Below are 72,089 nucleotides of genomic sequence, written 5' to 3'. Positions count from 1 at the left end.
CATACATAATTATCACATATGCTGTAACATATGTGATAATTATGGCAAAGGACAGCTGTTGCGTTAAGAGTTGTCCTTTGCGGTGAGTCAGCGGGTCAGCAGTTCCCCCCTCCTCCCCTTAACCGGCACTGTGCTCAGTGTGCTGCTACTGCGGCGGGGGGTGGGGGTGGGTGGGGCTGGCTGGCTGGCTTTCCTCCACCCTGCGCCAGGAAGAGGATCAAAGTGCAGGGAGGAGGAGGTCACAGGTCCAGGCAGCCCAGCTCTGTGCTGCCTGGACACAGGTGAGGGGGGGGGGGGGGGCGGGGCTAATGGGGTTTGCGGGGTTTTTACCGCATTTTTAGTTTAGAGAATCTCCCCATAAACACACAACATACATATGCCCACAGCATACATGCATACATACAAAACACACACACTTCCCAAGAGTGGAGGACAGGAGATTAACTGGCATCCATGCAAGTGGAGCTGCTGCTAGACGTGCTGAGCAGCTCCCTCTGCTGGCATCCCACACTACAGATGAACAATTGACTACACTATAACAGTTTACTTATACCTAGAAATTAAGATTTGCTGTAACAGACTTAAACAATAACACATCTCCATTCCTCCATCGTATAAAAGATGGCACATCCAAAGTTCACCTGCTCCAATCACCTAAACCCTACCTCTCCACCAGAGGCGGAACTAGCGCATTGTGGGCACAGGTGCGAAAATATGCTTTGGGCCCCCGCTCAAAATGGGAACAGTGTGCACCAAAAATAGACTGCAATGTGTGTGTGTGTGTGTGTGTGTGTGTGTGGGATTGGGGTAATAGGCAGCGGGGTGTGTGTGTATGGTTAGGGTTATAGGTGGCGGTGTGTGTATGGTTAGGGTTAAAGGCTGCGGGGTGTGTGTATGGTTAGGGTTATAGGCTGCGGGGTGTGTGTATGGTTAGTGCGGGGTGTATGTGTATGGTTAGGGTTATAGGCTGCGGGGTGTGTGTATGGTTAGGGTTATAGGCTGCGGGGTGTGTGTGTATGGTTCGGGTTATAGGCTGCTGGGTGTGTGTGTGGTTAGGGTTATAGGCTGCGGGGTGTATGTGTATGGTTAGGGTTATAGGCTGCGGGGTGTATGTGTATGGTTATAGGCTGCGGGGTGTGTATATGGTTAGGTTTAAAGGCTGCGGGGTTTATGTGTATGGTTAGGGTTATAGGCTGCTGGGTGTGTGTGTGTATGGTTAGGGTTATAGGCTGCAGGTGTGTGTATGGTTAGGTTATAGGCTGCGGGGTGGGTGTATGGTTAGGGTTATAGGCTGCGGGGTGTGTATGTGTGGTTAGGGTTATAGGCTCCTGGGGTGTGTATGGTTAGGCTGCGGAGGGGAGTGTATGGCTAGGTTTAGGCTGTTGAGGGGGGATGGGTGGGTTTAGGATGCAGGTGGTTGGTGAATAATTGGGCTGTGGGTGTATAGATAAGTTTAGGCTACTGGGGGGTGTATAATGAAGGTTAGGCTTCAGAGATGGGGAGTGTATAGTGAGAGCTGAGCTGCAGGGGAGGGGGTGTATGGTTAAAGTTAGGCTGGTGGGGGGTGTAAGGTTTATGCACCATTATATTATTCATTTGTTTTTCTGCCCTCCTGTTCACTATTATATTTTAAGTATATTTTTTTTGCCCCATCATATTTTTAGAAATGTCCCCCATTGTATTTTAATTTCTGTGCCCCCAGCCCCCCAATAATTTGAGGTGTGTCAGCTGTCACCCCCCCTCCCCCTCCCCTCCCATTAAAGTAACTTACCTCGGTCAGCATCTGCCATTGCTGATTTTCCTGTTGCTCCTCCTCGAGTCCTCCCGTGCTCAGCCTCAGAGCAGACAAGAAATCACTTCCTGTCTGACTCAGAGACTGAGAGCAGCAACAGGCAGCCTTGCGATTGGCTGCCTGTTGCTGTGGCTACTGAAGAAGACCAGCTTCCAGTCACCGGACGGAAATGGATGCAGAGGTACAGGGCGCTGCTGCCTCTACATCCATATATCTGTCTGACAGCCACCCTGCACGGCCGCATACCCCCCGCTGCCCGGCCGCATACCCCCCGCTTCCTGGCCACATACCCCCGCTGCCCGGCTGTATCCCCCCCCCCCGCTGCCTGGCCGCATACCCCCGCCGGCCGCGGACGCGTGTAGCGCCACATATTTAAAAAACAAACAAAAAACAATACAGAACTTTGACATGCCGGGCAGATGGCGGCACGGGGCCCCTTTAACCCCTTGGGCCCCGGTGCACTGCACCGTCTGCACCGGCGGTAGTTCCGCCCCTGCTCTCCACCTTCAATAACTTTTAAAAGATGACCATACTAGGGGTAATATTCCGTCTTGACCACTAAGTGTTTCTAGTTCACTAATAGATTTATCTTCACATTGGACAACGATATAACATGCTCAAAGTGGATAGTACTCTGCTCACCCAGTAGTAAGTGGAAATTGTTGGCAGTATATAGTGAAATGCATTTAGCGTAGTTAAAAGTGTATATAAGCTTCTCGCTAGTAGTGTTAACTGATCCATTAAGCTGCAAATGCCAGTGAGTAGTCTAGGTTTTTATTCCTACACTGAAGTCCACCCCTGACTTTTGAGTAAATTAAATGACAATACCACAGTTCCCTTAAAGATAGTTTGGTTAATGTTGTCTTTGGTGTATGTCTACCACTCTGGAAGTTTTCAGTGATTGTGACAGATTCTTTAAGCTTCAAAAGTTATAAAATGGAGAGTGATAAACAGCCAGCCAATCAGCTCCTGTCTGACATTTTTCAAACACGGATGTGACATGGCAAGTAGGAGCTGATTGGCTGGCTGTTTATCACTCTCCATTTTATCACTTTTGAAGCTTAGAGAATCTGGACCATTGACTCCGACCAATCACTGCCAGCTGATGCTCCTCCACCACAGAGTCTCTGCTGCCTTCCATGCATTTCCTCACTCTTCACATGGAGCCATCCACCTGACAGGTAGGCAGGCTTGCTCTCAGGCTTGGTGGGGCACTGGGACCCTTAGGGCTGCCACACATTTACACACGCAACTCAGCAGGCTCTGCCAAGGGCCATTTACAGCTCCCCCGGCTCTGTCACCTGCTGAGACCAGCTGCTCCTCACTTAGGCCCTTATTCTGGTCGGTGCGGATATATCCGCGTGCGTTCGGGCCGCCGATGTTTTGTGTCTGCGCATGTGCAGAGGCTTCTCTGTGCATGTGCGAGCGGGGCGTACGGCAAAATCCCGCATGATATGTGAACACTCCGAACAGGGGGTGGAGAGGGGCGTGAAGGGCTATTTGGGCTCATTACCATATGCATACGCCCCGCGTTTCATGGGCGTTCCCATGCAAACGTTGGTCGTACATATGGTAATGCGGCCGTGACGCACGTGTAGGGGCGGACATATGACATCGCCGGATGTCAGCTGCCCGCCCAGATCCCTGCTTTTGCACGGAAAAATGTCCGAGTGGTCTGAGGTTGCCGGAGCTGGTGGAGCACTCGGTCCTGCATTCGATGGTCTGCGACCATTAAATATTGGCGTACACGAGGGAGTGCACTAACTCTGGTAGGCGTGCATTTGGACAGAACACCGACTGCAAATGAACCAACAGCCAGGAAATATGCGGTCTTCATAAGCAAGTATTACTTTGCGGACACCACTCGGTCATGCGCTAGGCATTCGGATCGCCCAATTAGTACGGCCGCACCTGAACCACTGTCAGCTGAACACAATGCAATCCACTCCTCTACTCATTACTCATTAATTACACTCTTTTCATTGCTTCAATTGGAACCATTGCAGCCTAAATGGACCATTACAAAACACACAAATATATGCTGAAAGCACGGCAGCTTCCCGTCTGTTCTGCCGCTGTAAGACCGTGCAGAATTTGTGTGTGGCCACCGCACACGCACGGTTTGGATGTAGTCCGTAAACACACCCTCTTCTTAAAGAGTGAGTCCGTCTGAATGCGAAGGACCTGTGGGCGTTTCTTCTTATGTTGTCCGCACAGCGTGGCATGCGGTCCGCTCCGAAAGATTTCGGAACGAACTGCACCAACCAGAATAACCTTCTTAGTGATTCTCTGTGGTGTCATTATTACTCCTTCTGGCAGGTCTCCTTCTTTTCAGCTTGTCCGCAGCAGCAATATTTACATTACAGCTTCCTATTTTGCCGAGCAGCTGAAGAGTGAAGGTCGTCCTCAGTCAATGTCCAGCTCCCCTTTTTCCTTGAGCAGTGGCAGTTACTGTGTGAGTGGCAGTAACTGTGCGGCTCATGCTCCACCACTGGTCATATTAACCCTTTATGCTATCCTGTTCGTATTCCATAGTCACAATACAGCAACAGTCCCAGGAATATATTTCACATAAAAGACATACTCTATTAAGCTTAATATAACTTCGACATAAATATAGCAAATGTAATACTATTATAGAACTATTTGTAAAATACACTGTCATACCACTTTACACTAGCGTTTGAATCTGGTGTAATTGGAGAATAACAAATGTACATACCGATACCTCTAGGTATAGAATACAGAAAGAATAATGATGTAGCTGTAGTGGTAAAATTGAGAACCACAAAATGCCTACCCTATGAAGATGCTGCTGATGCTAAAAGTGGTGAAACACATTAAGGCCCTGATTCTTACCTGCTCACTGGGCTGCAAGTGTTCAGAGCAAACGCATGTCCCCCTGCACTTCCCCGCCTGAACGCGTACGCAGCCATGCATCATTCACCATTGAATGATTTCCCCTGCTCTGGGAGCCCGGTCTCACTTAGCGATGTGAAGGCCATGGGGAGAAGGAAAGCACTGATGATGTCAGCAGCCCTCCATCCCGACGCCTGGGGAACGCACAAAAAATGCAGGTGGCATGCCCCTCAATCGCCCACAGGGTGTCAGTCACCCTGTGAGCAGCAAGTAAAGGTTAGCCAAAATGGGGGGTGGGGGTGGATTGTGGTCACAGCATTGCCATGAAGCCACACCCCCTTTTCAACAACCACGTACCTCTTCCAGGAGCGTGTGGCGTGGCCATATGCTTAAGTCCCTATGAGGAGCTTTAAAAAGTTGGTAGATATGGTGTGACACCAAAAGAAACAATTCTAAATAATATGATCTAACTAATGTAATAAGCTCCTGAAGGAAAATATAGTGCATTTGAGATATTCTAATATTATGATATTTCTTTTACTTCAAATAAGTTAAGGGTGGGCATTTAATCAAGTATACGGTGTTGAATCAATCACAAGATATAAGCTGTGTCTACCCTGATGTCTGTAGTTACATCCTAACCTGAACACATTGGTCCAACTGCTATTTTTCCTTGGTGTTATTATAAGATTTTGTTCATTGGACTATGTCCCAGAGAAGCATTATACTGCTTTCACATTGCAGAAACGGGTATTGACCCTGTATTCTTAAATGGGACTTTAAAACGGGTCTGAACCTTAAGACCTTTCACATTGCAGGTGAAAACCGTTTTAAAAAGCATTTAATACCATTCACACATTCAACCTGTTTAACCCCCAAGGTACACGTTCCAAGCCATAGAAATAGAGCCATTCACACTGCCTAAAAAACGGCTTTGAACCGTGTAGGACTCTGCTTTTTAAACGTGTTGAAATACCAGTTAACTTTAACCGGTAAATCAACTCTGGCACCTTCACACTGCAGCCTTAAACATTTTAAAATGGAAAAAAAACGGCAATATACCGTTTTAAAAGTGCAGTGAGAAAGGGGTATTAGTGTGTTTTGAAAGCACATTCAGATACAGGTTCCATATCAGTTAAAGCTGTATACATTCCACATTAACCAAGCAAGAGCAATTAAAATGGCAGATTGGTCTTATGATTTCATTTCATATGTTTTACTGTGAAGCAGCCTACTATAAATACACCACCTGTTTCTTTTTTCTTAGACAGATTTTAGGATTTAATTTGTGTTAGTAATTGCTGGTATTAGAAAGCATCTTTAAAATGCACATTGATCTCCATTTCTCTAAATGAGGGTTAGCATCCCTATAAAATGAGTTAGCAGTTCACTTTAATCTCTGTGTCAGCATATCGACGTCAAGCACAGTCCCAGAGAATCTGCCTTAGACCTAAAGAGATATAGATCAACCGTAGAACACAACATTTTGTCTGCCAGGGCTACATTGATTAGCAAATTATACATTGGCCTCCTATCACATGCAAACAGGCAAATATTGTTGGTGCAGTGCCCAATGGAATTACTGATCCATCTGTCCACCTGCATGTTATAGCCCTGGTGAATGCATTTTATATGCACTTCATACATAGCTGCTTTAATATCCAAATGGCCCATTCTCTTGCAAACATTTATTAACGATACACTTTGTACAACTTTGGTCAAGTTATGTGGACATATTTCTGTTCAATTTAATTTGATGGTTTGTTGATTGTTATCCCTCCCTTTTAATTGCATAGACACAAGTAAAAATGGCTAACAATTAAAATGTGTGTATTTCTGGAGCAAAGACTTTGCATGAAATATAAGTGGTTTGTAATGTACTATGACAATAGTAAAGTTTAATTATGAGGACATTCATTTTAGTTTAGAAAATTTTAAATTATTTATCCTTATTTTATATTACTTGCTCTGTTTGTGACTAATCACAGAGGGTTTATTTTCTACATAACCCATGTATCCAATGCAAGCCCAGAGCACCCAATATAAACTTCTTTCACGTATCTGCTCATTTCCAGTACAACTTGCTGACACTAAATTCCTGGTTCCAGCATCAGCAGCTCTGTTCTCTGACTCATTCACTTCCCGTTAGTGATCTGCATTGTGTTCTTATTAGGGGCAAGCTGGTTTCGGATTTCGTGAATCCGAACATCTCCGAACACCCCCTATCCGAGCCCAGACCCGAGCACTGCTCAAGTACTCCAAGCCAGACTTGGAGCATAGAACGCGGCAAAATGTCATCATCCTGCGTCGGATCTCACCAGGGCCCTTATTCTGATCGGTGCGGCCAGATCATAAATATGCGGCCAGGACCGTGCAGGCGAATCCCCGCCTTCCATACGGATAGCCACCTCCGTCCGTACGTGGATATGTGGCGGTCCGCATGAAAGTGGACGGGGATACGCCTCCTCCATCTTGGGAGCAGCCCCTGCATTCGATGGTCGCCGAACATCGAATGCAGGGCCGCACGCTCCACCAGCGCCGCCACCCTAGACCACACGGACACTTGTCCGTATGAAATCATGTGTGGGGGCGGGCAGCTGACATCCGGCGATGCCAGATGCCCGCCCCCTACACATGCGTCACGGCTTCATTACCATGCATACGCCCTGCGTTTACATGGGAACGCCCATGAAACGCGGGGCGTATGCATAGGGTAATGAGGCTAAGTAGCCCTTCACGCCCCTCTCCGCCCCCTGTGCGGCGTCTAAAGAATACGTACGGCGAAACCGCTTGCAAATGCGCAGAGTGACCTCTGCACATGCGCAGTCGAAAACCATCGGCGGTACGACCGCATGCGGAAAAATCCGCACCGATCAGAATAAGGGCCTAAGTCCGGACTCGATATATATGTCCCGATCATCTGTGCCATCTTAATTCCTACACTTAATTACAGACCTACAGTATACTTGAGAATGCCATCTAATCAGATGTGGAATATGGAATTGTCATTATTTGGTCAATAATATATACACAATGGCCCTAACCTAAGGTATGTCTGTGCCCATCATTGCAAATTACCCATTTTTGGTACTTTGATCGGGATGCAGTTAATTTGCCGGCGGTCGGAATCCCGACACTGGAATCCCGACCGCCGAAATCCCGAAACTTTCTCCCTCTGTGGGTGTCCACGACACCCATAGAGGGAGAATAAAATAGCGTGCCGAGCGTAGCGAGGCACCGGGCCCGCTGCGTGGCGAGCGCAGCGAGCCCGCAAGGGGGGGCGATCCATGTCCCCCCCTTGTCGGGATTTCGGCGGTCGGAATTCCAGTGTCGGGATTCCGACCGCCGGGATCCCGACCGCCGGCAAATCGTATCGGATCCACTTTGATCATACGCCGGACCCATGGCATCACACTGTCAGTGAAATCGGAGGTATGCATCCATTGGGAGGAGGTGAGAAATCTCCATGGTAGGATGCAGATTTCCTGGACTCTATGATGGATGACTTGTGTGTCACTATGGGTACTGTCCCAATGGTGATTGAGCAATCCGATACTGATAGGTGAGTAGAAAGAACGGAAGACTTGGTGGCAACACCAACAATATTGAAGGAAAGAGCAACTCTGAACAGCCCATCAATGTGTTAAGAACACAAACAGAACAACACAATCACCATGTAAATATGTATAATTGTAATGTTAACACAGCTCATGATAACATTAAGCATGTCTAAAGTAAAGATTTGTTGAAATTGTTAGAATGTTGAAATGCTGTTTTGGGGCTTTATCTGTCCTTTATGCTAACCCTAACTTTAACTCTAATGCTAACCAAATTTCTGTGTCATCTTGTTCAAGAAACTAAAGGCCTAATTCGTCATTTTTTTTTAATTTTTTTTGTATTAGCAAAGCAAAAAATCAACCCTGGGCAAAATCAGACGTGCCTACCTTCCCGCATTCAGCGGGAGGCTCCAGCTATTTTCATTAGCCTCCCGCTCCCCCTGAAACATATGGGCCCTCCCTTTTTTGTGTCCCTCCATAAAATCCGTACTGCACATGTGCGCGTCCGGAAATGTAGGGGGCAGGACTTGCTTGGTAACATCACTGCCGGCCACCGTGGGGATATGGGAGGCCGAGCTGCTGCTGTCATGTTGAGAAAGTTGGGAGGAGCACTGCAGGAGAGTCAGCAGCAGCCAGAGCTTCTGGGGTTGGCTCCGCCCACCACTCTCCGTGCCTCAGCCCTACCCCTGCTGCTCTGCCTGCACCTGTCACTGGCTGCTCTATGCTTCCCCCTCACCATACTGCCTGCTCCCACCACACAAAGGGTCCCTGCACTCCCCTACAAGGATCAACACAGCCTGGTGAGTGGGGACTGTTATATATGGGAGAGAAAATGTGCGCACTGTATGTGTGTGTGTGTGTGTGGGGGTTATAATGTAATATAAGGAGGCTAGAAAAAAATGGAAATACTGACAGTTTTTTTCAGGCGCTCCTCACTCTGTCATATATTCAGTGCTGTTTTCCACTGATGTTTCTCAACAAAAGAAAGAAAAGACCATATATGGTGTGTTACCCTATTATTACACAGCTATAACACATAAAAAAAACCAGGTGGGGAACCATACCCTCTGTTATTGTCAACTTATTCTAAGTAGACAATATGCGCTTGATAGGAGGGAGTAATCAACTCCAAACTGCAATCTTCTATCCCTTGCGTATTTATCACCATGTGGAGAGAACAGAAATTTGCCTCCAATAGTGAAATACCATTTTATTCTTTAAAATACAGTAAAAATACAAAATGGGTGCAAACGATGGACTCTCATCAGAATTTTTTGCCCACAAAACTGTAGACAAATACAGCAATAGATGGAAAATCTACATGCGTCCCTGGATGCTGAAGATGGAAGTCTTCCTGGTGATAGTTCAGCAAGTTTCAGCTTCCAACGCGTTTCAAACAAGATTTGTCCTTGCTCAAGGCATAGAGACTAATTCCCATGAGAGGGTATTTATACCCCTCTATCAGGGCTGGTGCAGGGTACCGGAGCGCCCCAGGCGCGCGGGGTGCCCCGGTGCTCACCCGCTCCAGGGGACGGGGGATCAATGTGGCCGCAACGGGGGTGGGAGACGGGGGTGTCGGGGGTGAGGGGGGGCTGATTTCAGCGCCCAGTCTGCTTTCTGGAAATACGCTGTCTCCCGCCAGAAGGGGAACATCCAGTCCGCACCAGAAGTCCTTTTCGCGATGTCGGAAACGGCCTGCGTTCCATTGCCGCGTACCGGAAGTCCTTTGCGTTCCACCGCCATTTTGCCAGCGGTGATTGTATGTACAACTTTATTGTTCCCCGCATAAGTCCCCAATCCATCATACGTTCAATATGTGGGGAAATCAAAGAGGACAGGATTAGTATACCTCAGTCTATAGAGCAGTGTTTTTCAACCACTGTGCCGTTGCACACTAGTGTGCCTTGAGCTGTTCTCAAGTGTGCCCCCAGATCTAGAGATGCCCAAACCAGTTTACAGCACCACCAGTTCAACTGTTATTTACTGGTCTCTTCTTTTCATGTAAAGGGACAACATATTTTATTTTTGTTACCTGTGGGGACCAATGATAGAAGATTGCGGTTTGGAGTTGATTACTCCCTCCTATCAAGCGCATATTGTCTACTTAGAATAAGTGGACAATAACAGAGGGTACGGTTCCCCACCTGGGGTTTTTATGTGTTATATTTGTGTAATAATAGGGTAACACACCATATATGGCCTTTTCTTTCTTTTGTTGAGAAACATCAGTGGAAAAAAGCACTGAATACATGACTGAGGAGCGCCTGAAAAAACTGTCAGTATTTCCCTTTATTTCTATGTTCTTGTGTATGTGGTGACATATTCACTGGACAGTGTCAGGCAGCACCCAGCGCATTAAGTTATTCCTAAAAAACTAGAAACACAACAAATATAAGGAGGCTGTTTACAATGTATTATGGGGTGAATGTATATAATGTACTACATTATGATGGAGTTGTGTATAATGTAATATGGGGGAGTAGCTGTGCACATTGTGCAATATGTGTAATATGAGGGGGTTGTGTATATTGTAATATGGGGGGCTGTGTATAATGTAATATGGGTGGCTGTGTATAATGTAATATGGGGGGCTGTGTATAATGTAATATGGGTGGCTGTGTATAATGTAATATGGGGGGCTGTGTATAATGTAATATGGCTCTGTGTGTAATATGGGGTGGCAGTGTATAATGCACTTTGGGGCTGACTCAGACCTGTTAGGTCTTTTTGCTGCTTTTAGTACTATAGTATTCCTCCAAACTGTCCTGTTTATAGAGGCCATGCCCACATGACCTGTAGCTCCACCCTTTCCTGGGGGGGGTGCTGTATCAGGAAAGTTGGGAGGTATGCTAAAGGGATCGTCCTGAAACTGGTTTTCAAAAGTAGGCAAGTATGGGCAAAATCATGCAGGTGGGTCAGATCTGTAACATGTGCAGAGATAGATGTGAGTGGGCTTTACTCAGACTGAAATCTAAGCTAACATATGTGTGCTACATGCAAAAACAGCCAGTATTTACACTGTAGAAAAACAATATAAATGTATTTGATCCCACGCAACATCATTTGTACCAGGCACATAGGGGAAGATTTATTAAGCCCGGTGAAGTGATAATGAGGCCGCTACTTTAACACTAGCCAATCAGCTCCCTAATGTCATTTTGGTGATCATGATTGGTCGGTGATAAAGTACCAGCTACTTTATCGCTTCACCAAGCTTAATAAATCTGCCCCAAAATTACTTGCTCTTTTTGCTATACTAAATCTGGTCCATTTCCGATGCCCCTGTGGATCTAATATAATGTGAGGATCACTACCTATCTTTTCTTTAACGAATTCAAGAAAAATTTCCATAGACAAAAATGTATTTTATTTTATGGTATTTTTGAAGAGCGAAATGCAATTCAAACTAGAAATTTATACAACTAGGTAGTAAATTGTGTGGAGACAGGATACAAATTGTACCAGCCAGCATATTCCGATGGTTGAAAATATTAGTAAGCATGCCTTCACTTCCAGTCCAACAAATTGTCAACATAATAAAAATGCAATACAATATATTCCAAAATCGCATATCACATTTTGATCAAGGCATTATAGATTTACCTGCAAAATGTAATTTCATTAGGTTCTGTAAGGGTTAGAAGAAAAAGAAAACTGTAAACCAAATTAGTTAGTACTTGCAGTTTATTGTCAGAGATGCTGGTTACCATGGTTTCAAAATCAAAGAGGAGTGAAAAGACACATTTAAACTAATCATACTTTCATGCCCATTGATGCTTGATAACCACAAATTATCATTTTAAAATAACATATTGTGCATACAGTAGTTTTGTTTTTGCAATTTGCAATCTTTGTTAAAGGAAACAGTTGCTAGATATACTATCAAGAGAATTGTTAGTCTCGACAACTTTGAATATATTGTTTATGGCATGTCTGGAATTTTATGATCCAGTGCAAAAGTTTTAGTAAACCAGTACTGGATAAAATACTAGTATATACTTATTGAAGTCTGTGATTAAAACTTTCATGTGTAAGGGAGGCAGACATCTCTAAAAAACCATATTTGTATTACAGTATATTAAATCTTTATACTAAAATACAGTAGTGAGAGAAATTTACTGGGAGTTCTATTTCAGATGGGCTGTTGCTATGGGCAACCAATCAGATACTGTGCCAGATTCACTAAGCTTCAAAGTGATCAAATGGAGAGTGATAAACCACCAGCCAATTAGCTCATACCTGTCATTTTTCAAACACAGTCTGTGACATTGCAGGTAGGAGTTGATTGGCTGATGGTTTATCACGCCCCTATTTTATCACTTTTGAAGCTTATTGCATCTGCCCCCTAATCTATTATCTTCTTGAAGGTGCTAAATAAATAAGTTGATTTTTATTGGTTTCCCATAACAACATCCCATGTGAAATCGAGCCCCAGTCTATCTAATAATTGTCCCCCAGTGTCCTCTGGTGTAGTGCAATATAGCCTAGTACAAAAGTACAAATATAATCAAGCTCATGGGTACAAACTTATCTTTTACATCCTCCCTCTGAGTTGGATGAATATCATCTGCAAATTGACCCACAAAGGTTGTAAGCATGGATCAAAAATATATACAGTACAGCAAAAATAGTGTAACACTTTTAGAGCATGTGTTAATATTTCTACATTAGTACAAAAATGTCCTCATACCAATAATAAAATATACAGTAAGTATCCTCATTATTATTTTTGTCATTACAACCTAAGAGAGGTAATAAATCCGGGATTCCGACAGATACTCGACAAGCAGAATTCAATGTTCCACCTGTTGAGTGGAGAATAGTGGGTGTGTCAGTGAAAATGGCCGCTGATTGTCGAAAACGGATGTGAATTCGACAATACGTGGCTGTTTCTGACAAAACAGATCCAACTGGTTTTAAAGTCGGATTTGTTTTGTTGGAATCCACCTTCAACGCTGTCGGAAACAGCAGCATTGAATAGGTGGCAGCCGCTATTTTCCCCCAGAGGAAATATTGGGAAATATTCTCTCTAAATAGAGTACCAGTGATAGAAAGGCAGGGTGTAATTCTAAATATGCAAAAGCAGGATGAGCTGCCATGTGCAAATTGATATCTACAGTATGCTTGTGTGATCTGGGGCAGTGTCCAAAAATTAAGCACTGGATCACTTGCATGAACAACCGCCAGGAAATGCAGAATCTGGTTTGTCACACCCAGAAAACAGGGATAACACACACTCTCATTTTCAGGAATGTTGCCCAGCTTTACTGAACCACCCTGACGCAAATACCTGCAGGCTGTTAATCAGGGGCAGAATTATTAAGCTCAATGAAGTGATGAAGTGTATGGTTTTTATCACTGGCCAATTAGCTCCTAACTGTGAAGTTACAGGCTTGGTTTGAAAAATGACAGGTAGGAGCTGATTGGCCGGTGATAAAAACCAGACACTTTATCACTTCACATAGCTTAATAAATCTACCCCTCAGTGCACTACACACAAAGATGCAGGACCAATTCTCTGCAAGCACAAGGGCACCAACATTGGATAAGGAAATGTAAGGGTTTATGTACATCTTTAAATTAGTCCCTTGGATGGAAGAGTGCTTTAATCATCTATTATTTTTCTGGAATGGTTACTGGTAAATTATGTCTTGTTCTGATTGCATGAACTGAAATTATTCATTAAGACAATTTAAATCTAAATTTAACTTTTAGTGTATTATTGCAAAGCAGTGTTCGTCACAAAAAGCATACAGCAGAAAAAGGTTCATACAGTATAAAGCCCAATTCCAACATAAGCAAAGTACAGTATTCAACTAAAGCTGGCCTGACATCTACAATTTTGTGGTCAGATCTGGCTGGTTGGAACAAAACCTGGTAATGGATGAGTGCAAATGACAGTTGACCATTTGCTTCGAAATGCTGGAAAACTGACAAACTGTCATTCAGATATTACCAGGTTTTTGTTCCAACCACCCAGCCAATAAATCTGCAGATGTATGGCCAGCTTTACATTACGACTATCATGGTTCTGTCCTTAACCAGAGATTATTTTCTCATCTTTCTGTAAGGTAGAAAACAGCTCTATACTCCTAGCAACAATTTAGACTTTTGTTGTGATACTTGCTCTAAATAGATAAAAGCTATTTGTTAATCCGTTTTTGTTTTAGTGCTGATTTCTCTCCATAAATAATAAATGATGAATTATTGGTGAGAAAAAAAAAAAAATCATTAAATTTTTTCAATCAACATCCAGTGGGAAATTTATCAAACAGCTAGTTTTGTTTGCAATTTTATGTATGGTTTTGAAAATATGATTTTCTAAATGCAAAACTGCAGATAAAACAACTAGTTTTGCATCCAGATGACTGGTAGCGGCAGTGGGTGGCAGAGAGAAGCATTGTATGACTTGGGGCTGAGGGTGACAGGTGAAAGCAGTGGGAGGCAGTGCATGGCAGTGGGTGACTGGTGAGGCTGAGGGTGATGGAGGAAGTATCAGGTGACTGGGGAGACAAAAGGTTATAGGGAGGCAGTGGGTGACAACAAATGGCCAGTGGCTATGGTTACTGCGGCCTTGAACATAGTGGAGAAAGCAACATACGTGACTATGGATATATATGAAAAGGGTTTGAAAGAATGTAAGACATTTTTTCCCTCAGCACACTGAGCAATGCTAGTAACCAATCTAGAACACTACATGATAATAGAATTCAGAGATATTGGTTACATATACCTGCGCAGGTGTATGCTATGCCCCCAAGCCGCGTCAAGGCTTCTCTGTATATTGGGGGTCCCTAGCGCTATATCTAGGTGCAGGGTGCAGCACCCTTAAAACCATCATAAGCTGGGAAGCCCAGCGCGGCATGCCAGTGATATACTAAGTGTTAATAATTAGTGATAGGAAGTCGAAGCTATATAAAAGGGAGAGATAAATGAATGTAATTAAAATAGGATAGAGATAGTGTTAGTGAGGGAAAAGTGTTAATAGAATGTAAGAGCATGCCGCACTAAAGGCACCCAGCCCATCCAGTCCAGGAGCACCGCACCCCACACCACCGTTACCCTAAATTGGGTCTAAGATTAACCAGCAAGGAGCCACATGATAATGGCTCCTTACTTGATATATCCAAACTAAGAGCTACCTACCTTGGAGCAACCCCTGACTACTCCATGTGGCATATCAGGACCCACATCTCCTCCTAATATGGTCTCCCTTCTGCCTCTAACAACATACATACAGATAGTGGTAGATGCTCAATTAGTTCAGTAGCATTTCCCAGGTGCATGAGGGAGGGGTTAATTACTGGGTAAGTAAAACAAGACATTTTTTCCCTCAGCACACTGAGCAATGCTAGTAACCAATCTAGAACACTACATGATAATAGAATTCAGAGATATTGGTTACATATACCTGCGCAGGTGTATGCTATGCCCCCAAGCCGCGTCAAGGCTTCTCTGTATATTGGGGGTCCCTAGCGCTATATCTAGGTGCAGGGTGCAGCACCCTTAAAACCATCATAAGCTGGGAAGCCCAGCGCGGCATGCCAGTGATATACTAAGTGTTAATAATTAGTGATAGGAAGCCGAAGCTATATAAAAGGGAGAGATAAATGAATGTAATTAAAATAGGATAGAGATAGTGTTAGTGAGGAAAAAGTGTTAATAGAATGTAAGAGCATGCCGCACTAAAGGCACCCAGCCCATCCAGTCCAGGAGCACTGCACCCCACACCACCGTTACCCTAAATTAAGTCTACGATTAACCAGCAAGGAGCCACATGATAATGGCTCCTTACTTGATATATCCAAACTAAGAGCTACCTACCTTGGAGCATCCCCTGACTACTCCATGTGGCATATCAGGACCCACATCTCCTCCTAATATGGGCTCCCTTCTGCCTCTAACAACATACATACAGATAATGGTAGATGCTCAATTAGTTCAGTAGCATTTCCCAGGTGCATGAGGGAGGGGTTAATTACTGGGTAAGTAAAGTAAGTAAGCATTGCTCAGTGTGCTGAGGGAAAAAATGTCTTGTTTTACTTACCCAGTAATTAACCCCTCCCTCATGCACCTGGGAAATGCTACTGAACTAATTGAGCATCTACCACTATCTGTATGTATGTTGTTAGAGGCAGAAGGGAGCCCATATTAGGAGGAGATGTGGGTCCTGATATGCCACATGGAGTAGTCAGGGGTTGCTCCAAGGTAGGTAGCTCTTAGTTTGGATATATCAAGTAAGGAGCCATTATCATGTGGCTCCTTGCTGGTTAATCGTAGACCCAATTTAGGGTAACGGTGATGTGGGGTGCGGTGCTCCTGGACTGGATGGGCTGGGTGCCTTTAGTGCGGCATGCTCTTACATTCTATTAACACTTTTCCCTCACTAACACTATCTCTATCCTATTTTAATTACATTCATTTATCTCTCCCTTTTATATAGCTTCGGCTTCCTATCACTAATTATTAACACTTAGTATATCACTGGCATGCCGCGCTGGGCTTCCCAGCTTATGATGGTTTTAAGGGTGCTGCACCCTGCACCTAGATATAGCGCTAGGGACCCCCAATATACAGAGAAGCCTTGACGCGGCTTGGGGGCATAGCATACACCTGCGCAGGTATATGTAACCAATATCTCTGAATTCTATTATCATGTAGTGTTCTAGATTGGTTACTAGCATTGCTCAGTGTGCTGAGGGAAAAAATGTCTTGTTTTACTTACCCAGTAATTAACCCCTCCCTCATGCACCTGGGAAATGCTACTGAACTAATTGAGCATCTACCACTATCTGTATGTATGTTGTTAGAGGCAGAAGGGAGCCCATATTAGGAGGAGATGTGGGTCCTGATATGCCACATGGAGTAGTCAGGGGTTGCTCCAAGGTAGGTAGCTCTTAGTTTGGATATATCAAGTAAGGAGCCATTATCATGTGGCTCCTTGCTGGTTAATCGTAGACCCAATTTAGGGTAACGGTGGTGTGGGGTGCGGTGCTCCTGGACTGGATGGGCTGGGTGCCTTTAGTGCGGCATGCTCTTACATTCTATTAACACTTTTCCCTCACTAACACTATCTCTATCCTATTTTAATTACATTCATTTATCTCTCCCTTTTATATAGCTTCGGCTTCCTATCACTAATTATTAACACTTAGTATATCACTGGCATGCCGCGCTGGGCTTCCCAGCTTATGATGGTTTTAAGGGTGCTGCACCCTGCACCTAGATATAGCGCTAGGGACCCCCAATATACAGAGAAGCCTTGACGCGGCTTGGGGGCATAGCATACACCTGCGCAGGTATATGTAACCAATATCTCTGAATTCTATTATCATGTAGTGTTCTAGATTGGTTACTAGCATTGCTCAGTGTGCTGAGGGAAAAAATGTCTTGTTTTACTTACCCAGTAATTAACCCCTCCCTCATGCACCTGGGAAATGCTACTGAACTAATTGAGCATCTACCACTATCTGTATGTATGTTGTTAGAGGCAGAAGGGAGACCATATTAGGAGGAGATGTGGGTCCTGATATGCCACATGGAGTAGTCAGGGGTTGCTCCAAGGTAGGTAGCTCTTAGTTTGGATATATCAAGTAAGGAGCCATTATCATGTGGCTCCTTGCTGGTTAATCGTAGACCCAATTTAGGGTAACGGTGGTGTGGGGTGCGGTGCTCCTGGACTGGATGGGCTGGGTGCCTTTAGTGCGGCATGCTCTTACATTCTATTAACACTTTTCCCTCACTAACACTATCTCTATCCTATTTTAATTACATTCATTTATCTCTCCCTTTTATATAGCTTCGGCTTCCTATCACTAATTATTAACACTTAGTATATCACTGGCATGCCGCGCTGGGCTTCCCAGCTTATGATGGTTTTAAGGGTGCTGCACCCTGCACCTAGATATAGCGCTAGGGACCCCCAATATACAGAGAAGCCTTGACGCGGCTTGGGGGCATAGCATACACCTGCGCAGGTATATGTAACCAATATCTCTGAATTCTATTATCATGTAGTGTTCTAGATTGGTTACTAGCATTGCTCAGTGTGCTGAGGGAAAAAATGTCTTGTTTTACTTACCCAGTAATTAACCCCTCCCTCATGCACCTGGGAAATGCTACTGAACTAATTGAGCATCTACCACTATCTGTATGTATGTTGTTAGAGGCAGAAGGGAGCCCATATTAGGAGGAGATGTGGGTCCTGATATGCCACATGGAGTAGTCAGGGGTTGCTCCAAGGTAGGTAGCTCTTAGTTTGGATATATCAAGTAAGGAGCCATTATGATGTGGCTCCTTGCTGGTTAATCGTAGACCCAATTTAGGGTAACGGTGGTGTGGGGTGCGGTGCTCCTGGACTGGATGGGCTGGGTGCCTTTAGTGCGGCATGCTCTTACATTCTATTAACACTTTTCCCTCACTAACACTATCTCTATCCTATTTTAATTACATTCATTTATCTCTCCCTTTTATATAGCTTCGGCTTCCTATCACTAATTATTAACACTTAGTATATCACTGGCATGCCGCGCTGGGCTTCCCAGCTTATGATGGTTTTAAGGGTGCTGCACCCTGCACCTAGATATAGCGCTAGGGACCCCCAATATACAGAGAAGCCTTGACGCGGCTTGGGGGCATAGCATACACCTGCGCAGGTATATGTAACCAATATCTCTGAATTCTATTATCATGTAGTGTTCTAGATTGGTTACTAGCATTGCTCAGTGTGCTGAGGGAAAAAATTTCTTGTTTTACTTACCCAGTAATTAACCCCTCCCTCATGCACCTGGGAAATGCTACTGAACTAATTGAGCATCTACCACTATCTGTATGTATGTTGTTAGAGGCAGAAGGGAGCCCATATTAGGAAGAGATGTGGGTCCTGATATGCCACATGGAGTAGTCAGGGGTTGCTCCAAGGTAGGTAGCTCTTAGTTTGGATATATCAAGTAAGGAGCCATTATCATGTGGCTCCTTGCTGGTTAATCGTAGACCCAATTTAGGGTAACGGTGGTGTGGGGTGCGGTGCTCCTGGACTGGATGGGCTGGGTGCCTTTAGTGCGGCATGCTCTTACATTCTATTAACACTTTTCCCTCACTAACACTATCTCTATCCTATTTTAATTACATTCATTTATCTCTCCCTTTTATATAGCTTCGGCTTCCTATCACTAATTATTAACACTTAGTATATCACTGGCATGCCGCGCTGGGCTTCCCAGCTTATGATGGTTTTAAGGGTGCTGCACCCTGCACCTAGATATAGCGCTAGGGACCCCCAATATACAGAGAAGCCTTGACGCGGCTTGGGGTCATAGCATACACCTGCGCAGGTATATGTAACCAATATCTCTGAATTCTATTATCATGTAGTGTTCTAGATTGGTTACTAGCATTGCTCAGTGTGCTGAGGGAAAAAATGTCTTGTTTTACTTACCCAGTAATTAACCCCTCCCTCATGCACCTGGGAAATGCTACTGAACTAATTGAGCATCTACCACTCTCTGTATGTATGTTGTTAGAGGCAGAAGGGAGCCCATATTAGGAGGAGATGTGGGTCCTGATATGCCACATGGAGTAGTCAGGGGTTGCTCCAAGGTAGGTAGCTCTTAGTTTGGATATATCAAGTAAGGAGCCATTATCATGTGGCTCCTTGCTGGTTAATCGTAGACCCAATTTAGGGTAACGGTGGTGTGGGGTGCGGTGCTCCTGGACTGGATGGGCTGGGTGCCTTTAGTGCGGCATGCTCTTACATTCTATTAACACTTTTCCCTCACTAACACTATCTCTATCCTATTTTAATTACATTCATTTATCTCTCCCTTTTATATAGCTTCGGCTTCCTATCACTAATTATTAACACTTAGTATATCACTGGCATGCCGCGCTGGGCTTCCCAGCTTATGATGGTTTTGAGGGTGCTGCACCCTGCACCTAGATATAGCGCTAGGGACCCCCAATATACAGAGAAGCCTTGACGCGGCTTGGGGGCATAGCATACACCTGCGCAGGTATATGTAACCAATATCTCTGAATTCTATTATCATGTAGTGTTCTAGATTGGTTACTAGCATTGCTCAGTGTGCTGAGGGAAAAAATGTCTTGTTTTACTTACCCAGTAATTAACCCCTCCCTCATGCACCTGGGAAATGCTACTGAACTAATTGAGCATCTACCACTATCTGTATGTATGTTGTTAGAGGCAGAAGGGAGCCCATATTAGGAGGAGATGTGGGTCCTGATATGCCACATGGAGTAGTCAGGGGTTGCTCCAAGGTAGGTAGCTCTTAGTTTGGATATATCAAGTAAGGAGCCATTATCATGTGGCTCCTTGCTGGTTAATCGTAGACCCAATTTAGGGTAACGGTGGTGTGGGGTGCGGTGCTCCTGGACTGGATGGGCTGGGTGCCTTTAGTGCGGCATGCTCTTACATTCTATTAACACTTTTCCCTCACTAACACTATCTCTATCCTATTTTAATTACATTCATTTATCTCTCCCTTTTATATAGCTTCGGCTTCCTATCACTAATTATTAACACTTAGTATATCACTGGCATGCCGTGCTGGGCTTCCCAGCTTATGATGGTTTTAAGGGTGCTGCACCCTGCACCTAGATATAGCGCTAGGGACCCCCAATATACAGAGAAGCCTTGACGCGGCTTGGGGGCATAGCATACACCTGCGCAGGTATATGTAACCAATATCTCTGAATTCTATTATCATGTAGTGTTCTAGATTGGTTACTAGCATTGCTCAGTGTGCTGAGGGAAAAAATGTCTTGTTTTACTTACCGAGTAATTAACCCCTCCCTCATGCACCTGGGAAATGCTACTGAACTAATTGAGCATCTACCACTATCTGTATGTATGTTGTTAGAGGCAGAAGGGAGCCCATATTAGGAGGAGATGTGGGTCCTGATATGCCACATGGAGTAGTCAGGGGATGCTCCAAGGTAGGTAGCTCTTAGTTTGGATATATCAAGTAAGGAGCCATTATCATGTGGCTCCTTGCTGGTTAATCGTAGACCCAATTTAGGGTAACGGTGGTGTGGGGTGCGGTGCTCCTGGACTGGATGGGCTGGGTGCCTTTAGTGCGGCATGCTCTTACATTCTATTAACACTTTTCCCTCACTAACACTATCTCTATCCTATTTTAATTACATTCATTTATCTCTCCCTTTTATATAGCTTCGGCTTCCTATCACTAATTATTAACACTTAGTATATCACTGGCATGCCGCGCTGGGCTTCCCAGCTTATGATGGTTTTAAGGGTGCTGCACCCTGCACCTAGATATAGCGCTAGGGACCCCCAATATACAGAGAAGCCTTGACGCGGCTTGGGGGCATAGCATACACCTGTGCAGGTATATGTAACCAATATCTCTGAATTCTATTATCATGTAGTGTTCTAGATTGGTTACTAGCATTGCTCAGTGTGCTGAGGGAAAAAATGTCTTGTTTTACTTACCCAGTAATTAACCCCTCCCTCATGCACCTGGGAAATGCTACTGAACTAATTGAGCATCTACCACTATCTGTATGTTTGAAAGAATGTAATTGGATAAATGATTCAATTTTACCAACTTAAAACACACATACATTTGGCGGTATGTGGAAAAAATGTTATGTACTATCAACAACACCACCTTTTATAGTGTGTGGTATATGGTACTGACAGTTGGGATCCCGACATCATTAACCCAACTGCCCAGATTCAGTGCAACAAAGCCCCTTGCGGGCACGCTGCGCTCGCCACGCTGCAGGCACAGTGGCTTGCTACACTCGCCACCGATTCTATTCTCCCTCTATGGGGGTCGTGGGAGAATAGCCGGTGGCCGCCGGGCAACCGTCTGTCTGTGTTTTGACAGTCGGGAACTCGACGTCGGGTAAATGGCTGTCGGGATCCCGACTGTCTGAACCCGCATCCGGCACCCCCTTTTATATTCATATCCTGGAAGGTACAGTACCTGAGGATATGATTAATGGAGAAGAGAGTGCCGAGTACCTATTATGCATAAATATCTATCTTGATGTTAACAGTTGTTTGTATTCATAGATGCATCTATGATTCCAAACAACTGTTAACATCAAGATATAGTCCTGCCACAAGGAGTCATCATTTTGTAATACATTTTTTGGCACTTGTGTAGTTTCACTGCGGCAGCTGGCCACCCACTCCTTCCAGGACCCCTCGCACTCGCCACACTGTATAAAATCAACTCCTCGTCGACGTGGATAGTTCATACCCCTCTATCCAAGTCGGCATGGAGTTGATTTTATGAAGTGCGGCAAGCGCAGCGAGCCACCGAGCCTAAAGCGTGGCAGAGCACAACGAGCCTCACAAGGAAACATGGACCCGGAAGGAGTGGGTGGCCAGCCACCGCCAAGAAACTACACAAGTACCCATTTTTTTCATATATATATATATATATATATATATATATATATATATATATATATATATATATATATATATATATATAGTCTCGGTACAGGATACGACGGGCCCTTCAGGGTCCAATCAGGGTACTCACCAGTAGATATAATCAAAACAGGTTTATTTTAGTACATCACCAAAAAGTGGGGATCGTAGTCCTTGTCGACGTTTTGGCCGATGTCCGGCCTTTGTCAAGAAGACAGCCTCACAACAAAACAGTAGCAGGGATTGAAGATCAGGAGATTGGATGGTGTCCTCTGCTAGCAGAGGAGATTTGATGGTGTCCATGTGGACTTCTACTTACAATTGACCTTTCTGCCAAGCAGTTTTACAAACAATCACAGTATTTGGGTTTACCACCAGCTCGAGGTGAACTGGATTACTACATCCCATTTGGCTCTAAGTGGGTAGAGCTTATGCACAGACCTTCGAGGTCACGACCACTTTAATCTAGAAAAGACCTGTCATTTAAGGAAGCCCCCTGAAGGGGTAATAATCTTCCCAGGAATCAAAACATCAAAAAATCTCTGAAGGGATAATAATCTATCCAGGAATTAAAATACCTGAGATTTTATACAGTGTGAAGAACACTCTCCTTATATCAATCTTGTAAAGATTTTTATAAAAGTCCTGTGTGACGAAACGCGTTGAATTTTATGAATAAAGGATCACTTATCCTAATAGGAGTCTCCTTCTTATTTTGGAAAACAGATGAAAGAATTATTTAATTTCTGATAAAGAATTTCAGTGAAATGGACTGATTGTAATCTGGCGAGTTGGTACTCATTATAGCGCACTCCGATAACCCCCTTTTATATATATATATATATATATATATATATATATATATTCGAAATAAAGGTACACTGGGAGTCTGGTGTAACAAGTATATTATAACAAAAAGAATCTCACTTACGTCACTGCATCCTCTTGAAAAAGCTTTAATCAGACAGAAATGTTTCAATACAATAACATTCATCGGGCTCCTGATGAAAAGACGTTATTGTATTGAAACGTTGCTGTCTAGTTAAAGCTTTTTCGGTACTTATGTATTGTCTGGGCTCCCATGTTAAATGCACCCCATTTTTTCATACCCCTACTATCCAACTACGCATGGAGTTGATTTTATATAGTGTGGCGAGCGCAGTGAGCCACCGTGCCCGAAGCGTGGCGAGCACAGCGAGCGGACGCGTTCTCATAAGAAAGACGGGAGCCCAGATATTACATAAGTACCGCTTTTTCAAGAGGATGGAGTGCCGTAACTGAGTTCTGTATGTTGCCTTTTGGATTACGGACCCCCTGCCTGATTTTGATATAAGTGGCTGTGCCTGACTCTCTTTTTGGATTGTGTGTATGTATATAGTCCAGGGTGTGTCAACACCTATTACGGTGTGGAATGTCAGGCACTCGCCTAGTAACAAGTCCAAATTAATTTGATAAAATCCAAATGGTGATTTTTTATTTTTCAATTTTTTTTCAGTCAGTCAAATACTGTAGGTAATACCACAGGTAATCATAGGATATGCCCCAACGTTTCGGTCCTGCATAAATGGACCTTTTTCAAGGAGCATACAATACACAGTGTGAGATAACCTTTCAATAAATATTTACATAAGCATGGTAGCAAAACATAGTAGATAACAGACAAAAGAGCAAAGGGGAGTTTTTACAGCAAAGATCATCGATATCAGCGGTGGTGGGGAGGGAAACCCCTTGGTGACTCGAGCAGCTGCTAAATTATACTGCCCGGGCCCGGCTATTTATCCCCTCTAGTAGCCAATCATCAGAGCGTGGATGCCGTGTCCACGCTCTGACAGCGCTACTTCCGGCGTCACCGGAAGTTCGGGACCGGAAGTCTTGGCAATGTGACCCGCACAGGAGGTGGAACGCACAGCTTCCTGTCAGTCTCTGGAGCCGTGCGTGTGCTATGAAGGTGTATCTAAGTACCCAATTATATATATATATATATATATATATGCTTGTGGAGAGTTTGGCACTCTCGGAGTTTAGTTACAAGGCCCGCGGTGTCTTCCAATAAATTGGATATATGCAGAAGCCAACCTAGTACCTGGAGAGGTCCTTATGGAAGCAAGAGGCAGCACTCATCAGTCTTTTTTTCAGCAAATTATATCTGAGGCAGCCGGAAACAACACTGGATCCTCCCTGCTGCCTCCTCCGCAACCCACAACCCACCTATAACAAGTTGCGGGTTGCAGAGGAGGCAGCAGGAATGATCCAGTGTTGTGTCCAGCAGCCTCAGATATAATTTGCTGAAAAAAAGACAGATGAGTGCCGCCTCTTGCTTCCATAAGGACCTCTCCAGGCATTAGCTTGGCTCCTGCATATATATATATATATATATATATATATATATATATATATATATATATATATATATATAGCAAGTGAGTGTCCAAAGACACAGAGGGGGCGGCACTCCAACGGAATTCAGTATACAATGAAACTCAGAGCCACAATGTAGTGATCTAACGTTTCGGCAACTTAATGCCTTTATCAAAGACACAGATAAGCATACAGAAACACTTACTTATAGGAGGTGACATCCATGCTGATTCCGGTGTTCCCACGCTCGCAGCCAGGTTGGCGCCTATGACTGACGTCATCGGATTTCCCTCCGTGCAGTCAGCTGCTCTGCTTGGCGCGTTGCTATGGGACCCCTCCGGAGCCTGCAAAAACCAAGTGACAAATGTGCAATATTGAATAAAACATAGCAACATGTTGAGAGCAAACTTGGAGAGGAAAGCATGGTAAGGTCGACACGACCAGGCTGGCGACATGAAACCAAGTCGACAGTGGACAGAGATAAGGCATAGAAACGGATCAAGCATAAATACAATAAATGTAACGTGTACACTGTTGAAGACAGTGTGTAATACACAAAAGGGAAAGCATGTAGCAATTTAGCGGAGGGACAAAGGCAAAGTACATAGAAAAATGGAAACATATAAGGATCAGAGAAGGAAAAACAGATAGGTGAGCCATATGTGCTAGATTGAAAGCGGAAACATGTAATAACTGTTAGGAACAGGGAGATCTCGCCTACCCTAACTCCGTTGTCACCCCTTGGAATTGGCGGACGCGTGCTAAGCTAACCTTCACCAATAATAGCCGCGTTCGTGGGAGCCCGTTAGTCAGGCTCCCACCCCGATGCCACCTGGTCTTACTAGTGACAACGCAGCCGCCAAGGCCGGAGGTAAACAAGGGGAAAATCTACCTGAAACCAAGGAGGCGAGAACCACCCTTCCCTACAGAGGGGGGTGTCAGTGGATAGCGGACTGGGCTGGGACCCGCGGTGCTAAATGCAGTGGGCAGCAGGCCAGACAAAGTACCGTGGCCAAACTGACTGGTATCACAATACACAAGGTGTACCCAGGTGCTGAGTACACGGTATGCTGACACAAACCAAGATGTTGACGGGTGTAACCATACACAATATGTCGACACACTAAGAATTGCTGACGGGTGTAACAATACACAATATGTTGACACAATAAGAACTGCTGACGGGTGTAACAATACACAATATGCTGATACAATAAGAACTGCTGACGGGTGTAACAATACACAATATGCTGACACAATAAGAACTGCTGACGGGTGTAACAATACACAATATGCTGACACAATAAGAACTGCTGACGGGTGTAACAATACACAATATGCTGACACAATAAGAACTGCTGACGGGTGTAACAATACACAATATGCTGACACAATATAAATGATAATAAGGGAGGCAAGGAGTGAGAGTCTCCCAACTTATCTGAACACCAAGATGTCAGCAGGCAGATGCAAGCACGATATCTGGAGGCAGCCAGGAACAGGGACTAGAAACCAGGAACCACGGGTGAGCAGGAGCCTGGAACCGGAAACACTCAGGACGCCAAATCAGGAGCTATAGCCGGCGTCTGAGTGTCCCAGTGTCCAAGTTTAAATAGCGCGCCAAGCGCTACCCTGACGCTGCGTGCGGCGTCATGCACACCCCTTCCTCCGTGCGGCCGCCAGGCGTCCTCCGTCGCCTTGGCAACCGCTGCGGCAGGGGAGGAAGGGGTTGTACGCCGGCAGCCTGACTGTCTGCCGGAAGATCCCGGCTGATGACGCGACGGCGTCGCGGTAACCCGGCAACCGCCGGAAGAACAGAGGAGACTGCCGGGCGAGCGGAGGCGCTGCCCGTGCAGCTCCTAACAGTACCCCCCCCTTGAGGAGGGGTCACCGAACCCTTACAACCAGGTTTGAATGGGAATGTCTTAAAGAACTCTGCTTTGAGCCTGGGCGCATGTAACAAACGCTCAGGCACCCAGGACCTCTCCTCTTCTCCGAACCCCTTCCAATGGACCAAAAATTTCAGTTGACCCCGAACAACCTTGGAATCCAATATCTGTTCTACTATGAATTCCTTGTGCCCTTGAATGAGGACAGGTTTGCGGTTGGAAGCAGGCCCTGATTGGGAAGCCATCGAGGCTGGTTTAAGAAGAGAGCAATGAAAGACATTATTGATCCGCAGTGCTCTGGGGAGCTGCAACCTAAATGCCACCGGATTGACTTGAGCAGTGATCAAAAATGGACCGATGAACCTGGGCCCTAATTTGGGACATCTCTGGCGAAGCTTAATGTGGCGAGTAGACAACCACACCTTTTGCCCCACTTGGAAAAAACATGGTCTCCTATGTTTGTCAAAAAAAAATTTTGAACGTGCTGAAGATTGCCTCAGAGCCAAATGAACCTTTTGCCATGACTTCCTAAGGAAGGACACTGTGGAGAAGGGCGGCCGAGAGGAATCCCTAGGAACAAAGAAGGAGTTGCACTTGGGATGGAACCCGAAATTACACAAAAAAGGCGAGCTTTTGGAGGCCGCATGATACGAGTTGTTATAAGCAAATTCTGCTAAAGGTACCAGTTCGGCCCAATTGCTCTGACATTTGGAGACGAAGCAGCGTAAATATTGCTCCAATGCTTGATTGACCCTTTCGGTCTGCCCGTTGGACTGTGGGTGATGCCCGGAGGAAAGACTGACCTGTATTCCTAAACCGGAACAAAAACTTCTCCAGAACCTGGCCACAAACTGAGATCCCCTGTCAGAAACAATATCCAAGGGAAGGCCATGGAGTCTGAAAATATGCGAGATAAAGAGTTGTGCCAATTCTTTAGCAGTGGGAAGTTTACGCAAGGGAATAAAATGTGCCATCTTGCTAAAGCGGTCGACCGTGACCCAAATGGTGGTAAAACGAGAAGAAGAAGGAAGGTCGACAATGAAGTCCATAGAAATATGGGACCATGGCCTTTCGGGAATGAACAATGGCAGAAGAGTACCCACTGGTGATGACCTGGGAGATTTATGTCGAGCACATACCGGACAAGAAGAGACAAACAGAGCAACATCCTGTTTTATGGTGGGCCACCAAACCGCCCTAGACAAGTGCTCAAGGGTCTTAGTAACGCCAGGGTGTCCAGAGACCCTACTGGAATGAAAATCTTTGAGGACCAAATTTCTGAGGTGTTTGGGAATAAACAGTCTATTAAGTGGAGTCTCCTGAGGAGCAGAAGGCTGAGAAGCCAGGACACGGGAGGCCAAGTCCTGAGTCAGACCCGCAAAAATGACAGAAGACGGGACAATGGGTGTATCTTTGAGTCCAGTGCTCTGACAAGTCTGGAAACTACGAGATAAAGCATCAGCTTTGACATTTTTGGGGCCGGGTCTGAACGTAATGATGAATTGAAACCTGGTAAAGAACAACGCCCACCGGGCTTGTCGTGGGTTTAATCGTTTAGCAGACTCGATGTAGGCTAGGTTTTTATGGTCGGTGATCACAGTGATGATGTGTTTGGCCCCTTCTAACCAATGACGCCACTCCTCAAAGGCCCACTTAATGGCCAACAATTCACGATTCCCGACATCATAGTTCCTTTCAGCTGAGGAGAACTTACGGGAGAAGAAGGCGCAAGGATGAATCTTCTGATCATGAATGTCCTTCTGAGAAAGGACAGCTCCAGCCCCTACATCCGAGGCGTCAACCTCCACAATAAAAGGAATTCTGGGATCAGGATGGTGTAAGACAGGAGCTGAGCAGAAGGCCTTCTTTAATTGATGAAAGGACTCAACGGCCTGTGGGGACCAAATTTCAGGATTGGCTCCCTTGCGAGTCAGTTCCACAATGGGGGCAACAATGTCAGAAAAGGACCGGATGAATCTCCGATAATAATTGGAGAATCCTAAGAATCTTTGGATGGCCTTGAGATTGTTAGGAAGAGCCCAGGACATGATGGCTTGAACCTTGCTGGGGTCCATGGAAAACCCCTTAGGAGAGATGACATAACCCAGAAAAGAGACTTGAGCAATTTCGAATTCACACTTTTCGAGTTTGGCATATAATTGATTTTCACGCAATTTCTGAAGGATCAGGCGGACGTGTTGCCGATGTTCAGAAAGTGATTTGGAAAAAATCAAAATGTCGTCTAAGTAAACCACAGCAAATACTCCCAGGAACGGCCGGAGTACTTCATTGATGAAATCCTGAAAAACTGCAGGAGCGTTGGCCAAGCCGAACGGCATCACAAGATATTCGTAGTGACCTGAATGTGTGTTAAAGGCTGTTTTCCACTCATCTCCCTTTCTAATCCTGATGAGGTTATATGCTCCTCTAAGATCAATCTTGGAAAACACCACCGCTTCCCGGATTTGATCAAACAACACAGAGATGAGTGGTAAGGGATAGGAATTTTTTACAGTAATTTTGTTCAAGGCCCTATAGTCTATGCAGGGACGCAAAGATCCATCTTTCTTTTCAACAAAAAAAAACCCTGCACCTACAGGAGATTTAGAAGGACGGATGAATCCTTTTTCAAAACTCTCTTTTATGTATGAATCCATGGCCTGGGACTCAGGTTCTGAGAGGGCATATAGACGTCCCTTGGGCAATCTGGCATTGGGAACTAAGTCTATAGCACAATCAAAGGGACGGTGAGGGGGCAACGTATCAGCTTCCTTCTTGGAAAACACATCGGCAAAGTCTCTGTAGGGTAAGGGTAAAGAAGAAAAAACGGGAAGGACAAGACGAAGAGGAAGAGAGAGACAGTGATCAGAACAGGAAGAGCCCCAACGTATAATTTCTCCTGTGGTCCAGTCGATACTGGGATTGTGCTTCCTAAGCCATGGTAACCCTAGGACGAGTGGCGTGAGCGGACAGTGAAACAACAAAAAAGAAATCTCTTCTGAATGAAGAGCCCCCACCGAAAGCTGGAGAGAAGGGGTGCACGCGGTAACGCTGCCGTTGGTGAGTGGCTGACCATCCAGGCCACAAACCGACAATGAATTGACCAGGGAAATGGGTTTGAGCCCCAATGAACAAACCAACCCCCCGTCAATAAAATTGCCGGCTGCACCGCAATCAACAAAGGCAGTGGTAGAGACAGTGCAGTTGTTATAAGTGACAGAAACCTGAATAATGATCGAGTCTAGGGGAGAAAAACAAGATAGGCCCAAGTGCGTTTCCCCAACCCCACCTAGGCCCTGTCTTTTCCCGCCTTCAACGGACAGACCACTGCACGGTGACCCTGAGCACCACAATACAGACAGAGACCCTTCAGCCTCCTACGATTCTTTTCTGCGGCAGATAAACGTGTAGCCCCAATCTGCATGGGTTCATCACAGACAACCTCCGAGGTCTCCCCCAGTGATGTGGAGGGATATACCCCGGAAACCCTCTCCCTCTGGCGTTCCCGGAACCTCCGATCTACCTTTATGGCTAACTCCATAATTTCATCCAGGGAGGTAGGAGTAGGGTAGTGAACCAATGCATCTTTTAACGTCTCAGATAACCCAATGCGAAATTGGCTACGGAGTGCTGGGTCATTCCAACCAGAGTCAATGGCCCACCTCCTGAATTGGGTACAATAAGCCTCTGCGTTACTCTGACCCTGCCGTAGTGCCCTCAGGTTGGCTTCGGCTGAGGCAGCATGGTCTGGGTCATCGTAAAGCAACCCCATGGCAGAAAAAAAAGCACTCACAGAGGTAAGGGCCTCAGACCCGGCGGGAAGGCCAAACGCCCAGGTCTGGGGGTCTCCTTGTAGCAGGGAGATGACCATTCCCACACGCTGGGATTCCACGCCGGAGGAGCCCGGGCGGAGTTTGAAATAAAGTTTACACGACTCTCTAAAGTTAAAAAACTGGGAACGTTCCCCGGAAAACCGGTCCGGGAGACTCAACTTGGGTTCGGGGTTTCTAGATGAGGACAAGACCCCTTGTACTCGTTCCTCTTGTGAGTTTACCCGGAGGGTCAATTTCTGAAGCTCTTGAGTAAGAGTATGCATCTGCCCCGCCAGGGCGTGATTAGCAGCCTGCTGGGCCGGATCCATAATGGCTGACTGGAAGTTCGGGTGAAGTAGGGCCGGCTATAATGTTAGGAACAGGGAGATCTCGCCTACCCTAACTCCGTTGTCACCCCTTGGAATTGGCGGACGCGTGCTAAGCTAACCTTCACCAATAATAGCCGCGTTCGTGGGAGCCCGTTAGTCAGGCTCCCACCCCGATGCCACCTGGTCTTACTAGTGACAACGCAGCCGCCAAGGCCGGAGGTAAACAAGGGGAAAATCTACCTGAAACCAAGGAGGCGAGAACCACCCTTCCCTACAGAGGGGGGTGTCAGTGGATAGCGGACTGGGCTGGGACCCGCGGTGCTAAATGCAGTGGGCAGCAGGCCAGACAAAGTACCGTGGCCAAACTGACTGGTATCACAATACACAAGGTGTACCCAGGTGCTGAGTACACGGTATGCTGACACAAACCAAGATGTTGACGGGTGTAACCATACACAATATGTCGACACACTAAGAATTGCTGACGGGTGTAACAATACACAATATGTTGACACAATAAGAACTGCTGACGGGTGTAACAATACACAATATGCTGATACAATAAGAACTGCTGACGGGTGTAACAATACACAATATGCTGACACAATAAGAACTGCTGACGGGTGTAACAATACACAATATGCTGACACAATAAGAACTGCTGACGGGTGTAACAATACACAATATGCTGACACAATAAGAACTGCTGACGGGTGTAACAATACACAATATGCTGACACAATATAAATGATAATAAGGGAGGCAAGGAGTGAGAGTCTCCCAACTTATCTGAACACCAAGATGTCAGCAGGCAGATGCAAGCACGATATCTGGAGGCAGCCAGGAACAGGGACTAGAAACCAGGAACCACGGGTGAGCAGGAGCCTGGAACCGGAAACACTCAGGACGCCAAATCAGGAGCTATAGCCGGCGTCTGAGTGTCCCAGTGTCCAAGTTTAAATAGCGCGCCAAGCGCTACCCTGACGCTGCGTGCGGCGTCATGCACACCCCTTCCTCCGTGCGGCCGCCAGGCGTCCTCCGTCGCCTTGGCAACCGCTGCGGCAGGGGAGGAAGGGGTTGTACGCCGGCAGCCTGACTGTCTGCCGGAAGATCCCGGCTGATGACGCGACGGCGTCGCGGTAACCCGGCAACCGCCGGAAGAACAGAGGAGACTGCCGGGCGAGCGGAGGAGCTGCCCGTGCAGCTCCTAACAATAACAAGGTAAACTACATGTAATTAGAGAAAGCAATTAAGAGAGGAATACTCATTGAGGCCAGCCGGTGCGATAACGTTCAATTTAAAAATCCATTTAGCCTCTAATTGAAGCAGTTTTTTATCGCAATCGCCACCACGCACATTGGCAGCCACCTGGTCAATCATCTTGTACTTCAATGATGGCAACGTGTGGCAATTGTCCCTGAAGTGACGTGCCACAGGCTGTTCGGCTGGTTGTCCCTCAAGGGCTTGCTTGATGGAAGAGCGATGGAGCCCCATACGCTCTTTAAAAGTTCTGCTGGTCTTGCCCACGTAAACCAATCCACATGGGCATCTTATAATATAGACCACGTACCGGCTCATACATGTGAAGATGTGCTTGATCTTGTATCTGTGGCCAGTATGTGGGTGCGTAAATGAATCACCCCGTTCTAGGTAGCCACATGTAACACAGCCTGTGCAGCGATAGTTGCCAGGCTTACGTGAGAGAAAATGGGATGCTTTAGCAGTGGAACCCAGTCCGGTCACATCTGCTTTCACAAGTTTGTCGCGCAAACTGGTGCCTCTTTTGTAACATGGCATCACAGACACATTTTTGAGTGCCGGTAATTCAGGGTCCTGACACACCAATGGCCATATCTGCTTGACTAATTTTACCAATACAGAGCTAGCCGTCGTATATGTATTGATAAATGGCATTTTTGCCGGCAACTTGGAGGGGGCTTTACTGCGAAGAGTATCCTCTCTGGGGATTGCAAGGGCTTTGGCTTTAGATTGTAGGAGCATCTCACGATCATAGCCTCGATTTTCAAATTTATTGATCATCATGTCCATTTGCTCTGCCGCTACTGTTGGTGCGCTGCATATTCTTCTGACGCGCAGCATCTGAGAAAATGGCAGGCCACGCTTAGCAGCAGGGGGGTGATGGCTAGTTGCTTCAAGGAGGGTGTTCCTATCTGTGGCTTTTGAAGAGTTTATCTCTTCGCCAGGCTTAATACATCTGCCCCACTGTAACTCACACTACTTTACTAAATGATAAATGCTCGCATACTGTACATCTAAGTCCAGATGAGTGAGTGTGTTCATTTGATCATCGCTAAGTCAATCCCATGACAGTCAGCATGATTGGAGGAGCCAGGCGGCCAAACACTATTTTAATTAGTAAGTAAGTTAGATTTATTTATATAGCGCACTTTCTCCAACAGGACTCAAGGCGCTTTACAGACATTAAAAATAACAATGCACATACTGTAATACAAAGGGTTATCACTACAAGGAACAGGTAACAATGGCAGTACAGATATACATCACACATACAGATATGCACTAAATGCATTCTAATAAGGGACACGGACATGGGGAGCATATTTACCGAGCTGTGCAGCACCCAGGCAGCCATTCAGTGGCACCACATGGTGATTGCACAGCCAGATAGGTAGCCAGTAACAGTGCAGATATATATATATATATATATATATATATATATATATATATATATATATATATATATATATATATACAAATCCAATAGGTGGCACTCGGTTTCCAAAAAATAAAGCTCAGAGACGTGTGTCTATCAACGTTTCATTTCTCTATTGGAAATTTCGTCAGGATACAATGTGTGTACAGACAGAAGCTTAAATTATACCCCACTGATTAGTCAGGTGTGCCGCCTTCTCCCACCGCGTCCTCCGTGCTGCCACCGCCGTCAGTCGCTCATCCACGGCGTCACCACGTATGCGCCGCACCATGATGACGTCATCGCGTTGGACATCTGTTGCTGTGCATTGCCGAGGCGCTAGGCAGGAGAGGCGCATCCTGTAACCATAGAAACCAAAAAGCAAAGAAAGGGACTAGAGGACACCCTAAAAGGGTGAATTCTAGATGGGGGGGCGCTTAGACACAAGTGGCTTCTGAGCAGCTGCTGAAAACAGGTTAGTTACTCCTGTAGGAATGTGGTACAACAGAAAAAAAGAAATAGCAGCGCTAGAACAATTAAAACAATAAATTGGATGATCTTTACATAAAGAAATGTTTTACTTGGAAAATGACACAACATACAATATAAAAACAGCACACCTGAGTGTGTATATAAAACACATTTATAAGTGTCGGGTACCCCAATACCACAATGGGGAGAATAATGTGAAGAGTCCGGTCCTAGTATGCCCAGAATAAAGAAAGGGGATGAATATTTACCACTCCAGTCAGAAATTTGTGATAAGTGAATTTGTAGGTGGAGAATGTCCAAATGTCCTTGTATCCTGGTGGTCGGCCCAAGTTGGCACAAATAACCGTACCACTGGAGATGTTAGGAGGACGGTTGTTTGGTCACCTTTTGCATATGGAGAAAAGAAGCAATGATCCTGGAGTGGATAGACGTCTCGATGGAGTGGTAGTTTGGAAAAAAGTATAATCTTCCGCTGGGCTGGTTCGGACTCCAATTCACAGGTAAGGGTGGCAATTGGGGTTAGGAGCACTTCCTGACGCGTTTCGCCGGTCCTGCCAGCTTTATCAAAGGAATAGTATTCTCCACCTACAAATTCACTTATCACAAATTTCTGACTGGAGAGGTAAATATTCATCCCCTTTCTTTATTCTGGGCATACTAGGACCGGACTCTTCACATTATTCTCCCCATTGTGGTATTGGGGTACCCGACACTTATAAATGTGTTTTATATACACACTCAGGTGTGCTGTTTTTATATTGTATGTTGTGTCATTTTCCAAGTAAAACATTTCTTTATGTAAAGATCATCCAATTTATTGTTTTAATTGTTCTAGCGCTGCTATTTCTTTTTTTCTGTTGAACCATAGAAACCAATACACATTACAAATACACAATAAAACATAAACAACATCATGTGGCAGTTCACAGTATATATTACAGCAATGTGCAAAAACAATCATATCGCCTGTGTTAGTATTGATAAATCAATAGATTCATAAACATTAAAACACAGTACGGAGAAGACTTTTAAAGAGATAAAACGCATAATGAGATATTAAATCATTAATCAGAATCAGAATCAACTTTATTGGCCATGTATGCTTGCGCACATTAGGAATTTTTTGTGGATTACAGTGCAGCATCAAGCAGGGATGAAATGGGGGGGAGGGAGAGGATGGGAGACATTACATACATTCCATTGAGACATTATGCACATTACATTGAGAACATTTAGCCATAACTTGCGGGGATCACATGTCCACCAAGCTGCACAGCGCCTAGGCAGCCATCAGCGGCGCCACTGGTCGTTGCGCCAGCCAGGTAGGTAGCAATATAAGCAGGGACAGCACAGTTATCACACCGGGAACATATACCCGCCTAGCTGCACAGCGCCTAGGCAGCCATCAGCAGCGCCACTGGTCGGTGCAGCAGCCAGGTAGGTAGCAATATAAGCAGGGACAGTACAGTTAAACACAAGGAACACATACCCTCTGAGCTGCACAGCGCCTAGGCAGCCATCAGCAGGTGCCACTGGTCGCTGCAGCAGCCAGGTAGGTAGCAATATAAGCAGGGACAGTACAGTTAAACAGGGACAGTACAGTTAACACATGATACATATGCACAGTTCCTAGGCAGCCATTTGCGGCGCCATCTTGAATCTTCCTGTGGGAGAGCCGTGGGTGGTGGTGGTGATGATGGGGGGGAGGGGGCAGAGTCAGCGAGGCCAGGGGAGAGTCAGTGGAGGGGGGTGCAGAGCTGCCGCAGGGTTACCCGGGGCTGGTGCGGCCTGTTGGGCGGGGGATCCTACCGGCCTCTGGATGTATTGCCGGGGTCCCCCTGGCTGATCTGCCTCCTGCCCTAGCTGGGGGGAGGGGGGTGGGGGGTGGGTCCCTTCTCACCGGGTCCGCTGGTCTGCTTTTGCCCGGCACCCCTGCATCCATAGGGCAGTGGAGGTGGTCCTAGGGTGTCTCCCCCGGCCGGTGGTGTTGCCGGGGGCATCCGCTTGCTTTTCTGCTGCGATGCGCCGGCCGCGTCACCCATGATGCAGGGGCCGCGTCAGAGCTCGTCAGGAGAGGCCGCGGCTTCACCGCTTGATCCAGGCCTAAAATCTCCGGAGGCCACAGTCTGCTCGGCAGGCGCGTCGGAGTACTCGGCGGGTCCCGGGGGGGAGGCGGAGGGGTGAGAGGCGCCTGTGAAATGATCACACACCCGCCCAGTGCAGGTGAACTGTGGCAGCATTTGGGTCATCCTTCTCCCAGCTCCGGCCGCATCGTCCTCCGCTTGCAGCGCATGGTTCCTTCCTCCTCTGTCACTGCTGCCCGCCCTCCTTCTCTGCCTCTGTCCCCTCCGCCGCACGCTGCTCCTGAGGCCGGGGATGGTGGAGCTCCGTGGATGGGGTACGGAGCTCCACGTGCATGCCTACACACAAAGTCTAGGCACAAAGAAGCAGTATCCACCATAGTTATATTAACCTAGTAAAGGATGACCTAAATCAAGTAAAACATGACAGAGCCCCCTAGGATGCAGAACACCAAGGCAGTGAATCCATCTGGCCTCGCATCTCAACAATGCAGATTTCCTATCGCCTCCTCTGCGTGTCTGGCCAATATGGTCTATCATACGGTATTTCAAAGAAGACAAATTGTGCCTGGCCTGAACAAAATGCCAGGCAACAGGTTGTTCACTGTTGCCCGAGACCAGCGCTGCCTTAATGGAAGAACGATGGGCAGCCATCCTCTCTTTAAATTTCCTAGTGGTCTTACCAATGTAGGAGAGACCACAGGAACAAATAATTTGATAGACCACATAGCTGCTCTCGCATGTTAAGTGATGTCTAATTTGGTACGAGTTGCCATTATGGGGATGATGGAACTTATCACCTTGAATCAAGAACTTACAGGTGGTACAGGGGCATTTAAAGCAGCCCCATTGTTTTTTTGACAGAAAATTCTTTGATCGAGGGACACCTTTGCCAGAAATATCTGACATCATAAGGAGGTCCCTCAAATTTTGAGGTCTCGAGAAACATAGCATTAATTTGGTATCTTCCAGGCCCAAGGATGGATCAGTTTGGACAATATGCCAATTATTTTTGGCTGATTTGTTGATTTGATCTGTATGTATATTATATTGACAGACCTAAGGGATCATATCTGTTTTTTTAGCTTTATCAACTTTATTGCTAGACAATAAATTGGCTCTGGGTATCGCCAATGCTTTTTCTTTGGTCACAAGTAAATCATGCAGGTGATAACCCCTATCTAAAAAATGCCCAATCAAATCATCAATTTGTACTATGGCTACCTCATAATTACTGTTAATCCGCAGAATTCTTAAAATTTGAGAATAAGGTAGGCTGTGTTTGAATTTTTTTGGATGAAAACTTTTATTATGCAAAAATGTGTTACGATCAGTGTCCTTTGTGAACACCGTTGTAACAATCTGAGAATCCTGGTTTTGGATCCTTACATTAAAAAAATCAATGCTGGTCTGTTTCATAATGAAGGTTAGCTTTACGGGGCTGCTGCTGTTATTATGATCGGTACTTGTGGAGTATCATGGCTCCCACGATGGGCATCGTACATAAAAAAATCGCATTGCATCGCATCGATTTTTGACAGAAAAGCATCCAAATGTATTGAAATTAGTACGAAACATGTTCAATGGCCCCCAAATGGCATTTTTGAGGCTGTACCACCCCCACTATCAATGCGAACCCGAAACGTGGCGAGCGTAGCGAGCCCGCGAGGGGCGGTGGTACGCGTCCTATGACCTTTTCATACCCCCACTATCCACGTCGGCTTGGAGTTGAGAATAGAAAGTGTGGCGAGCACAGCGAGCCACCGAGCCCGAAGAGTGGCGAGCGGACGCGGATACCTTCACAGGTATCCGCGTCCCCTCGCGGGCTTCACAGGTGTCCGCGTCCGCTCGCCACGCTTCGGGCTCGGTGGCTCGCTGCACTCGCCACACTTTCTATTCTCAACTCCACGCCGACGTGGATAGTGAGGGTATGAAAAGGTCATAGGACGCATACCGCCGCCCCTCGCGGGCTCGCTGCGCTCGCCGCACTTCGGGTTCGCATTGATAATGGGGGTGGTACAGCCTCAAAAATGTCATTTGGGGGCCATTGAACATGTTTCATACTAATTTCAATACATTTGGATGCTTTTCTGTTAAAAATCGCATGCAATCGCATGCAATCAAATTGCATGCGATGCGATTGCATGCGATGCGATTGCATGGGATGCGATTGCATGCGATGCGATTGCAGCGAGCCACCGAGCCCGAAGAGTGGCGAGCGGACGCGGATACCTTCACAGGTATCCGCGTCCCCTCGCGGGCTTCACAGGTGTCCGCGTGCGCTCGCCACGCTTCGGGCTCGGTGGCTCGCTGCACCCGCCACACTTTCTATTCTCAACTCCACGCCGACGTGGATAGTGGGGGTATGGAAAGGTCATAGGACGCATACCGCCGCCCCTCGCGGGCTCGCTGCGCTCGCCGCGCTTCGGGTTTGCGTTGATAGTGGGGTGGTACAGCCTCAAAAATTTAATTTGGGGGCCATTGAACATGTTTCATACTAATTTCAATACATTTGGATGCTTTTCTGTTAAAAATCGCATGCAATCGCATCGATTTAAAAATCGCATGCAATCTCATGCAAGCGCATGCGATTTTGTCAAAAACGGCAAAAATCGTATCCCATCGCATGCCACTATATATGGCATGCGATGGCATGCGATGGGAGCCGTGATAATCCACAAGTACCTTATGATCAACCATTAATTTTTCAAACTGTTCGCGGGTACCCCGCCAGAACAGTAGCAAGTCATGAATGTATCTTGTAAAGAATACAATTTTATCAGCAATGTCCTTTATCAGCAAAGAAAAGTTCCTCCTCCACCTCAAACATGAAAATGTTTTCATAGGTCAGTGCCACAGAGGAACCCATGGCACACCCCCGGGTCTGGAGGAAAAATTTGTTGTTAAACAAGAAAAAGTTTTTGGTTAATATTAATTCCAGGAGGTGTACAATAATGTCAGATGCTTCAGCACTGAAATCCCCTGTAGAATGTAATAATCTGTGGACGGCAGCCAATCCCATGGAGTGGGGTATTATCATATAAAGGCTTGAAATGTCATCAGTAATAAGCCGAATGTCCGGTGGTAAAGTTCCAAAATCTTGTAATTTCAACAGTAGAGTAGTTGTATCCAGTAAAAAGTGGGGGTGTGATCTGATCAATGGTTGAAGAATAGAATCCAATAATACGGAGGAGGGTTGAAATAAGGAGCCGCGGCAGATATTATTGGTCAGCCAGGCGGTGGTATACCTTTTTGAACCTTTGGGAGAGTGTATAGTAATGGTACCAGTGGTTTATTTGGAATCAGAATATTATATACTTCCTCACTGATAATCTGAGCGTCTTTAGCTCGTAATAGTATTTCACACAATTCTGTAGTGAAGATTGCGGTAGGATCGCCTCTAAGTTTTCTATGCACCCCAGGTTCTGCTAATTGGCGTACGATTTCCTTCCGATAATCGGTGATGTTCCTTAGGACAATGCCTCCGCCTTTGTCGGCGGGGCGTATCACCAAAGAATCATTTTTGCTAAGTGCTGTAAGGACATTGCGTTCGGCCAAGGAGAGGTTGTGATGGTGTACCTTCTGTTCATTTTTTATGGCACCTACATCCTCATCCATCATTCTCATGAACGTTTTTATGCTTGCATTATTTGAGAGAGGGTCGAACTTGGAAGGTGCTTTAAATTGTTTTAATTTTTCTGGAATAGTAGGTAACTGTGATGCTGTGTCAGCTTTATTGTGGAAAAATTCCTTCAATTTCAGCTTACGCTGTAACTGATGTTTTTCCACTTGCCATTTGAGATCATCAAAGTTCTGGGTTGGAATAAATGAAAGGCCTTTTGAAAGTAATGTTACTTCAGGTGTGGACAGTTCATGGCTTGAAAGATTGAAGATCAATTCTTTTTGCTTGCTATCGGTGGTTTTTTGTTTCCTCTGCCGCCTCCACTGACCTCTGGCGACGTGTTCTTCTTTCACCATCACTGGCTGAGCTATTACCTTCTGCTGAGGTGTCAGTATAGACAGCAGATCTGGGATACCTATTGCAGCGGAAATAGGGTCGGCGTTTTTCTTCTGCTGAATAGTTTCCTGAGAGCCATTTATAGACTTGTTGAGTTTTAAAAGTTTTTCCCTTTTAAATTTAATAAGGTCCCTCTTGTAGATTGCTAATTGGTTGGTAATCTTTGCAATCCAGTCTGTGTTAGCATCAGATGTCAACTCAGGCATGTTGATTGCTTCAAACGCCTCAATCTTGGTTTTGGTAGTTGCCACCTCTTTGTTGGAATAGTCAATTACTAACAACATTAAAACACTTATTTAAAATGGAAATCCATTTACAGCAGAAGCTGGGATCGAATCGTCCAATTGTGGGGCAATTCCGTAAACCGGAAGCCGCGTGGTATATTCTTGGATTTAAAATAGTCGCTCAGGGTAATTGCATGATATTGATAGTCAATCTCTCTTTTTTTCAATTTCAATAATTCATTAAATAGTATTTCTGGTGAGACAAGTTGTAGGTGTGTACCCAGCGCTGGACTAATTAGCTGCTGGTCTATTGTAACGGATCAACGCCCTGATCCAAATACATACATAGGATACACAAAAATTTAACAATAGACTAGCGCTGTATTTTAGATAACGATTGAAGGTTATCTGGGATATAGGATGTAATAATCCCTGCAACAGAAATCTTCCTGATGCCGTATAGAATTGAACTTACAATTAAATTCAATCAGGTGTTCCCGTAATGGTTTCTTTGTATCAACATCAATACAGCAGGGAATACCAGCAAGGAATCAACTTACATGTTAGTTCTGTCCCGCGTGTACATCAAAGGTTTCTTTATCAATCGGTAACCAGAGGCGTCAGGAGACAGGTAAGAAGAAATTTATTCACACAAATCCAACAAGGATCCAATAAAGGTAAAAGGTTTAAAAATTGTCCAAAGGAGCAGAGACACTGTAGGTTGACGTCCGGCGGCTGTCCCCTTGAAGATCGGCGTGCTGCAGACAACGCCGGCAGAGGAGATTAGTGTAGCGCCGCTGTGATCCGTCCGTCCCACTGAAGCTGCTGGAAGCGGGTCAATCAACGCGTTTCGGATATTTAAATATATCCTTTTTCAAGATGTGCCGCTGTGGATACCGGGAAGGGTTTTTAAGGTGGTCCTGTTCAGTCACATGATGCGAGATCAACCACTCGTATTTGACCTAGCCCGGCTTCAAAATCTAAGCTACATACTATCTATTCAAAGTGCATAGTAGTGCTAAATAAAAACGGGTTCATATAAAATTGGCAACAGACTATATACAAAATTAATGGTAATGCATGTTGCTTATATGTCATATAGAACATAGTAACATTTATATTAAAAACTGGTACATTAATAAACTTTACATTAAAATTCAGAATGTAACAAATGTAGAAAATGTAGAAACAATGTAGCAAAAAGATGTAAAAAAAGACAGAGACAATTTGCACATTAACCAAGAGTTTGCCTCTGCTAAATCCAAAAGTTGATCCTTATGTAGGATACCTTTAGTGTCTGATTCCGAGTAGCTAAAAAATTCTTGGAGTGGAACCAGCAGCGGATTGAATTGCTCCTTATTAGTTGTCTGAGAGGCTGCCATGCTTATATACGGCAAAACTGCTGACTTGAGAGAGATATGTTTGATGTGCACTAATCACCAGTGCTCACCGTTACAAAGTGAATAAACAAGAGGTAAAAAGGTATACTCCAGAAACAATTAGTTGAAAACGAGTATATACTGTATATATATATATATATATATATATATATATATATATATATATATATATATATATATATATATATATATATATATATATATATTAGATATACTCTAATGAGGGACACATACATGGGTAACATATAATTACTGAGCTGTGCAGCACACAGGCAGCCATTCAGCGGCGCCACATGGTGATTGCACCAGCCAGCACCGTACATATAGGACACATTAGAACAGTACACAGAACTAGACATAACACAATGAAAGCACAATTCTTAGTACATAATTAGAGGTGTAAGATTTTTTTTAATGCATGCCTTTTTGCTCCTACGCTATATTAACCTCAATAACATTCATGTACACTCATTTCCAGTCTATTCTGAACACCTCACAATATTGTTTTTAGGGCAAAAGTTTGCACCGAGGTAGCTGGATAACTATGCTAATCCACACAAGTGTGCGGCACAAACACGTGGCTCATGTAAGAGTGGCACTGCAGCGGCAGACAGGATGGCAGTTTTAAAAAATAGGCCAAAAAAAGATCCCTATCTGGCTTGATCATGCACGGTTTACCATGTGCAGCCAAGGAGCGGTGGGCATTTTGTGCAGCACAGAGTTTTTTGTCTGCAAGTGTGTAACTGTTTTGATCACTTTAACATCCAACAAGACCCCTATCTGGCTTGATTGTGTGATTATGATTATTAATGTAATCTGATTGTTTAATTTTGTGATTATTATTCATTTATTACCAGTCGTCTCTTAAATCATTGCCTAATGGGTGTAGGGGAGGGGGCTTATCAATTTTAAGGTGGCAGATGGAAGATGTAATGTAATGTGTAAACCATCACTAGCATTGGTTGCAGCAGTGGCAGTAACTGATGGACCCGGCTGTGCAGATAAGGAATGCTGACAGCGATGATGTCACAGGGAGAGCCAGTGAACTGTTGCTCCATGCAGCGCTGGAAAACTTCGCTGCCCGTGGTGATGCCATAGGGCATGCGTAACCATTACTAGCATTGGTTACAGCAGTGGCAGTAACTGATGGACCCGGCTGTGCAGATAAGGATGCTGACAGCCATGATGTCACAGGGAGAGCCAGCGAACTGTTGCTCCATGCAGTGCTGGAAAACTTCGCTGCCCATGGTGATGCCATAGGGCATGCGTAACCATCACTAGCATTGGTTGCAGTAGTGGCAGTAACTGATGGACCCGGCTGTGCAGATAAGGAATGCTGACAGCGATGATATCACAGGGAGAGCCAGCGAACTGTTGCTCCATGCAGCGCTGGAAAACTTCGCTGCCCGTGGTGATGCCATAGGGCATGCGTAACCATCACTAGCATTGGTTGCAGCAGTGGCAGTAACTGATGGACCCGGCTGTACAGATAAGGATGCTGACAGCCATGATGTCACAGGGAGAGCCAGCGAACTGTTGCTCCATGCATCGCTGGAAAACTTCACTGCCCGTGGTGATGCCATAGGGCATGCGTAACCATCACTAGCATTGGTTGCAGCAGTGGCAGTAACTGATGGACCCAGCTGTGCATATAAGGAATGCTGACAGCGATGATATCACAGGGAGAGCCAGCGAACTGTTGCTCCATGCAGCGCTGGAAAACTTTGCTGCCCGTGGTGATGCCATAGGGCATGCGTAACCATCACTAGCATTGGTTGCAGCAGTGGCAGTAACTGATGGACCCGGCTGTACAGATAAGGATGCTGACAGCCATGATGTCACAGGGAGAGCCAGCGAACTGTTGCTCCATGCAGCGCTGGAAAACTTCGCTGCCCGTGGTGATGCCATAGGGCATGCGTAGGAAGACGTAGCACCCAATAGGGGTCATGAAGGCAGTAAGCAAGGAAGAGGCTCTGTCCAGAGGCATCTGCCAAAACCCACACTTGGCATTCAGGGTGCTAAAGACCGTTGCACCTGGCATGTCAGCGATCACCTGCTTGATGGTGCAGAGTGTGTATCTGTTTTGGTCAGTTTAATATTTCATAAGACCCCTATCTGTCTTGATTGTGATTATGATTATTTATAATTAATTAATTTCATCTGATTTTTAATTTGGTGATTAGTAATTATTCATTTATTATTTATTATTACCATTCGTCTCGTCAATCATTGCCTAAAGGGTGGAGGGGAGTGGGCTAATCAATGACTAGGTGGCAGCTGGAAGAATTCTATCTGGCTGCGACTTCTGTAACTCTATTGATCGCTAGGGTGGATTCAGGTAATCTGGCTAGCTAGGCGGGTGTTCCCTTTGCTCACTGCTTCACATGCGTCCCTCGTGAAGCTGCGCGCTTTGTCGAGGAGGATGTCCTTTGCCGGTAGAGAAGTACTGGTCTTCGCTCAATGTGTTATGAGTAGCTGCACTCCCCTGCTACAACCTCAAAACAAGCACCAAGACCCCTATCTGGCTTGATTGTGCACTGTTTACACAGTGCAGCCGAGGAGCAGTGGGTGATTGGTGCAGCAATCAATTACTCTCATGAGTGGAATGCAAACAGTTATATGCATTTAAAAGACAAGTCCCTCATATGAATTACTCTCAGCAGTAGGTACCAGAACAGACAGGTAGATGAGGCAGTACTAGTTGTGTGTGTATCTGTTTTGGTCAGTTTAATATTTCATAAGACCTCTATCGGGCTTTATTCTGATTCTGATTGATTGATTATTAATTAATTTTATGATGTGATTGATTCATGGTCGAAACAATTGCAGCCGCCCCCAAAGAAGTTAAAATGCAGCCGCCCACAAAGAAGTTTAATTGCAGCCACTCACAAAGAAGTGTAATTGCAGCCGCCCCCAAAGAAGTTTAATTGCAGCCGCCCACAAAGAAGTTTAATTGCAGCCGCCCACAAAGAAGTTTAATTGCAGCCGCCCCCAAAGAAGTTTAATTGCCTCTCAGCAGTGAGCCACAGACCAGACAGGTACGGCAGTATTAGGCAGAGAGCCCCAGTCCACAAAGGTAGATATACGGCAGTATATTTATTAGGCAGTGAGCCCCAGACCAGATGGTAGATACGGCAGTATTAGGCAGTGAGCCCCAGACCACACAGGTAGATATACGGCAGTATTTATTAGGCAGTGAGCCCCAGACCAGATGGTAGATACGGCAGTATTAGGCAGTGAGCCCCAGACCACACAGGTAGATATACGGCAGTATTTATTAGGCAGTGAGCCCCAGACCACACAGGTAGATATACGGCAGTATTTATTAGGCAGTGAGCCCCAGACCACACAGGTACGGCAGTATTAGGCAGTGATTCCCAGACCAGACAGGTACGGCAGTATTAGGCAGAGAGCCCCAGACCACAAAGGTAGATATACGTCAGTATTTATTTGGCAGTGAGCCCCAGACCACACAGGTAGATAAGATATACGTCAGTATTTATTAGGCAGTGAGCCCCATACCACACAGGTAGATATATGGCAGTATTTATTAGGCAGTGAGCCCCAGACCAGAGGGTAGATACGGCAGTATTAGGCAGTGAGCCCCAGACCAGACAGGTACGGCAGTATTAGGCAGTGAGCCCCAGACCACAAAGGTAGATATACGGCAGTATTTACTATTTAATTATTTATTAGGCAGTGAGCCCCAGACCACACAGGTAGATATACTGCAGTATTTATTAGGCAGTGAGCCCCAGACCACACAGGTAGATATACGGCAGTATTTATTAGGCAGTGAGCCCCAGACCACACAGGTACGGCAGTATTAGGCAGTGATTCCCAGACCAGACAGGTACGGCAGTATTAGGCAGAGAGCCCCAGACCACAAAGGTAGATATACGTCAGTATTTATTTGGCAGTGAGCCCCAGACCACACAGGTAGATAAGATATACGTCAGTATTTATTAGGCAGTGAGCCCCATACCACACAGGTAGATATATGGCAGTATTTATTAGGCAGTGAGCCCCAGACCAGAGGGTAGATACGGCAGTATTAGGCAGTGAGCCCCAGACCAGACAGGTACGGCAGTATTAGGCAGTGAGCCCCAGACCACAAAGGTAGATATACGGCAGTATTTACTATTTAATTATTTATTAGGCAGTGAGCCCCAGACCACACAGGTAGATATACTGCAGTATTTATTAGGCAGTGAGCCCCAGACCACACAGGTAGATATACGGCAGTATTTATTAGGCAGTGAGCCCCAGACCACACAGGTACGGCAGTATTAGGCAGTGATCCCCAGACCAGACAGGTACGGCAGTATTAGGCAGTGAGTCCCAGACCACAAAGGTAGATATACGTCAGTATTTATTTGGCAGTGAGCCCCAGACCACACAGGTAGATAAGATATACGTCAGTATTTATTAGGCAGTGAGCCCCAGACCAGACGGTAGATACAGCAGTATTAGGCAGTGAGCCCCATACCACACAGGTAGATATACGGCAGTATTTATTAGGCAGTGAGCCCCAGACCAGACGGTAGTTACGGCAGTATTAGACAGTGAGCCCCAGACCACACAGGTAGATATACGGCAGTATTTATTAGGCAGTGAGCCCCAGACCACACAGGTAGATATACGGCAGTATTTATTAGGCAGTGAGCCCCAGACCACACAGGTACGGCAGTATTAGGCAGTGATCCCCAGACCAGACAGGTACGGCAGTATTAGGCAGAGAGCCCCAGACCACAAAGGTAGATATACGTCAGTATTTATTTGGCAGTGAGCCCCAGACCACACAGGTAGATAAGATATACGTCAGTATTTATTAGGCAGTGAGCCCCAGACCAGACGGTAGATACAGCAGTATTAGGCAGTGAGCCCCATACCACACAGGTAGATATACGGCAGTATTTATTAGGCAGTGAGCCCCAGACCAGACGGTAGATACGGCAGTATTAGACAGTGAGCCCCAGACCACACAGGTAGATATACGGCAGTATTTATTAGGCAGTGAGCCCCAGACCACACAGGTAGATATACAGCAGTATTTATTAGGCAGTGAGCCCCAGACCACACAGGAAGATATGGCAGTATTAGGCAGTGAGCTCCAGACCACACAGGTAGATATACGGCAGTATTTATAAGGCAGTGAGCCCCAGACCACACAGGTACGGCAGTATTAGGCAGTGAGCCCCAGACCACACAGGTACGGCAGTATTAGGCATAGAGCCCCAGACCACAAAGGTAGATATACGGCAGTATTTATTAGGCAGTGAGCCCCAGACCACACAGGTATGGCAGTATTAGGCAGTGAGCCCCAGACCAGACAGGTACGGCAGTATTAGGCAGAGAGCCCCAGACCACAAAGGTAGATATACGGCAGTATTTATTAGGCAGTGAGCCCCAGACCACACAGGTAGATAAGATATACATCAGTATTTATTAGGCAGTGAGCCCCAGACCAGACAGTAGATACAGCAGTATTAGGCAGTGAGCCCCAGACCACACAGGTAGATATACAGCAGTATTTATTAGGCAGTGAGCCCCAGACCACACAGGTACGCCAGTATTAGGCAGTGAGCCCCAGACCAGACGGGAGATATGGCAGTACTAGGCACCAGACAGGTAGATAAGACAGTACTACTAGGCACAAGACAGGTAGATAGATACATCAGCAATACTACTATTGTGCACCAGCAGAATTCATAATAATTAATTATTAGGTACTGCTTGGCAGTGGCACACGTCAGTGCACCAGCAGCATGTAATTATTTTTTACAGTCCCACACAGCACAAGTATTATTTTTGAATTAAATTAGATATACCTGTAGCAGCCTAGTATGTACTAGGTAGGTACACTAGGTAGGCAGTAGCACTTTCAGTGGCAACAGTGGACTGAGTAACTAAATAATACTGGCAGATTCAGTGCAGGCAGCACCAGTGGACTATATATATTATTTAATTTAATTAATTATTAATATATAATAAATGGCACAGCACAGCACCAGAGGTAGGCCCCAGCACAGAGGAGACAGTAGTACTACAGGCAGGTACACAGTTAGACTGTTCTCCTAAGCAGAGGAGAACAGAGTACACAGCAGCACTGATGGAGACAGCCCCAGCGAATAAAATAATTAATTACAGCACAGCACACCAGAGGTAGACCGCACAGAGGAGACAGTAGTACTACAAGTACACAGTTAGACTACACAGCAGCACTGAGAGACAGCCCCAGCGATTGCAAAATATTGCGCTCAAGCTCAAGGTCAACCTCAAGTTTAAGCCCCAGCAGCAGCACCAACACACCCTCTCCCAACCCACTACTTGACTGGAGTGAAGATGGCGGGCGCGGCAGCCGCTTATAAAGCCTCGCGAAATCCGGCGCCGGGAGATGACGTTCTAATCACGCAGACGGACCTGAGTCAGGCGGGAATCTCTGAGCGCTGCTCGGAATCGGGCTCGGAATGATGACGTCCGTGGGGGCTCGGATCTCTGAAATCCGAGCCCGCACATCTCTAAGTAGGATAACAGGGTTATAACCAAAATTCATAAAGCAATTCAGTGTATTCAGTAGCAAATATAATAACCAATTTTAATAGATACGCAGTTACCTTATCCGGGTCAGTTACCCCACAGGAGATTCTTGTACGTTGAACTTGATGGACTCATGCATTTCTTTCAACCTTAACAACTATTGGCCTTATTCTGGTCGATGCCTAAATTTCCGAATTCTTTCGGATGGCGTTTTTTAGCCATCTGCGCATGCGTAGGCAATGCTATGCGCATGTGCCACGCAAGGTCTTCGTACTTGTTCTCACTAATTCCGTACAGAAATGTGCACCGCATTCACTCGGGAGATATGGGCGTATTATGGGCATCATTCGGAAGAACACAGGGGCGTAGTTTCAAAGTGGGCTAAACTGGGTGCAAATATGGGCGTACACGAGGGAGTGCACTAATTCTGGTAGGCGTGCATTCGGACAGAACACCGACTGCAAACGAACCAAAAGGCAAGAAATATGCGGTGTCCATAAGCAAGTATTTCTTTGCGGACACCACTTGGTCATGCGCTAGGCATTCGGATCGCCCAATTAGTACTCCCGCACCTGAACCAATGTCACCTGAACACAATACAATCCACTCCTCTACTCATTACTCATTAATTACACTGGGAGAAAACAGATCTGTGGGTGTAGAATGGACTTTTTACGGTCCACCACAATCCACAGAGCCCGGCGCTAAAATGGAAATTTATATTTTTTATTGTTCAATTTAAGACACTAAATAGTGTATTATAAATAACCTGTGCTCAGCTGCAGCTGGTGCAAGTGAGTCTGCTGGTGGCTCACTAAGAAAATAGCAAGAGGGTGGGGTTATGCACTAGCGCTGCTGGGGACAGGAATGAACCTCATGAACCTTACTGAACAGAAGGACACCGGGGCACAGTTTGATTAACGTTGTTGATTTTATATATAGGAAAATATCATAATAAAAAAGAGCTCATATAGGGACATATACAATAACAATAAAAATAAAGCATAAAAAATACACAATTAATAAAATTATAGGCAGATACCATATAAATTCATATAGAAGACACTTGAATGAATAGTGTCGAAATAGCCAATTCCAAAATGGGTCATATAATTGGTCGATACAGTTGTGAATAACACAGTAGGTATTAGTATGCAACTTGCGGCAGCCAGCTGGTTAATAGCAAGATAAGCACAGGAAAGTACAAGCCAGAGCACTAATTTTGCAGGAGAAAGCTGTAAGTAACCTGTTAGCGCTGTTGGAAACGCCAGAGAAGTATAGTCAGGTAGTCAGGTAAAGCTCCTTGCAGTATGCTCACCCTCCTTGTTGAATAGTGGCGGAGGGGCGGGGAGCCCGATGTCACGGAGGCTCAACCCGGTGCTCACGGTGTGATGGCGTCCGTGCTTTGTATCCAATGTGAGGTAGCAGGGGAGGACGCCAAATAGGCGGCAGGTGCAGACAGCTGTAGGCGCTGATGCGCTGAATGAAGCTTACGGAGTTGTTTTAGTAGCGGCAGGCCGTGTAGTAAGCCGGCTCCGTGTATACGACCTCGTGACCTCAGGAAGGAATTGGCACTAGGGCGGAAGTGACGTCGACGCATTTCGTTCCCTTGGCAACCGGGAACTTTTTGAAAAAGTTCCCGGTTGCCAAGGGAACGAAACGCGTACCTATAAAATCAACAACGTTAATCAAACTGTGCCCCGGTGTCCTTCTGTTCAGTAAGGTTCATGAGGTTCATTCCTGTCCCCAGCAGCGCTAGTGCATAACCCCACCCTCTCATTAATTACACTCTTTTCATTGCTTCAATTGGAAACCTTGCAGCTTAAATGGACCATTACTAAACACACAAATCTATGCTGAAAGCACGGCTGCATTTGTTACACACATTTACACTGCAAGCAATGGACACGTTCTTACGCGGTAAGACCGTGCAGACGCTGTAAGACCTTGCAGAATATGTGTGTGTCCACCGCACGCGCATGGTTTGGAAGTCGTCCGTAAACACGCCCTGTTCTTAAAGTGTGAGTCCGTCCGTATGTGGAGGACCGGTGGGAATTTCTTCGTACGATGTCCGCACAGCGTGGCGTGCGGACCGCTCCGAAAGAATTCGGAAATTTTCGCACCAACCAGAATAACCTCCTATGTTACGATCCTTATCAATGTTAAACTATAGTGTCTGATATGGTGTTCCAAGAGACAGGCAGTCAATTTCTGTAGGCGTTGCCTTTCATTTGTCACGGTAACAAAAGGAAAGCAGAGTATACAGAACCACTTTACCTCCAGGCATGTCCTTGCTCTCTATTTGTCTTAAAACATGCACTAGTAATGATGCTACACTTGAGCCAGAGAACCATTGTGTGTTTATCTGAAATCCCATTCCATTTGCAGTATTCCATCCATTATATGATCAATGACCTTATCAGGGTCAATATACCCCAATCATTGACTTCAGTTAAATCCAAACCACCTAAGTTGAATTATTTATATTTTGAATACCTGATTTTATTTTCAGCAAATTGCCTGAAGGGGTTTTCATACTTATATCAGTGATGCAATATATTAATTAGGCTAAGGTGTGAATGTTTTTTTTTTAATTTATGTTTCTAATTAGTGTTCATTGTCAATTGTTGTGACTGTTTTGTTATGTCTTATGCCCCCCAAAACTGATAGGCCTTTGATTTTCAGATTACATTTAGCCCTTCAGTAGTCTAGCTTTCATTAGGAATATTGTTTATAAATTGGCAGGTTATGTGAACATATAGTTTTAATGGTGCTCAGTGTACCTTTACAATTTCTTCATGGTGATATCTTCATTACAGACAGTATATCCTTTTCTAGGAGACACACTATTCAGAATTTGGGGGGACCCATTTATATGCTCTCCTCCAATTTATGTAATAGACATGCTACAGGAGTATAATCATTGAATATTTATGGTATCTTTCTTGTCCATGTGGCATGAAAGAACATTCCAAAATGTACTCTGAGTCTTCTATTTACTATAAAGAGAAACATTTGAATAGGCTGTAATTCTATAAGATTGGGATCTTTTGCCACCAAATGATATATCTAATTTCAGAACGGGGACCACTTCATTTCAGTATGCAATACTCTATTGCCAATAACATCCTCTCCAACTATGGACCCATCTAAACAGTATTGAACGTACCAAATACTAAATACTAACTCGAACTGTTCTAGATATATGTGAAATGTATGTGATGTATGTTTATGCCTCTCTTCCCACCCCCTTGTGTTCCCTGCTGGATGCTGCACTGTTACCACAAAAAATTCCAAGCATACGCAAGTATACCTGGCCAATAAAGATGATTCTGGTCTCTCTCCTCCCTTTTGCCTCCAAATTCCTTGAGCTTATTGTCTACAAATGCCGTAGTGCCTTTCTCTCTTCCCACTTCTAACTGACCCATTCCAGTCTGGCTTCCATTTTTTCCATTCCACTGAAATTGCCCTCACAAAAGTTTGCAACAATCTCCATTCTGCAATATCTTTGATAAAGCTTTGCTTAGTGTTCTTTTGACCCTGTGGGTCACTATCTCCTTCTGAAAATACTTCATTACCTTGGTCTGTGTGATACTACCATCTCCTGTCTGTCTTTCTATCTATCTCTCTGACCATTCCTTTTCTGTGGACTGTAATGACACCCCTATTTCCACTAACAGGTGCCCCCAAGGATCTGTTCTTGGTCCTCTCCTTTTGTCTATCTATACATCCTCTTTGTGTGAACACATTAGCTCTTTTGGCTTCCATTACCATCCTTATGCTGATGATACTTAATTATACCTTTCTTTCCCTCACTGTTTGCCTGCTCTCCTTACTCGTGTCTACAAATATCTCTCTTCTATCTCTTCTTGGAAGTCCCAGTGCTATCTTAAACTAACATGTCTAAGACTGAGCTGATTATTTTCCCACCATCCCACACAATCTCACCTCCCACAATCTCATTATCGATTGACTACTATTTCCTCTAGCCCCCAAGTGCACTGTCTTGGAGTAATCCTTGATTCCTCCCTTTCCTTCAAACCTCACAACCAACACCTCTCACTAACCTGCCATTTTGTCTAAAAAATATTTTGAAGATCAGACCCTTTCTCACACAAGTTTCTACCAAGAACCTTATCCAGTCTCTGGTCATCTCCAGTCTGGACTACTGTAATATTATATGCGGAATTCCTGACAAATGTCTCATTCCACTCCAATCTATCCTTCATGCTAAAACTTAGCTCATCTTCCTCACCAAATGCACTTCATACACCTCCCCTCTTCAACAAGCCATTCACTGGTTTCCCTTCCCTTTCAGAATCAAATTTGAGCTTCTTGCACTCTCTCTCAAAGCATTCTCCAACTTCTCTCCCACTTACATCTCTAAAATGATCTGCCTTTACACTCCCACCTGTCCTCTCTGCTCTTCTAATGCATGTTGCTCCTCTTGCCAACTGATTACTTCCTCCCACTCCTAACGCCAAGACTTTTCACAAGCTGTTCCCTACCTCTGATATTCTCTACCTCTCTCTATCTCTTTGACTCTCAAGACCCACTTCATCACCAATCCCAGACAAATCTTACCATACCTCTCTATTCCATGCTTATTGTCTACCCCCATCTATGTGACCCCTGTACTTGTTCATTATTGTATTCAAATGTAAGTCACTGTTTTGCTCTTTTGCTTATTCAGTTATGTAATTGGGTACTGCAGATCCCTTGTGGCGCCATATAAATAAAGGATAATAATAATATTTGTTCATCAATGCTTTTCTGCCTGAGTAAACGTTCCTCATTTAAAAGTTTAGTGAAGCTGCATTCCGATTCAAAGTACCTCCTGGTCTATTTCTCAAAATAGCTCTATCAGACCTCAAGTCTATTCCACTTTATGTCAAAACAAAAAAAGATCCTGTTGAAGAAAATTAAAACAAAAGATATCAGTGATTGTCTTATGGTTTTCACTCCTAAGGGTATGTTTAGCAATGGTCGAGTTAAATGGATTCTAATTTCAAATAGGTAAAATTACTTATAATCGATGTTGGGCTTCCAAGGACAAAACACACATTTTCTAACAGATGATTTATTTTTCAGATACATTTTTCAAATGTTAGTAAATGTGTAAAACACACATGGAAGCCCAACATCTATTAAGATTGTTTTTCAATTGATACGAAATTGATAAAAACTGTCCTTTTTTTAAACATACCTGTTAGGCTTCAATTGTTATTTTTCTGCCTTATTTTGAATACTTTATCCTCATACAGTTTTAGGTTTCCTGAAAGTATCTTTATCTGTAGAAGGGATGGTGCAATACTGTGCAATACCAGTGGCAATGCTTCTGGTCATGCTAACGCTTTTTCATCCATCAGCCTACACAACTTATTTTGTAATGGAGAGGAATGTGAAATGGTTCAGTTGGTGTAGGTTTTCCTGGGTTTTTCTTCAAACAGATAAGGCTAAAGAAGTAAAACCAGGCACACATATGTATGCACTTACCAGTCTACATATTCTTTCCTTACCCAAATGAGTCAGATCATGTGCTGTCTATTCTAGGCACAAAAACTACGCTGTTTGAGCTACTGCCCTACTGTATTTATCATTTCAGTGTCCTATAGTATCCCATCAACATCAAGGTGACGTTTTCCTATAGTAAATAAAAATCTTGCATAACAATTAGCTTCTGTACATTGAGAAACTCACAAATCATTACATTTTTTGCCTGAATTTGTGGCAAATGAGCTGTGTGTGAAGCTACACTCTCTTGACTGATGGTAGCAATGATTACGATGGTGATAAAAAGCTGAAACTTCTCATGCAGCACTCAGATTGCAGATGCTACAAGGAGTCTTCTATTTCCTACAGATTCCACCTGCATCATTAGAATATTAGTTTTATGGTATAAATCCGGTATATTGTCATGAATTTGGCAATATACTGTATAAAGATAAACATGTACAGAACATTCTAAAAGATAGTGTGGATGTACAATTTTAATAGCCTTAATGTTTAGACATATAGTAGTTATCTTCGTGAGATGATTAGTTTACTTATTGATCTGTTTACCAATGTTGATCTCCAAGGGTTTTTTCATTAATACCAGACTTATATGAAAGATTCCCCATGTGCTAACCACGTGGTTCAATGTGTACTGTGTTGCCATTTTATTATGATTGAGCTGGTTTAAAATTAAGGATTGCTGTAATTAGACCTTTCATGAGAATGCTGTTTATTTCCCCAGATGCAGCTGTGGAGTTCTAGCAAAGTGCTGGAATTGGGATTTAAATTCGCATCACATGTATTTTAATGTATGTCTTTAATCTGTCATTGACTGAAAACAAACATTAATTAATATATCACACAAAGTTACTGATATAACTCACAGTTATTAAATGTGTCTTGTAGAAACATATAGCAGCTTTAAGGTTATATGTCTTTAGTTAAGCAAGGTAATTAGGCTGACTGTTTATAATTAGAAGACTGAACTATTAACAATGCTGGAACAATTCTGCTGCAACTTGTTTCCTATTTCTCTTGTTACCTCCTGACTTCATACGTGATATTGTGCAACAGAAACAGTGGAATGTTGTATTTGGTCAGAACAATAAAATCCGAATACAGGAGTTTAGCAGTAGGCAACATAAAAGTAAACTGCTATACAGTATATTGCTTATTACCGGTGCTTTTTTAAATGCATCAGTGATAAATTAATACTCCACAGACATCCTGTACTGGGTACATTTGCAAAACCTTATTTTACAAAACGTCACCTGGCAGCAAATCTTTTCTCTTTTCACCCCTCCTGTGATTCTGATTTACAGTAAATTGGATGAATGAGAGGTGTTATGGTTCTTTTACACCCAACATGGTTGAAATATATTAACATTGCTGGGTGCCAGGTCCATCATATATTGTAGGTAGAAAAAAGGGATTATTCAGCAGGCCAGCATGTGATCTACAGAAAATCTTTGCAGCAATTTGTCCGTGTAAAGCAGTAAATTTGTCATATTTGAGTACAAAAAATACATTTTGCTTATCTGCTATTATATAGACAATAATGGTATCTTTAGTGGTATGTAACCAGTACAGGTATAAAAAACAAGCAAAGAAATCATGTGTGTTTTATAAACATGCCAAAACATCTATCACAATGATAAAATACAAAAAAAAAACAATAAGATATCATACATATGGTTTCATTCTTTATTTTTGTTACAACGTCCTTCTTCTTGTAACACTGGGTACACTTCGATCAGTTGCACCCATTTGGGGATTCAGAGGACCCTACGCATCTTGTCCTTCCCCGGGGGTGTCGCTTTATACCCCTATCCATTTTATATAGAGAGCTTTAGACCAGATAGCATGCCTGGAATCAAACATTAATGTGATAGCTATGTGTATTGTAATCATTTTGAGCAATAGTGTTAGGACCTATATATATATATATATATATATATATATATATATATATGGAGAATCTAGGAGGAAGAAAGGAAGCGCTCCATAGTGCGTGTATCAAAAGATATAAAAGTGTTTTATTCTTTAAAAGCCACGTACAGGTACAGGTCATAAATCACGTACCATTTGCAGCGGTTTCAGACAACCGCGGCTCACTTAGCATGAAACAGACACGGCGGTCTTTGTTGGAGTGGTTACACTCTTACTCACGATCGGCGCCTGGCCTGGCGCCGATCGTGAGTAAGAGTGTAACCACTCCAACAAAGACCGCCGTGTCTGTTTCATGCTAAGTAATCCGCGGTTGTCTGAAACCGCTGCAAATGGTACGTGATTTATGACCTGTACCTGTACGTGGCTTTTAAAGAATAAAACACTTTTATATCTTTTGATACACGCACTATGGAGCGCTTCCTTTCTTCCTCCCAGATTCTCCAAAGCTTTATTCACCAATCCAAGTGACTGTGGGGAGCTGCCGATCACAGAACAGTGGTCTGAGTGCATTTGATTATTACCACCTGGGACCAGAAGTTGTTCCTTATAGAAAAGGATTAAGGACTTGCGCACTATTGTTCTGTCTTTTTTGTGTCATATATATATATATATATATATGTATATATATATGTATATATATATATATATATATATATATATATATATATATGCAAAACAAAATCCCCCACTCCCAAATCCACGGTTTAAATTACTTACTTCGGTGCCTTCTCAAGACAGAGCATGTCAGAGAATACAAATACTGTAGAAGCTGAAACAGGGGCGGCACTCAGTGATTTCTTAAAAAATCTTATTTTTAATCCATATAGATTAAATATGTATGTGTTTAAGAAATCTCTGAGTGCGGCCTCTGTTTCACCTTCTATTTGTATATATATTTCATATAATGAAATTGTAACCATCTTTTACGTTAAACAAATGCTGATCAGCCACTGAACATGTTATTTAAATGTGTACACAACTACAAATACAATTATTTAGTTTCACCTTGGAGAAACTATTTCCTGAAAGATATGATTTCTTTTGATTAATTAAACCTAAGCTGTCTGGATAGAAAACAACCCCTTTTTGTCTTTAAATAAGTAATTTGTGTCCCTGACTGTTCAAATGCTGTGCATCATTATAACATGTTTAAAAAATTCGCTGAAAATAGGAATATCATTGTTTTTTGGAATCATGCTACATTACATTCTTCTGATTCATTAACCTCCTTTCTTGGAGAAGACTGCTAATATCTTTTGTTGCTATGAGACAATTAACCATGGAAATAGAATCTGACTTATTATTTGATTTATGTTCGATATAAACACTTTTCCTGGCTCAGCTGCAAAACATTGTGAAGACTTTGATGAAGAAAGCAGGCACATCTCTGTATCTGTTTACAATACCTCTATCAGTTTGCAGTTGGCTCATTTACTAATGCAATCACATCAGCAGTATGTCAGTGAAATATTAACTATACCACTCATACTATTCTTTGATCTTGCTGTGTAATAATGCATGATTTAACTTTTTGTTTAGTTTAGTCTCGTAAAACAGCAATGTTTTCTATTGAATTGGTTATTGTTTTTTCTTAACAAGGTCAACTAATGAGGATTGTTAAGTAAACGTATTATACTGAGAGAGAGAACATATTTCTGGGGAATAATATGATACTTTTATTTTTGTGCAGCTAAAGAACATCATACATTGTACAAATATAGCTACAGTACTGTAGCTGATTGTTCCTTTAATGAATTAATATGTGAATACATACTGTACACATATCAGATTTGGTTAGCATACCAGTGCTGGGATCCCAAGATTGTGCACATTGCCACTGGCGGAATTCTGTCTGTCAGCATCCTGATCGTAAGTATGCTGAGGCTGGTTAGGGTTAGGCACTTAGGGGTTTTGGGTAGGGATAGGCTGTGGTGGGGGTTAGTAGCGCACACAGGGGAATTTCTGAGTACCAAGAAACCCCTGCTGAAGACAAGGCAGAGGTTGGAAATCGCAATGTTGGGAGCTTTGGCTTTTTAGCAGCCGACTGGAATTTGGCACTGCCAGGGGAGGGGGAAAGCCAGGAGCTCCAGGTGTTCAGCAGGTGTTCAGCAGCCAGCAATAAATAGGCACATCTGGGGAGGGGAAAAAACAGGTATGTGGGGAGCGCTATTAACAGCAGCTGGCAAGGAGACTTTCCAGTTCAAAGAGTGGTTGCCATCAGGATTCTACCAAGCTCTTTGCAGAGCCCATCATTGCTACAATCATCTACCCAACTACAACTGGAGGGTACACACCTACAATCCCTCATCCATCAGTGGAGAAATTTCTCAATTGGTAATATAAGTTCCTATCATGGATGTTTTATGACATTTGACTTTTAAATCCTGCTATATACCAGGAACTTCGACTCTTCAGCAGCTGCCCGGAAATTGTCACTGGCGTTGGAGGCGGGACAGCGAGGAGCTGTGGGTATTCCGCAGCTAGCCAGAAATTGGCACATCCAGGGGAGGTGGACATACGGGAGCTTCTGCTCTTCAGCAGCTGCACGGAAAGCGGCACATATGGGGGAGAGGGACAGCCGGGAGCTGCGGGTCTTCAACAGCCAGCGGTAATTAGCAGCAGCATGGGAGGGGAGCAGCCAGCAGCTACTGACCTTCAGCATCAGGTACTCAGGAGGGAGGTCACTAAATGTAGATTTTTAGATGTATTTTTATTAGAGATTAGCGATTTGGATTCCATGGAAGCATTCACAAGTTCCCTGCTATGTTTAGAAACCCGAGGCCGAACGTGGGAATCTGCCATCGGAATCTTGCGAGACGCTGAGTCTATAAAAGCTTTCACACTCACACTTCCAGCTGCACACAGCTCTGCTTGTGCCTGGTGGGTCTAGTTGTGCTGTGTGCAGGAGCCCGGGGTGTTGAACTTGAATCATCAATCACTTTTCACATCAATCATTAGTGTGCAGAGGGGTGTTTTGCAGAGGGGTTTGTTCTGTGCAGACTCAGCAGAGGAGTTTGTGCAGTGCAGAGGGGTTTGTGCTGTGCAGACTGCAGAGGGGTTTGTGTGCTGGGTTATATATTAATATATATAATGTACTTAATTATATTGTAGTAATTGTGCTGGTTGTGTGTTAGGCAGGCTGTCAGTCAGTGTAGTGAGGTACACAGGCAGGCTGTTAGTCAGATTTTCATTGTTATTTTTTTTTCCATTGTGGTGTGTGGTCACTGTGGTGTGCTGCACTGCAATCCAATACACCATACATGCCTCCATGGTCCACACAGTGGTATCCCAAAAAAACAAATACAGTATAAAATTAAATTTTGCTGTTCTTTATTTTTTTGCTATATCCTGCACCCCAATAGTATACACCACAAGTTCCGTGTGTGATTGTTCTGTGTCTACACAGTGTTATACAAGCTGCGCATTAAAAATAATTAAAGTAAAAAAATCCAAATCAATAATTTATTCATTCTTTGTGTGTAGTGCACTCATAGTATACTGTCAGAAGGTGGGTGTGTGATTGTTTGGCCTCCACGCAGCAATTTACAAGCTGCGCATTAAAAACAAATTAAATTAATGAAAGTAAAAAAATTCAAATCAATGTTTCTCTTCTTTATTCATTCTTTGTGTGTACTGCACTCATAGTATACTGTCAGAAGGTGCGTGTGTGATTGTTCGGCCTCCACGCAGCATTATACAAGCTGCGCATTAAAAATAAATTGAATGAAAACAACATTGTGAGCTGTAAAGTGGTCAAAATTGTCTGTAAAGGGCTGGAAATGAATGTTATTGAGGTTAATATTACTCAAAAAAAACGTGATTTGGGCATTTTTGACCATTTAAAAAAAAAAAAATCCTTTTACTGCCACTTGACATAGCAAAATCCAAATCACGGTGACAAATCCAAATCCAAATCTTTGGCCCTGGTGCTCATCTCTTATTTTTATGTATATGTGAGAAAGACCAGTGTTATTATTATTGTTAGTGTATTATTATTGGTGACATTGAAAAGTTTTGTGTGTCCAGAAGAGGTCTTGAAGGTCACAACCCCAGGAGGGGTCCAGAAGGCCATAACCCCAAAGGGGGTCATGAAAGTCACAGCCTCAGGAGAGGTTTCCAGTGACTTTAAACCAGTAAAGCACTCTGTCAGATAGAAAATAAGTCAGATAGAAATAAAGCATATTCTGACTCTTTAGATGATGTCTCTACATCAATAGTCTTTGATGGGGACTTTGCCCAATATCTTGGGATAACTAAACACTATGTCACCATTATGTCCAGACCATTTTTAGGTATCACTTCAGAAAATATTGTGCTCTATCTGACATATTCATTCAGAGGGAAGCCTTTTAAATGGGCGTCCATATTAATTAAAGCTGAAGATCCCATTCTTAAGATATCCATGCATTTAGTGTTGCAGTTGTTACAAAATTTGGTCCCAAAGAATTTGGTTCAAGTTCTTCTAAGTCACCTGTCTGCTGAAAGTCCTTAGGATATTATAAAGTTGGCACAAGGGTCTCAGCCTAAACCCTTGACTGCGGGATGTGCTAGTCTTTCTTCTTCTAGCGGTGATTCTAATCATGCACATGGGTAAAAGAAGAAAAATAATTGATGACTTTTGCCTTTGCAGTGCTTGTAAAAATGTTGTTTTTAACTGGACTTTTTGTGTCCAGTGGCCACCTTCAAGGATGGGGGGGGGGCACTCTTACAAGCTGCAGCCACAGCTTATTTCTGTTTGTCTTGTCTTTATTGTTTGTATCAGCATGTCAGGTTTTTGAATGTATCCCTTGTTGTGGAAAACCTGGTATTGGCGTCCGTTGACCCCTCATCAAGAAGGGGGTAGTATTATTAGCCGCCTCTGGCAGGTCTGTGTAAATGCAGCCTGACTCTTGTATTTGTTCTGTGTGCAGTTTCCCTTGTCACATAATTTGGCAATTAGCACACTGTCTTTTGTGTCATGTTGCTCACCTGCAGTGACTTTCCTCATTAAGGGGGCTTGTCAATTCTAGTTGTCCTGATTGGATATTGTTCCATATATTACCCAATCTGCCCTAAGCTCTGGGCAGGTTATACTGCTTGTTTCTGGCTTTTGCAGAAGATCATACTCAGTTTTTCCTGAGAAACCCTGATCCTGATCTATCCTGTCTAGCCTGTGTTACCCTGAGATAAGCCAAGCTTGCTGTTGCTCTGCAAGGGCCTGTGTCTGTATTCTTCTCCTGCATATTCCAGCCTGTGACACACTTGGATGATTCTCGCACCAGTTTCAATTGTTAAATATAGAGGGAAGTAATGCCCTATTTTTGAACTGTGGTGATGCTACCCACTACTCTGAGCAATTTACATAACTACACAAAAAAAGAAAGTATTTAGAATAAAATATACCTTTTATTAGTATATTTTATACTAAAAAAAGATACCCAAAAAAGACCCATATAATAACTTATTTTCTTGAGTTGTTATGATATTCCAGCCTGTACCTGCTCTAATAGAACTTTTGCTTTAGTCCTGCGTAATATACCTTGCCCTGTCTATTCCTGCTGTTACTGAGCTTCTGTTTTAGTCGCGCACAGTAGTGTGCTATTGTCTACTATTTGTCCTGTGTGTCTGGTCCTTCCTTTTGTGTCCCAGTCTGACTCCAGTTCTGTATTTGCCTTGCCCAGCCTCCTGTAGCAGCCTTGTCCCTCTGTAAGACCTGGTGGCACTGGAGTGGGGTCAGACCTATTTTGCCCTCATAAACATGGCTGTTATAGGTGAAGCCTTAGCCTGCAGAAAGTCCTCAGGATATTATAAAGTTGGCACAAGGGTCTCAGCCTAAAACCTTGACTGACACACTTAAGGAGTGCTGGGCATGTGCAACAGCACCACTTATACCACCTTGGTGTCATCCCTAACACTAATAATATACAGGTACTGTTAATTAGAAAGTGTGTCATATTGTTTGTGCCCCCTAACATTGTTTAATTTAGGATAGTGTTGAGAATTTGGAACAAGTGTGTGTCATTTAACCATCAAACAAGTACAGTTTCATTTTGTCATGAAACCCCATTTTGCAACAAATTTCTAACATTGTACAGTGTATACAGTAAGTGCTTGATGCATTTAGTGTTTTATCCTACTGTTATAGTTAATTAATATACATCTCCTATATTCTACATGCACAATACAGTATGTCAATCAATTTTACAAAAATTCAGAGTCTGTTTTAGAAGCAGGTAAACTTTTTATAGATTTTTTTCTGTTTTGCATAACAACACAATAGGAATAAGTTCCTGAAATGTTCAGAATTTAGAACAGCATAAAGACATTTAAATGTTCCACCTAATCGGGTAAAAAGATTGTGTACAATAAGGCAAAGTGTTTTGTAAGATAGTAAGAAATTTCAGGAGTAAGAATTTTTTTTGAGTTGTATACAGTACCTGGTTAGTGTGCCAGTTGGTGAGTTGCTGCTAGTTGTTACACTAGCATTTGGATCAGGTAAATGACATAAAATAGGGCCTCTAATAGTGTTCTGCTGTTCCTACAGCCAAAGGGATTGATGTTGAACCTGGCTTAGGGCTTCGTTCTGTCGCACTGCCTTCCCTAATTTGCTATAGGCAGTTTGCCATTCTTGAAAGCTCAGGCCACCATATGTTTCTTTTGACTGTGGGTGAATTTGAAGACAACAGTACTTTGTTTTACCAGGTTCCGGAGAAGTTGTAGTTGCTCTGTTTGGAATTTCACCATTCACACCCAATTGGATTGATATGGCTGCTATAGAGGGGGCTATGGGCCAAGAATGTTGGTGTGGCTGGCAGTAAGGGGGTGATAGGCATATGAATGATGTTGATTAGGATCCCCTCATCATCAGAGAAGGCTTCATGTGGGCTTTGTAGCTTATGTTCCACTGTAAGGACAGAGAAGTTGGTAAGTGAGTATTGTACAATGTGCATATGTATAATTTAACATATTTTAACCACTGAATTTGTTTGGATCAAAAGGTTGCTCAAATATCTGGGTCTGTTTTGGACAGTTTGATGTTACAGATCATTGATGAACTATTTTAAAAGACACATGAATCCATACTTTGCCATTGACGCAAGTTTTTCACATTCCTGAAGAGCAGACTAAACATGTGTAAGCATCTAAATGCATTTGGACACAACAGGCCTAATCAGCATGGATCGCTAATCACAGAATTTGCAATCTTACCTATTATTGTACAACTGCATGTGCCCAGCGTTCATATTGTACATACGTGGCTGCAATTTGCATTTAAACATCTGTGTCTATAGCATTCGCAGATTAGTTGCAAACTAAATTGACAGTAAGCCAGTGTGTAGGGGCAGAAACATGGAGATTTCTGGCTGTGTTTGTGAAAATGCATACATGCCCAGGAGTTTTTTATGGTGGGTGTCTGATGCCAGCGATGACCACTTCCAGCCTCGTTCTTTAGTGGATCAGTGGAAGCCCTAGATTTACTCAGATGGAAAAAAATGTTTTTCCTGGTATGCTCTTTGTGAATGGATCTGCTAATGCGTCGCTATTTTCAATGCATTTGCAATTTGGCAATGAGCGTTTATTCTTGTTTTCTGAGCAGCTGCTTTTGCTCTAACTAGTGATCCATGCTATAATAGGCCCCATATTTTTTTTAAAGTAAGCCACACTACACGGATCCATTTATATTATGCCTTGCACAATGGGACATTTTCATTCTTATATATTCAAAATCAATTGTTTAAATGTGAAAAAAATTACATTCTGCCTTAAAACTGGTGTGGTGTTACATAAAGTACTGCATACGTTGTTTTGTGTTCTTAAAACATGAATGTTAAGTTGGTTTTGGCCAAATGCCCTCCTTTTCGCTGTGGTTTGCCAACCCTTGCTCTATAAATTTACATGACAATTGTCTTATGTTTTTTTCTGGTTTCCATTTTGTTAAACTAAAATTAATAAAAAAAAAAAAAAAAAATATATATATATATATATATATATATATATATAGCTCCCCACAAGAAACGGCACTCCAGAGGCAATTTTCAGCGTTGCAAAAAAATGTGTATTACATCAAGCTTTCGGGGTATAACCCCCGTCGTCAGGACACACTAAAAAACCTACAGCAAATGACATGTGTTTACTCACCATCTTTTATCCATCTCCCTGCAGCGTGTCCGGCCTCCAGGCGGTCCCGTCTCTGTGCTGCATACAGAAGTGGTCAAATGACCTACTTCCTGCTGTACGCAAAGCCCGTTGCCTTAGCAACGCCGGGGCTTGCGTTTCAGGCTGACTGTACATCCGTCATGGCGCCCGTAGCACCAGGAAAGGGGGCTGCGCTTATGGAGGACGGACACTAGAAGAGAGATGGCACATGCATTAGATAACAATACGTACACAGACTACATAAAGTGAAAAAATTACATACAACACATAACACTATATTACATACAAGGCATAAATAGGAAGAGATCATCATAATCAAATCAGCGTATTCCAATTAATCTTGTCATTTAGACCAAAAGGTGAAATGGTATTGAGTCTAAATATCCATCTAGATTCCAGAATCAACAAGCGTTTGGCTCTATTACCGCCACGCAAGGATTCCTTTACCTGGTCTATCATGAAATACTTGAGGTCAGAAAGTTTGTGGCCCTTGAGTTTAAAATGGCATGCCACCGGTTGGTCTATATCCCTCCCACCTAAGGTAAGGTCAAAAGCCGAACGGTGGAGAGCCATACGCTCTCTAAAAGTGCGAGTAGTCTGACCTACATAATATAATCCGCACGGGCAGATAATTACATAGACCACAAAGGATGACCTACAGGTGAGTACAGATCTGATGTCAAAGGATTTATTGTTATGCGGATGTTGGAAAGTCTTGCAGGGAATAAGATATCTACAAGTTGTACAATTAGAGCAACTGTAGCATCCTGAGGCTTTAAAATAAGTATTAGGTGCTACAGGGAGGCCCATTCCAGTGATATCTGATTTAACTAGCCTATCTCTGATGTTAGAGCCACGTTTGAATGCTGCTAGGGGGCGAGTGGACTTAAAACCTGGGAGATCTTGGTCCATTTTTATTATAGGCCAGAGAGATTTAGAGGCGTACCTGATAACAGGACTGGCAACCGAATATGTGCTAGTCCAGGGGAGTGTGGCCGATGTGTTACGTACAGTAGGCTCAAGTAATCTAGACCTGGGCATGCTGAGCACCTGATTTTTTTGGGCTTCAAGCATTCCCTGGTCATAACCCCTTAAAGCAAATTTGGTTATCAGAACGTCAAGGCGCTCTGGTAATACAGATGTATCACTCACCAGCCTAGCCACCCGCATCATCTGCGAAAGTGGCAGACCTTTCTTGAGGGCCTTGGGATGGTGACTGGAGGACATGAGAAAAGTATTGCGGCTTACATCCTTGAAGAATGCATCTGTGGATATCAGTAATTCTTATTTCAACATCTAAGAAATGGGCCAGATTGGTACTATGGCTATACGTATATTTGATGGTGGAATCCCTGGCATTCACATCATGCATCAGCTGTTCAAAGGCCTCTACACCCCCCGTCCATAAGATAAAAACATCATCTATATAGCGGGTGTAGAGTAATAGATGTACATTGACCTCGGGGCAATTCAAAAACATTTCCTCTTCTTGCTTAAACATATACACATTAGCGTACGAGGGTGCGACCGTCGACCCCATGGCGCACCCTCGCCGCTGCAGGAAGTACTTTCCATCGAAGAGGAAATAATTGCGGGATAGTGTCAACCCCAAGAGTGTTAAGAATAATTCAAGATTGAATTGTCCCTGTTCCAGATGTTGCAGCAAAAACTCTCTCATGGCATCAAGTCCCCCATCATGTGGGATAGAGGTATATAAGCTCGCCACATCTAAACAGCACATACAGTAATAGTGCCCGGAGGAACCACATCAACATTAATCAAAAGATTAAGAAAACTTGTAGTGTCCTTCAGAAACGATTTTTTGAGCAATAATAGTGGCTGCAAGATAGTGTCTAGTAGTTGTGCCACGGGCTGGAATAAAGAGGCACGGGCAGCAATGATAGGACGCCCGGGTGGCATCTCACTGTTCTTATGTAATTTGGGAAGTGTGTATAACACAGGTATTACAGGAAATTCTGAATATAGATGTTGACAGACTTTAGATGATATGTGACCCGCTGTAACTGCACTAGATAAAACGCCCATGAGTTCCTTCTGATAGACCTTGGTAGGAACCCTCGGTAACCTCTGGTATACCTCAACCTCATCCAATTGTCGATATATTTCTGCTCGGTAGACGACAATGGCCCCGCCTTTGTCGGCGGGCCGAATTACAATGTCGTCATAGTTGCTCAGTTGTTGTAAGGCAGTAGCTTCATCTCTGGTGAGGTTTTTTGATACCTTACCCGGAGCTGAAATAAACTTAGACACCGACTCATCAAGCAGTCGACCAAATACTTTAATAGAAGCATTAGTAGAGGGTGGATCGAACTTCGATTTAGGGGTCATACTCATGAAGTTGTGCAGGGGGTCTTTAGGAGTGCTATCCTGGTGGCATTGGAAATATTCTTTTAAACGTAATTTACGCATAAGTCTGTGGTGTTCACACTTCCAAATAAAGGAGTCATGGAAATTAGTTGGAACAAAGGATAATCCTTTTTCCAATACCCGGGTTTCCATAGGTAACAGCACACGGTCAGATAAGTTGAATATTAGTGCCTTTTCAGGCGGGGCGGATTGCGTCTTATTTCTTGCATTCTGTTTGCCCCTGCGGGTGGCCGGCCTCTGGTGGTTTTGGCAGAAGGGGCCTCGGCTTGGCCTAAAGGGATACTAGATGATTCCGCTGTGTCATCAGATTCCGACAGCATAAAGTCACTGTCACTCATATTATTAGAGGATTGCTGGCGACCACGTCCTTTGCCATATCTTGATTGAGAGAACGGGGGGTTGAGAGCCGCACTAGGTATTGCCCACTAAGTGTGAATTGGGTCAAGAGAGACCCCTTTCGCCACTCCGGTGGGGGTTCGGCCTGAGTCGCCTAATACCAACTTTTATTAGACGTGGTGTCCCTATGCGGGGTAAGTGGTCTATGTGTGTTGGTGGTGCTCCCCTGAGTCCGATTGTATGCAATGAGGGGGAAAAGGGAAAGTGGACTCTTTTTGTGGGGCACTCTTTGTATTCTGATTCTGATTTAAAATGTAACTTTTATTTTAGATTATTTAAGATAAGGCGAACATACATGTCAAACAAACAAACATCAAACAAAAAAGGACAAATAACATAAATTCTGCAGTGAGCTTTTAATAATATGCTATGCAGAGTGAGTATCAGAACGTACAATAAAGAGATGTGCCTAGCAGAGCTAATTGCTATATCGGCTAGGAATCGTCTGAAGGGTTATTGTAGGTTATTTATGGGGAAAAGATTTCCCTATCTAGACTGTGCTTGCACACTTAATTCAAGAAAAGTTCAAGATATCAAATTTTCACACACAATATATAATGATATTATTATACAGTAGTTGAGAGGATGCACAATCGAATTTTGAGCATTACTGCAAATGTTGGTAAGCTGGCTGCAGGTTGATAAGTTTATAATACCAGGTGTTTTTGGTATACACTTGGATTTTCATATCACACAACAATCTTTTAGCCCACAATTCTACGTAGAAAAAAGGGGATTGCTGGTTTGCTATGTCACACAGAGTATAAATAGGCTGATATCTCACAGTTGTCTTGATAGAGGTCTTGCAATAAGTTACATCCAAATTGTTCACACTCTGATCTATGTACTAAGCCTTTACCACAGATTGTTGCAATATGTTCAATCTACACTCCGCTTTATGCAATAAATTGTTACAATAAATTGTATCCAACAAGTTTGTGCAGATTTCTGGTTATTATCACAAATGCATCTAATCAGTTCACACTCTGCTTAGTGCAGTGAGCCGTTACCACATATTGTTGAAAAACATCCTCTCCATACTCTGTTCTGTGCAATGTAATGAATTGTATCAAAAAATAGGTTTGTGCAGATTTCTGGTTATTGTCACAGTGCAACTTTCTTGCCCACAATCCTATATCATAGAACGGGGATCGGTTGTTTGCAGTGTCACAGTAGAGAGCTTGCAATAGAACTACATTCAGTCTGAGCTCTACAAATTTACCAGTTGTTGCAAAAAGACCCATCCACACTCAGCTCTAGGCATTTAATTGTTACAATAGATTGTATCCAAGTAAGTATGTGCAGATTGCTATGTCACAAAGAGGAATAAGCAGGGCAGTATTTCACGGTTGTTTTGGTAGGAGTCAATAGATTATTGCAACAAACCTATCCACACTATACACTGTACAATAAATTGTTGCAGTCGATTGTGCCCAAAATGTATGTGCAGATTCCTGATCACACAATATTGACCTTCTGGCGAGTCAGATTGGACCTCTGCTTTCACTGAGTCTTGCAAACGTGCATTGGGCTCATGATGAGAAAGTCCTTCTCTGTGCCATAAGGTCAGAGAGAGATAGAGTAATAGCACTTCTGCTGTTGGGTGAACTGTGGGAAAATTGCCTTGTTGTCAGATTAACATTGCAATGCAGCAGACCACACAGTTTTGCCAATGAGAGAGTGTTGGAGATGAGGAAGTATAGATTCTTTTATAATAATATTGGTGTGAGAAAAGATATTTAAAGTAGCCCACACGGAAAACAGGTGCCACCTTCTGCTTTTAAGAAAGTCTTGCTCCTGCAGCGGACTTTAGTAATGAGAGAGGAGAAGCGCAGGTTCTCCGTGTGGTGTGGAATAAGTAAAGTACACCGCTTCTGCTATTGCTGTTAGGTAACAACTGCTGCCATGTTGTTTAAACAACAGAGCATGGCAGTTTGTGTCAATCAGCCAGGAGAAAGCGGTGGAGTACCTGTCTGAAGGAGAGTGCCTGGTGTGGAGAGAGAGGGGAGAAGAATTCCCTTTTCCAATGCTGGGTCTCTATTCACGGGTTCCTGTGGGCTCAATAGAGCATGGCTCCTTCGTTCGTAGGCAGGGTCCTCTGGTGTGCAGCTGAATTGCCTGACAGTCTAGTTTACACTGTCCCGTCGGCGCCGACGGGCAGTGTGGAGGATGACGCGCGTTTCGCCTTCAACGGCTTGATCACATCACAGCATGATGTGATCAAGCCGTTGAAGGCGAAACGCGCGTCATCCTCCACACTGCCCGTCGGCGCCGACGGGACAGTGTAAACTAGACTGTCAGGCAATTCAGCTGCACACCAGAGGACCCTGCCTACGAACGAAGGAGCCATGCTCTATTGAGCCCACAGGAACCCGTGAATAGAGACCCAGCATTGGAAAAGGGAATTCTTCTCCCCTCTCTCTCCACACCAGGCACTCTCCTTCAGACAGGTACTCCACCGCTTTCTCCTGGCTGATTGACACAAACTGCCATGCTCTGTTGTTTAAACAACATGGCAGCAGTTGTTACCTAACAGCAATAGCAGAAGCGGTGTACTTTACTTATTCCACACCACACGGAGAACCTGCGCTTCTCCTCTCTCATTACTAAAGTCCGCTGCAGGAGCAAGACTTTCTTAAAAGCAGAAGGTGGCACCTGTTTTCCGTGTGGGCTACTTTAAATATCTTTTCTCACACCAATATTATTATAAAAGAATCTATACTTCCTCATCTCCAACACTCTCTCATTGGCAAAACTGTGTGGTCTGCTGCATTGCAATGTTAATCTGACAACAAGGCAATTTTCCCACAGTTCACCCAACAGCAGAAGTGCTATTACTCTATCTCTCTCTGACCTTATGGCACAGAGAAGGACTTTCTCATCATGAGCCCAATGCACGTTTGCAAGACTCAGTGAAAGCAGAGGTCCAATCTGACTCGCCAGAAGGTCAATATTGTGTGATCAGGAATCTGCACATACATTTTGGGCACAATCGACTGCAACAATTTATTGTACAGTGTATAGTGTGGATAGGTTTGTTGCAATAATCTATTGACTCCTACCAAAACAACCGTGAAATACTGCCCTGCTTATTCCTCTTTGTGACATAGCAATCTGCACATACTTACTTGGATACAATCTATTGTAACAATTAAATGCCTAGAGCTGAGTGTGGATGGGTCTTTTTGCAACAACTGGTAAATTTGTAGAGCTCAGACTGAATGTAGTTCTATTGCAAGCTCTCTACTGTGACACTGCAAACAACCGATCCCCGTTCTATGATATAGGATTGTGGGCAAGAAAGTTGCACTGTGACAATAACCAGAAATCTGCACAAACCTATTTTTTGATACAATTCATTACATTGCACAGAACAGAGTATGGAGAGGATGTTTTTCAACAATATGTGGTAACGGCTCACTGCACTAAGCAGAGTGTGAACTGATTAGATGCATTTGTGATAATAACCAGAAATCTGCACAAACTTGTTGGATACAATTTATTGTAACAATTTATTGCATAAAGCGGAGTGTAGATTGAACATATTGCAACAATCTGTGGTAAAGGCTTAGTACATAGATCAGAGTGTGAACAATTTGGATGTAACTTATTGCAAGACCTCTATCAAGACAACTGTGAGATATCAGCCTATTTATACTCTGTGTGACATAGCAAACCAGCAATCCCCTTTTTTCTACGTAGAATTGTGGGCTAAAAGATTGTTGTGTGATATGAAAATCCAAGTGTATACCAAAAACACCTGGTATTATAAACTTATCAACCTGCAGCCAGCTTACCAACATTTGCAGTAATGCTCAAAATTCGATTGTGCATCCTCTCAACTACTGTATAATAATATCATTATATATTGTGTGTGAAAATTTGATATCTTGAACTTTTCTTGAATTAAGTGTGCAAGCACAGTCTAGATAGGGAAATCTTTTCCCCATAAATAACCTACAATAACCCTTCAGACGATTCCTAGCCGATATAGCAATTAGCTCTGCTAGGCACATCTCTTTATTGTACGTTCTGATACTCACTCTGCATAGCATATTATTAAAAGCTCACTGCAGAATTTATGTTATTTGTCCTTTTTTGTTTGATGTTTGTTTGTTTGACATGTATGTTCGCCTTATCTTAAATAATCTAAAATAAAAGTTACATTTTAAATCAGAATCAGAATACAAAGAGTGCCCCACAAAAAGAGTCCACTTTCCCTTTTCCCCCTCATTCCATATCTTGATTGCCAAGGCTTACGTCTTTTATCATTCCCTTCAGGGCGTCTTGGCCCAACTTCACCAACCAGCCAGCCATAAACTCTATTCTCCTCATAATCGGAGTCGACCGTGTGTCGTTTCTTGCGTTTAAATTTTAGCAAGTCTAATTTATAATTCTCACACTGCTGCTCGAGCTTCTGCATCCAGCTCGTGTTATCTGGATCATCCAGAATCTTGTTAGATTGTAGCGCTCAGCGTCTGTCTCCATACACCGTCTAGTGTGCAGCTTACAGACTGCTTTGTCCCCTTGCAGCACTGTAGTTAGACGTCACCCTGAGTGACAGCTCGCTTAAGCGAATAGCAGGGCAGAGACCCCTGACCCTGCTGGCAGCGTTCCTTTTCCTGTAAGGAAGTCCCCGCGTAGTGTGTGCCTCAGAACGTGTGTGACTCCATCCATGCTGTTTGTAGCTCCACGTGCACCGGAGCGCGTAAGAGCAAGCCCCGCTGTAATCCCGTTACAAGCGTGACCTTTGCACAGGGAGATCCATCATCATTGGCAGCAGCAGCGACTGGGAGAGATACCGCCAGCGTAAACCAGTTGATAGCCATTAACCCTGCACAAGCCAAACGCTACAGCTAAGTAACAATCATACACTGTGATTCCCAATGTACCAGTTGTATTACTGCCTGAAGTTAACTGCAAAAGTACTGTTGTATCCTACAAGCCTGCCGCTTGAATAAATCCTTCAGTTGGTTATATCTTCGGAGTGTGTCGTCTAACAACCACACTGCACGTACTTATAGACACTCTGCCAATAGGTTATGGGTCCAGCACGCCACGTGCGCGAAGATTAACCCCCTAAAGACAAAGTGCTAGCGCAGTACATAGAAGAACACAAAGGAATTATTTCTGAATTGCCATTTGTGGAAGAGTTAACGAGAATGCACAGTACAGGGCATAGCATGAACTTTCCAAAGCTCAAAGGCTCAGAGAATTATACTACATGGAAGTTCGCTATGGAAATGCAGCTTAAGAGGGAGAAGCTATGGAAA

The sequence above is a fragment of the Crinia signifera genome, chromosome 3 (genome assembly GCF_055691185.1).
Source record: "Crinia signifera chromosome 3, ASM5569118v1, whole genome shotgun sequence".
Classification (NCBI taxonomy): domain Eukaryota; kingdom Metazoa; phylum Chordata; class Amphibia; order Anura; family Myobatrachidae; genus Crinia; species Crinia signifera.
Note: the sequence above shows the minus strand (reverse complement) of the source record.